Genomic DNA, 65,595 nt, shown 5'->3' on the forward strand with positions numbered 1-65,595 from the left:
GGATGGGATGGGATGGGATGGGATGGGATGAGATGGGATGGATGAGATGGGATGGGATGGGATGGGATGGGATGGGATGGGATGGGATGGGATGGGATGGGATGAGATGGGATGGATGAGATGGGATGGGATGGGATGGGATGGGATGGGATGGGGATGGGATGGGATGGGATGGGATGGGGATGGGATGGGATGGGATGGGATGGGATGGGATGGGATGGGATGGGATGGGATGGATGACATGGGATGGGATGGGATGAGATGGGATGGGATGGGATGAGATGGGATGGGATGGGGATGGGATAGGATGGGATGGATGGGATGGGATGGGATGGGATGGGATGGGATGGGATGGGATGGATGGGATGGGGATGGGATAGGATGGGATGGATGGGATGGGATGGGATGGATGGGATGGGATGAGATGGGATGGGATAGGATGGGATGGGATGGGATGGGATGGGATGGGATGGGATGGGATGGGATGGGATGGAGATGGGATGGATGGGATGGGATGAGATGGGATGGGAAGAGATGAGACAGGATGGGATGGGATGGATGGGATGGGATGGATGGGATGGGATGGGGATCTCCCTTCATCCAACACCACCCATGGGAGGTGGGAGGTGGGGACGGTCCCAATGCTCCCCCTCTACCCCCCACCTCCTCCCCACCCCCCCATCCTGACCTCACCCTGCCCACGTTTCCAGCCCTGACGTCGGGCTCTGACAAGCGCCTTCATGCCGAATTTGGGCTCCTCGCAGCCTTAGCAGCTCTCCCGCCGCACTCCCCCGACCCTCCTTTTCTTTCGCTCTCTTTCCCACACTTTCCCCCTCTCATTGTGAACCCGCTGCTTTTTTTCTCCTCCTATTCAACCCAAATTAGTCACGAGCAGCCCCAGCTCCGAGGGGAGAAATAAATGAGGTGCCGGATGAAACACGGAGCCGTCCTCGTCCCAAAGCTTCTCCCCTGAGCCCAGGAGGGGAAGGACGCGGCCTGGAGGAGGATGAGGAGCAGCTCTGAGGGTGGGTTGGGGCTGAGAGGGGAGCTGAGCCCCCAAGGGAGGGGGTGGCGGTGGGGAGGGGGCGATGGGAGGAGGAGGAGGGGGGGGGGGATGCAGCCCTGCATGTGGGAAGGAGAAGGCTGGGAGGTGAATGGAGGCACCGGGATGGGACTGAGCTCAGCTTTCCCTGAGCGCTATTGGAGATGCGCAGCACGGAGCAGCCCAACATCCCACCCGAGGGCTCAGGATCCGACCAGCCCCCGGAGCAGCAGCAGCAAAAGGAGCCCCAAAGGCTCAGGTACCCAAAGGATCCATCCTTCCCCACCTGCTCCCCTTGAGCCAACCAGGAGCAACAAGGGAACCACCACCACTGCAACGCGCCCAGCCTGGGAGCTGCAGGGTGAGAGCTGCAAGGGCTGCATCTGCTGCAGCTCCAGCCCTGAGCTGCTCCGTGCATCCAAGTGACAGAGCCCGGCTTTGCTTTGGAGGAGCACTTGTTTTATTATGAAACCAAAGAATGAAATGCAGCGTCCGTCCCGGCGCTACGAGCCAAGAAGCAGCCGAAAAAAGATCACGAGGCCAATAGAAAATAAAACACACCTTACAAAATCCGACATAGAAAAGAACCAAAACGACCCCAAAAACCAACCCGACGACTCAGCATCAGCAGCAGCATCACCACCCGAGGACGGCCATTGAACCAGGAAAGCAAGGGGGCTCATTTGGACGTCACCCATTGCCATACAGAGCTGTGGGGTGGGGATGGGGATCCCGAGTGTTGCTCGGAGCTGTGGAAGGCCCACGTTGTGTGATGGGAGAGGTTGGAGGTTTGCTGGTACAAACCAGCCTGGTATTGCTTATAGAGGAACAGGGCTCTGCAAAGCTCCTCCTGGGTGAATGTGAAGGCAGGGTGAAGCCGACAGCTTTGTGATGCAAAGAAACACGGGGCCTAAACTTCAATGGGGTCTTCAGGACTTGAGATGTGGGACGGAGCCGAGCTGGGAGCGGATCCTCCTTGAGGAAGGAGGGGGGCAGGCAGAGCTCAGGGCTGCTCCGGCTCCTTTAGGAGCAGATGTGGCTCTGTGCAATGCTAAGCTGGGCAGCTGGTTGTGAAGCACAGAGTGGGAGCCCAGAGAGCAGAGCTGGGAGGAGCAGTTGTGTTTTAGGAGAGGAAAGCCCTGCTGGGCTGAAGGAAGCAAGAGTGGAGGAGCCAAAGGGAGCCGGGCTCTGTTTGCAAACACACCGGCTGCTTCTTGCTCCTGGTTTTAGGACACCGATCTTGATTTAAGGTCAATTGGCAATTCTGGCTGTGACAGCTCCCATTAGCTTCACCCCGCCGAGGGCAGGCAGTGAGAGCTGCTGCTTTCTCCCATCCTTCAAAACAAGGAGGGGGATGGGGGGGGGTGAACCCACGGATGGGACGGCACCCAAACGGCGGCCAGCAAAGGGCTGCAGCAGCTGCTCGCTTAGCAGCAAACGTGAGCTTTCACTCCAGAAAAGCAAGCAGGGGAGGCTCCCCGAGCCTTGCAGCACACAGGGAAGGCAGCAGCTCCCAGCTGAGGGCTCCGGGCTGATGAAACCAAGTGAGAACAGTTCCCTTCTTTAGGTCCTACTTGTTCTTTTTTAACCTTAGGAAGTCGAAAGGGTTAAGTAACACAACCATACAACTATAGGGGGTGTGTGGGGGGGGTTCCCTACCTACTGAACGCTAAAACCCGAGGAACAGAGGGGTGAGAGAAGTGGGGAGGATTCACACAGCGAAGGGTGCAGCTGGAAGGGGCCGGCATCAGACGATCCCAAAGCGCTCTGCTCTTTTCCTCTTCTTTGCCTGCAAGAAACGAAGTGAACGTGAGAGAGTTGCAAGCCAAGAGGAGCAAAAACTCATATAAACCTGAATTTGCTGAGGGTTTGGCATCAGCTTCAGCCCCAAGTGAAGAAAAGGGGGGATGAAGGTTTTCTTCTGCCAACCCGGTACAAAGAGAGCCCCAAATCCAGGAGCAGAAATATACAGTGGCTGGGATGCAGCGCTGCTGCAGTCACTGCATTGTGCTGGCAAGGCAGCTACAAAAGGCCTGAGCTGGGAACAATGAGTACTTCAGAGGCCTCGAAACCCTTCCAGGCAGTGGGGAGGTGGGAAATGTAAAAGGGCAAAGGGTTAACACTCTCCTATTCATGGAAAAGGTGAGAGGGACACACTAAAATGCATTAAATATACTACTGCGTCTCTCGGATATGCCTTTAAGCTGCTACACGAGAGGCGTATAAATCTTAATTTCTAGCAGGATAAATAGCCCCGGGGCAACAGAAGCCCTAATCAAGAATCTCCAGGGGAAAGGTGCATTTGAGTGCACACAATACCACTCAAAAGCCCTTTTTGTTCCAGGCACAATCTCCGAGTGACCTAAAGGAAAAGCAGGGACTCCCTCACCCCTCGCTGTGGGGCTCGCTCTCCCATGCTTGGGGGCTGCAAATAAACCCCCCCCCCAACCCCAACCCCAACCCCAACCCTGCCCTGTGCTCCACCTGAATGCTGCAGTCCCCTCTTGGGGAGCTCCAGCCCCAGAAGCCATCTGGTTGCAGCAGCTCACCCTGTGCTGCTTTGCTCGTTAGTTAACGAGCCGCCCTCCCCGACCCAAAAGGGTCCCTTTGTCTGTGGGATTTGGGTGCTGGCGATGAAGTTTTGGGGCCCTACAGCTGCGCCGACCCCGTATTGAGCACACGGGAGCTGCGTAATGGGAATGCGTGAAGAGTGGGACGAATCCAAAGCGTAAAAATAGAGGGAAAAAGCACATTAGTGCCCTGAGGAGGATTTCAAAGATGGGTCAGGTACTCAAGAGGACCGATGTACCGAGGGGTGGAGTGGGAGGAGAGCTGGAAATAGGGTCACAGCGTTGCAACCTTCATTCCGTTATGGGCTCTGCAGGGATTTGCTCCTCAAGGCCTGGAAAGCAGCACCCGAAGGGAAGCAGAGGGTTCAGGGACAGCCAGGACAAGGAACTGCAGGGCACAGATTGGGTCCATGTAGGAATCAGAGGCTGCAGTGCTGATGGCCGCGGGGCTGATAGGGCAGCAGTTCAGTGGGAGCCCAATGGCAGCAGAGGGGTCCCCACGGCCGCCTTCCACCCCTTGGGCCTTTACCTCTGTGTCCTCTGTGGCTCCAGCCCCGGCTGAACTCGTCACGATGCCAAACCTCTCCTTCCTCTTCTTCAGTTTCTCATCTTCTTCGCTCTGTGGCAGAGAAAGGAGGAGATTGAATCCAAGGGACAAAAGGCCCGGGTGGGCAAAGCAACATCCCCCTCCCCTCAGCCATCACCAGGAGCCCAAGCAGGCAGGGCCACCCCAATGAAACACACTGAATCTCCAGCCCTCAGCAATCCAGTTCCTCCAGCAAAAAGAACCTGGAGGCTTTTATTTTGTCTTTACCTCTGCTGCCATCATCTGCACTGATGTCCTGATCACAGCTAATAGCCCAAGCCATCATCGCCCATAAAAGCCTCAGAGCATCCATTTGCTGTGGATTTATTCCTGGCTCCGGCTGTTTTCGTGCCTCTTTCAGCCCATTTCTCCAGGCTGCCTTAATTGCTTTGCAGCACTGCTACAATTTCCCCTATCATTAAGGGCACTTCGCAGCTCTCAGCCCCCCCCCCCCGGCTGCATCCCGTTGCTGCAGGTGATGCTGAGACCCACAAGGGCACCGTTTCTAAATGGAACCTTTACAAAGCAGAACCTGCTCCCAATCCCAGCCCCCCCCCCCCCAAACTCACCCACAGCCACAAGGGGCCAAACTCAGCTCCCAAACCCCCCCCCACCCCCAGCACAGACAGAGGGCAAACCAAGAGCTGCAGCTTTAACGGGGCTGTTGGTCAGCGTGGGGTTTCTTGCTGTTATTTGGGACCCCCCCCCTGTTTCCAGCGCTGCCCTGCAGGGAAAGCGGAGCTCAACCATCCTAAATCAACACGGCCCTAATGATCCGGCTCACTTGACCCCCTAGCACAACAGTGTCAGATGCAAACACACGTACAATAAACTTCACTCCATCTCTGGCTTCTCGCTGACAGGTTTTGATTCATGGGGTGTTGAAACCCAGCCGAGGAAAATTACCTCTATCAAAACGCTGCTATCTCCGTATCTATCAACCCCTGGCAGCGCCCCCAGGCCGTGCTCCGGCGTGCAAATGGGTGCACCAGCATCTGTGGGGAAAGCTGACCTTTCTGGCAGGGTGTCAGATTTATTTTCTAACCTCTCTATTGCTCCGCTCACTCCCTTTGCATTCAGTTATTTGGTAGTTTGTCTAAAGAAAAAGAGGAGGGGGGGGAGGTTGGTGTGTGTGTGGGGGGGGGGGAGGAAGAGGAGGAGAGCTGGAGGCAAGGACAAAGCCAATGGCTCCACTGAGCCCTGGTGAAGGGGAAAGAAGGGAGAAGCCAAATAGCTGGGCTCAGTGCTGTGTCCATCCTGAGCCCCCATTGCAGAGCCCTGAGCTGGAACCAGAGAGAGAGCAGAGATGGGGGGCTGCAGAGCTCCTCAGTGCTGCTAAACCCGGGGTCAGTGCTTGTCCTTATGCTCCCGGGTCCCAAAAAGCTGGAAGGAAATGCTTGAAAATGGGCTCGTTCCTCTCCTGGGAGAATGGCAGCCCCTGCTGCTGGAAGACTTAAAGCCAAAAGGCATTAATTAATGGTTACCATGGTGCAGGGAGCAGCTCTGGCACTCGCTGCTGCCCCGTGGATGGAGTAGATTGCAGGGCAGGGAGCACAGCTGGATACCTGCATCGGGAGCAGGAGCTGCCAGCAGAGGTGGAGTGGGAGTCGTGGGGATGCTCAGCTCCGATCGTCTCCAATACCCCAAACAGCAGAGGGGAAACCCTCCTGGTGGGTCCCCTCTGCCCACAGCCAGGTCTCAGCATCCAGGGCTGCAGGCACGTGGATGAGCAGCAGCAGCTCCAGGTGTTTTGCTTTGAGACGAGGCTCATTGTAGGGGAAGAGAAACGAAGCCTGGCTCTGGGCAGGAGAAAACACACAGGAGGTGCTCCACGTGTCCGACTTCCAGGCATGGAAAGTCCTCATGGCCACAGCAACTCGTCCTCAACAGATTAAAGCATCCCCAGCAGGAAACCGTTCTGAACCTTCAGGTGAAGCCCACAGGGTCCTGGAGGCTCCATAAGGACGTCCTCAGCACTCCCAGCCTTGCAGAGAGGACAGCGTGGGCCCTTCTGCTCAGCCTCCTGCATCCCGCAGCAGCATGACGGATGGGGGGGATGAAAAGCAGAGCCCTGGGGCATTCAGGCGACGGTAGATTAATGATGACACGGCCTTGACCTCCAAAAGGTAAAGGTTATGAAACACTCAAGGGTAACTGGGCTTCCAATTTCATACCCAGGGGCTGAATGACAGCAACTGATGGTTTTATTCTCAGGAACACTCCAATCCTGGGATGTGCAGCTGTCGCCCAGGCACCTTTTTGAGCATTGATTCCATCCATGTTTTTTCTCCTGCTTGTTTCTCTCTGCAGGCTCCATCCTGAAGGAGCCACGTGGGGCAGGAAGGTGTGGGACCCCCATTGCATCCAGCTCAGCTCAGCATGATGGGCACAGCCTTCTCCTCCCCAAAGAGCTCCACTCGGATTAGGAACGCACAGCAAAAGCCCCTATTGATGCCCTTAAAACCCAACAAGAGGAGCCCTGATGCCATTGGCACACAGGGACGGCTCCTAAAAAGCACAGCTCGGATACAGCCACTCCAATTGCACAGACTGAAGCACCTCAGTGCACATCAGCAGCGTTAAGCACAGCTTTACCCTATGGAAAACAGATCCAGCACAGCCCCAAAGCATCATCCCCCCCATTATATCTCACCTCCACGCATCCCACACACACACCTGGCTGACACAGGGATGCTCTGCACACCCCCTGTTGCCTTTCCTGGAAGGAAATGATCCAAGGAGGCACCTGAAGTGGAGGGAAAGCTTTGCCTGCTGCCTTAATCCACCTGCAAACAGCTTTGTGCAGCTTCCTGGGACACATTTAGGGCTGAATTGCTCTTCAAAGAGCTCGGTTAATAGGAGGTTTAGTTGTTGAAGATGTGCCCCACCAGAGAGACAACGACACAGCAATGAAAGAGAGCAGCACGGATCAGTGCCTGCTGTTCTTATGGACCATTGCTCAGTCCCTTCATCTCTTCCAGCTTTACACAGGGAAAGGTGCAAGCGCCAGCGCTGTGCTGTGACCCCAGCGCGGGTCGGGAGGGCACAACAGAGCTTCTCCCACGTCAGAAGGCTGCTGCTTTCACAGCCCCAGCTTTATGCTCAGCCCCAAATGGGAGCAGCGGGGGAGGAAGGGCCGAAAAGTCGCAGGCAAGTGTTAAGAGTGCACCTGCAGCTCCCAGCGGCGGAGTTGAAAAGCATTCTTCCACTTGGACGTCAGAGGTGGGACTGACATGTCAGGAATGCCACGCGGCGGAGCCGAGGAGAAGCAGTTCAGGTGCAGCAAGGAGGCAAAAGGCCCTGGAAGGGGTGTTTCATCTCTTGGCTTCTCACTCCGTGGCATCTCTGCGTGTTTGCAGATGTTCTCCCATCACGAAGCTGGCTCGCTTTGGGGCAGGAGGGCTTTTACATTGGGATGTGTGGGAGCAGAGGCAGCGCTGACACCGCCTGGCACCGTGCAGGTTTCCAATCCCACCCCCCCCCCCCACCAAAAGAGTCCAGCTGTTATTAAAAAGGAGCAATCGGGCGATGCCTGAGCACCATTTGAATTGCACATTAGCCCCAGATTAAATAAAAAAAAGAAGAAAAAAAAAAAAACCTGTTCCATTCAAAGGCAACAAGCACAAAAACGGCAACGCACCGCCGCTGTGTTAACCCTTCCCTGCACACCAAGGGGCAGCAGGACGCTGACAGCCACATCTCCAGCCCAGGGGATGCTCCTGGATCCATGTCAGTGCCTTAAAGCTGCAGGGAGCCTCTCTGAAAGGAGAGGAATGCTGCCATAGAATGGGAATGCAGTCGGACACACACACATGCCCAAGGGTGGGAACAGGGATGGTGACCAGAGTGTGCCACTTCTGTCCCTTAGGGAGCTGATTCGGGGTCAGTTTGCAGGCTTTGCATGCATGTACTGCAGGGTCTGGGCAGCCAGGAACGTGCTCACTAAACCCAAGGGTAAAAGGATCTATAGGAATAAGTTAAATATGGGTTTGGAGAGAGACCAAGGCATCGTGGCAGGGGTGCAAAGCAGCCCCTCTTTGCCCTGAGCCCCTCTGCACAAACGGCAGCACCCAGAGCACCCCAAGCCTTCAGCAGGGCCATCTCCCACTGCAAAGCGCCAGGCAAACAAAGTGCAGAGCTTTGAGCACAGCTGAGCAATGGGAACACACAGCCTTCACCCGGCGCTCCCCAGAGGAACCTGCAGGGTCGCTCAGCACCTCGACAGGCTACAAAGTCTTCGGACCTCTTTCAAGCAGAAGAGATAAAAGGCAGAGGCTGAAGGCCCTCTGAAAGTACCTTATGTTTGATCTTTTATGGTCACTTAATTTGGTTTCTCCATTGCTGCTAAAAGCTGGAGGTGCTCACAGAGCCCCAAGGGGAAGAAAGCACAGCTGCTCTGCAAAGATTCGGCTCCAGCGGATCCCCCAAACCTGCTCCATCTGTGCCCCAAAACACAGCAGCAGCCCAGAGGATCAGCTCTCACCTCCATAGAAACACCCCAACGCTTTTATGCCCTGAAACAACAGCAGCCAGAGCACGGGACGAGGTGCAAGCAGCCCCTAAGCAACCTGCAGCTCAGCTCCAAGCATTCAGTGCCTGCATTTCCAGGCTGCAAAGCAAGGAACCATCAGCTCTGCTGTGACCACAGAGGGTTTGCAAACAACTTAGCAAGATCAAGGATGCTTTTTAAAGCACGAGAGCACCGACTGCTTGCATTCACCCACATTTCTCTGCTCTTCCTACGAGCCTCAGCATCAAACCCCCACCAAAAGCCACTGAGGGTCAGTGCTGCACTGCAGCTCCATTAACCACCCAACAGCAGAAAGAGCTGCCCAAGTGAATTAAATGTTAAGGACGGGGATCCTCAGCAAAACCTCCCCAAGTCGAATTCAGCACAAACATTCCTCAGGGCCCTTTTTGCTCCTCCTCTGTGCACACCGTGGGGGCTTTGGGATTGCTTTTACTTTGGTCCTCTGCAGCCCAGAGGGGAAATGAGACTTTGCTCCTCTTGCTGAGATCCCGGCAGATTCGGAGGGCCAGGAACAGAGCAGTGCTGCCATTCTTCCTGGGCTGCTCCTCCAAATTCCTGCAGCCAAATGGTTCAAGAGCCACTGAATGGCACACATAATGACATCATTGATTGAACCATAATAGAAGGGGAAAGGGGGGGTGGGGAAAAGATGTATTTGTGTTACAGACAAAAGCTAAGTTCTGTTTCACAGCAGGGACCAATGAAGAACCAGATGACTGGACAGAGTGAGGTCAGAGAGTCCCCCCCAGCATTGTCTTCCCTTGGAGCGAGCCCTTTGCCACTCCCTAAAGGTTTGTTAGGGACGCAAATCCTTTTCAGACAGCACCAGGGATAAATATGGGATCAGGAGTCCTGCTGACCCCTCGCAGCTCTCTCGTCATTTATTCTTAAAAATGACATCGTGGGTGTGTGTCAATGTGAGCAAAGGGCTGGATGGGAGGGGGGGGAGCTGAGAAAGGGGTAATTGTAAACACCACATTACTGCAGAGTCGGCAGAAGATGGAGGTGAGGGCGGCTGGGTGCTGGGATTGCGGGGTTTGGGCTTTCACAACAGCTCTTCCACCCAGAGCAAGGACTGGGACCTCGGAGGGCACCGTGTGCCAAAGCCACGCTCCTATGGGGAATGAACTCAAATGATCTTTGAGGTCCTTTCCAACCCAGGCCATTCTGTGATTGTATAACTTGGCCATGCGCGTTCCTAGAGCGCCAGGAATTGAGCACTGCCCACCATAAAGACAACATCACCTCTGCTTGATGCATGGGGAAGCCAGCACCCTGCACAACACTGCCCTGTAGAGCCAGGAGGTCCAGGATTCTGATGTCTGGCACATTAAGGAACAAAACCAAGGGCAGAATGGGAAGAACCCGATGTGTGCATGGAGGCAGCAGAACACTGGGAGCTCTGGGGAGGCAGCTCAGCACAGCCAGCCTGGAACTGCACCATTCCTTCTCCCACCTGGAAAGCACTGCTGGTAGCTTCCCACAACACACCTGAGTTCCACACCTTCACCTCACTGCTTCCCATTAGCCTGACTCATTCACTAAAACAAGATGCAAGATGAGACGATCTGCGAGGTTCCTCCCAAACCAGCCCATGGTTCTGTGACCTCAATAGGACTGCAGTGAGTTTCTTCCTTCTAGCAACAAACCCACAAGGTTATTTGCTCCCCTGCATACCAGCTCGGAGTTATTGGAAGTCCACGGGGGAATTATGCCTTCTAGGAAAGGAGAGAGCTTCCTTCCCTTGCACAATGCCACTGGCTGGACCACAGGGCCCAAGGGCTGGAAGCCACAATGCATCCCTGCTCCCGGGGGGGGTTATTGCACTGCCTTGGCCAGAGGTCACTGTGCCAGCAGAGAATGCCGCAGCCTCTCACGGGGAAACTGTTGCTTTGTCTTTTAACATAAAAAAAAAACCCACAAAAGGACCAAAAATAAAGTCTGCTCCATCTCTGCCTTTGCCTCCTGACCTCAGATCTTGCTTCCCACTGGATCGCAGCCCTGCAGAGCGTCCTTTGGGTCCATTTCAGGCTCTGCTGAGCCCTCTGTCCTGCAGCCACATCCTCACCGTGGCTCAGCTGCAGGACTTCAATGCAGGAACCGGGCTGTGCACCCACCCACAGCACGGGGAGCAACACACAGCCCACAGCACAACCTCCCTCCAGGGCAACCCAGGAGGGGGCAGGGGCCGTGCAGCACCCTCACACCACAACGCCCACGGCTGCCAGCACTATTCTTCACCTTGTCACTTCCCATTATCTTAGCCCAGCAGGCCGCATTCAGCTGCTCCGCTCGGGGTGACGTCGCCGCACAGGGCTGGGGTTGAGGAGGGGGGGGAAGGAGAAGCAGTGAGATCAGCACGGTGAGGGCACACAGCGCTGCACGCAGCCAAAGCCCCACAACAGCCTTGGAACCTTCCAAAGGTTCCCATCAATCCTTACATGGAAGTTGCCAGTGTTTACCTGCACTTTACCTGCACGAGCACTGCAGCTGAGATGACCCCACACCTCTCCATCCCTCTTTAAGACCAAAGCTTCCCTTAACTACGTACACCCTTCCCAGCCACTTGTTCAGCTCGACTGATGCCAAAAGGCGCTGAACACCTCGGAGCCATCTGCTCCTTCCTCCAGCAGCATTCCTGCAGTTTGCAGGGGCTGCTGTCAGCCTGCAGCGCGCTCCTTGCGAGGGCCATTGCTTTGCACTGGGACCATCCTGACTCCTCTTGCACACGTTCTGGCTGCACTCTTTTATTCTGACCTAGTTTCTGCTTCCTGCTGAAAAGTTTGTTTCTAACGTGCAAATGCATGCAATGCATTTCAGCTCTTCTTTAAGAAGTAAAATGAAGGTCATTTACAAACCACCTCCCCCAAGTCAATGCAGCTGTCTGTTACTACTGATCCAGCTCAGAAGGAGAGAGAAAACCCTCTGCAAATCACCTAAAGCAGCCCTTAAGGTGCCCAAAAACGTTATGAAGTGGAAGAGAAAGGCCTGGGTTCCAACATAGAGGAGAAGGCTCATCTCCGCTCTGTGTCCCAGCACAGGAGGTGCAGAGCAGGGCAACACAAAGCCCACAGCAGCCAGAAATAGAGAAGTTTGGGGAAGAGCAAATTACAGATGGGTACATAGATGTGCCCCGTCAGGCTGAGCAGGAGAGACAACGAGGCTCATTTCTCGTGGCCAAACCAACCACAGGAATCAATGCCATCGCTCAGAGCTGCCGGCACACGTCACCACCTTCTACACACTGAAGCAATCCTCCTCTCCCAACCACCCCTTCCCTCTTTGCCAACATCAGCACTTCTCTCCACCACCACCAACCTCCTCCTCCTCCTCCTCTCTGCTTCCCTGGCCCTTGTTTCTCCTCCAGGGGTTGTTTGGAAAGATCTCAGGCAGAAAAAAAACAACTCTCCAGGAAAAGGATTCCTCTCCTCAGCACGTTACTGCAAAGCTTGCTGGAAGCCAAACAATTAAGCCAATTGTTTGCTCTCTCTCCTTCTCTCGTTTGGGTATTTTGGATACACACAACTTTCCCTCCTTCTCCTGCCCCCTGCTCTCCCCCATCCCCACGCCGACGTCAGGCAGCAGCAGGCCAGCTCTCCTTGGCTAATAGCAGGCAGCGCGCACAGCGGTTCTCAGCTGCCACATGAGAAATAAGCTCTCATTAACGAGAATTAAAGCAGTGTTAACCTACAGCCGTGACTGATGGACGCATTAAAACGTTAACTCTTCCCAGCCAACGTCTGCCCCGGCCGCTGTTGCTGCTGTTCATAGCCCCGGTGTTGCTGCACTCCAGCAGCAAAATGGAAGCCCAGCAGCTCTGAGAACACAAGTGAAGTTCCCCAAGGGGATTCGTAGCCAGGAAGGGCAGTGCTGAGTCCATCCCTGAGCTCGGAACCCTCTGCCTTACCCCAAAAGTCACCCAGGGATGCTGAGAATGAGGCTGGGAGTGCACATCCCCCCCCCTCCCCCTGGGATCCTTTGTTCCCTGCAGCCCAGGGATGCGCTCTGGACTCCCATTGCCCCCCCCCAGCTTCACCTCCCCATGCCCGGCCTCGAACAGAGGAGGGTTAATCAGCTAATTGCTCTGCGAGGCAGTTTGAGACCTCGGCATCAAGGAGGAGATAGAAAAGCCAATTATTTTGGTCATCTGTTCGGATCCAGGAAGGTATCTGATAATGTCACACAAAGGTGGCAAACAGAGCTTTTATGCTATCCCAGGGGCTCTCGCTATCCATTTGGTGCCAGCGCTTTCTCAGCGGGAGACTTATGAGACTATTTTATACATAAAGAGCAAAGCATCCCCTCCGAGAGATGCTTCTGAACCGCGGCCGCAGCGCGGGCAACCCCCTCTGCAGCATCCAACCCTGCATATAAAACACGAAGCTCCACATCCCTCCCCTGGGGAGCGGAGCCGGAGCGGCACAGGGAGCAGCTGCCGCAGAGAGGGAACATTTACAAGTGTGGGGGGTTAAGTACAGCTAACAGGAGTCAAGGGATGGGAGCTGTGGGTCAGGAGAGCGTGTGCTTTAACAGGAGGCCTCGAAGGGGAGAGTCGGTGCTACGGGGAGATAAACGCCGGCTTGATTTATTTTATAAATTAATTTGATGGCCCCGTGCTGCCTTGAGACAAATGAGCACCTGCCTCTCTTGCTCCCGTGCAAGCTCAGCTCCCTGCCCTGCTCCAGCGCTGCGCTCTCAGCTTCCCCCTTTGGGCAGAGAGGAAGAGGATTTTCAACTTGAAAGATTTCTACCCCAGAGGGCTAACGAAGGGGGGGGGGGGGAAGGGGTTCAAAGCTACAGATGAGTTCACAGCCACTAACACAGCTCCGCATTTGCTCCCTGCTCACAGCGGGGCTGAAATCCCCCCTTAGTTACGATTCTCCCCCTCACATCCCTACCCCTCCCCAAACCAATTTGAATGGGAAATGAAGTGTGGCTCCGTGGAGACAATGCTTTATTGTAAACTTGGGTTGGTTGTTTTTCCCCCCCCCCAACCCCCTTCTCTTTCTTGCTGCAACGCATGGTATAAAAACCTGCCAAGACACATGTAAACATTTGCAACCACCAGGCTCCCCCGTAATGAAAAGCTATAAAGAACACCCAGGTGGGAAGCACAATGCTACCAGCTAATTAAAGTAACCAATAATCTTCCTCCCAGGAATGCGAGTGTGTTCCGCTCAGTGGGAGAAGCCACTTCTAAGCCCGTGAACTCGACTTCCTGGTGGAGCAAAAACCAACCCCCCCCCCCCCCAAAAAATAAATAGGAATAAAAGGACACAGTGCTGAGAGGTGGGCACAAAGGCTGAGTGGGGAAGCTGCAGGGAGAGCTGGTGAGCAGGCTCGTGGCCCTGAGCGTGGCATTGCCCTGAAGCTGAGGCTCCAGCTATGCAGGAGGAGCTCAGCAGCACGCTGACAGCTCAGGGAGCCCCCCCCCCCACTTTGCACCCTGGGCTTTGGGGTTTTTTGCTTCCCCGTTGCTGAGCTGTGGACACACAGTCCTGCCCAGAGAAGGCCACGGCCATAAAACACTGACAAGGCATATATTCCTCCTGAAAAATGGGAGCTCCTGGTGACAGGGTTAATGATGTTTGAGCAGCCTCTCACCCTGAGCTCCATGTATCCCGGCTTTAATGCACTGCCCTCCTTCCCCCACCCCCAAAGGGACAGGGGAGGGAAGCGGGGGGGGGGGGGGGGGGGGGGGGGCGGGAAACAGCGACCTCCAATGCCAGATATTTTCTACATCAGTGAATTCCCAGGGCCGGTGGAATAAAGCAGAACGCTCATACATAGAGAAACAGGCAGCAAAAAAGGTCAAATCCATCCCCCCGAGGAGGAGAGGGGCTCATTTTGCAGGGATGCAAGAAGATCAACCTCCCCGAGCTCTTACCCTTTCCAGATTGAGAGGAGAAATCTCCATGCCAACATCACCCAGCTGTTATCGCTGGACAATTCGTTTTCATCCCCCACTATTTCTGAGCAGCGCTGCAGCACAAGGGTTGTTAAAGGCCAGAAGAAGGAACGGGGCCGTTTCTATTCAGGAATCACACAGGATTCCACCATTCTCATCTCACTGTCGATATTCACCCTCCCTCCTGTTTGACCCAAACATGCTGCATTCACTTTCTCCTGCCTCATCAGGGAACCAACGCAGCCACGTGTGACCCCGGCGTGCCCTGCATCCCCCTGCCCAACACACAAAGGTATCAATGAAACCAGCTCCTACACACAAGGACTGGAGGCAATCCATGCTCAGAAGCTTGTGGGAATATCTCCAAAGCCTCAAAACCAAATTTATCCCCCTCCAAAATCCACCTCATTTGTACTTCAAAGAGTTACCACAGAGCTCCAGCTTCTTTCTCTTCCGAGAGCTCCTTACCTTGCTCTTTTGCAGAGCTGGTTTCTACCCCCAATCAGAAATGTGCACTTAAAACACCTGAAAACAAACCAATTACACAACCTGCTGCACAGCCTCCCTTCCCACGTCCAAACCAGACCGATAACCTTAAAATCTGACACCTCTATTCAACCGTCACAACTTTCTCCAAACCATATTAAGCCTCACACAAAACAAACAGAGGGAAAGATGAAGGAAATGATGTTGACAAGAGTCCCCTGGGGCCCAGAGCCCACACTGCTGCATTAATAACACCTCCAGCAGTGAGGAGGCTTTGAAAGGCCGCTGTGTGCTACGAGCCCTGGGCTCCAATGGAGGTGCAAAAAGAATCCTGGAGGCCAATGCACCTTACCTTCTTGGAGAGCGAAGAGACATTCAACCCAAATCTCTGAGCCCTTTCCTTTAATTTATCCATGTTTACCTACAAAGACACAGGAAACTGGTTTGTAAAATCACTGTTGCTCATGTTGTGGGGAGAAGGATGAGCTGCAGCCCCCAGAATAAAACCCCAGTGTTGTGCTCCCCCAGAACTCAGCTGGTGCTGCTGGGAAGCTGGGCCTGAAAGCAGAACCCAGATGGAGCAGCCCCAGACTACTCAGAACAACCAATTTAGGAACAAGAAGCATCTCTTACCGTAGGTTTGCTGTCTGCAGAGAGGCCTGAGATGAGAAGAAAACAGAAAACTCGGTTAGAGAGCAAACATCTGGAGCAGCAATTGATCTGAGAAGAGGAGCAGTGAAGTCACAGCCCTGCTGGAAGCGCACACCAGTCTGACCAGTGAAGAACTGCTGTCCCATCTCTCTCCCTCTTTCCATACCATTCACTCAAGGATGAGCCTCCAAATTTCATCCCCAGGTCAGCTTTTCCCACCCATAAGACTTTTCACATGCTTTTCATCCCAACTCTACAACTCCTGCTCAGAAACCCTGGGCGTGGACAGATGGTAAAACAAAGACAGCCTCACCAGCAACTTTTTCTTTCCCAGGAATAAATAAATATTTGCAGTAAGGTCACTCCATGAATTGGTTCTGCTTCACCTTCTCACCTTTTGTCGAAACTGTGGCCAAACCAAACCTGCAGAAAGCAAACAGAGCTCAGTGAGAGACCCGAGCAAACACGAGGTGGGTATCTAACACGTTCAGTCTTCAGTAAGCACTGCACGGACTCTGCCTCCAAATGCTTAAGTGTACCTCAGTCCAACTGGTTGAGAGGAGCCGGGATGCGGGTTTTACTGGCTAATGGAGCTACTGCAGTAACTCCTATGTGTGCCAACAGCAATTCCTCACTTGTTTCAAAGGAAAAAGAGCCACATTGCAGCAACGCAACTGCTGGCTGTGCCAGGTGAGGATGGGGGACTCACCGAGCTGCACGTGCTGCCTTCTTGCTCTCCAGGCTCACGGGCACGTTGAAGCGCTCAGCTCTCTTCTGCATTCTCTGGAGGTGGGAGAAAAAGAATCCAGAGAAGGAGAGTGAGGACTCGAAGTCTACAGAGAGGAAATGGAAAGCGGCACACAGACTTAATAAGGGATGAGTGAACGCTGCCATGTGCGTGTGCCTGAGACACAGAGAGGCTTGAGGATGTCAGAAGTGCACCAAGAAACCATTCGAATCCCCTTTAAAAGCTGAAAGGAAATATCTCACATTCTATTATTACACAAGGGCCCAGAAATGCGTTTGGTGTTTTAGAGGTTAGAGAAACAAGATACGATATTCAGGGAAACATTTCCTTTGGCCAAAAGCTCAGCGAGGAGCGCAATAAACATCTGCATCAAAACATAAATGTTTGGAGAAGATGGGTTAGGAATGCCACTCCTAATGGTGTCAGCAACGAAGCTGAGAAGTCACTTGGAAGACAGAAAGACGTGGCACCGCTCAGGTCAAAGAACACTTCCTTATCCTCGCTCTTTGAAGGATATCCAAAAGAAATATCCAATAGAGTGGGCGGCCACACAAAAGCCATGCGGGATCAACAGCCCAAAAGAAGGCAGTGGCAGCACAGCTCAGGTCATCCCACAAAGAAATGACCCCTCTGACCTTCCATCAGTGAATGAAGCCTTTCAATATTCTGCTATTGCTGAAAACAGGTAAAGCAAAGCCAGCTAATATTTATTTAGCCATATAAGCAGGCGCAATGACTGAAGGTAGCCCTCCTCCTGTCAATCCTATGGGACCTGACATTCAGAAGCATTAAACATGTATGGTATATAATAGACTCAACAAGAGTAGGCTTGGCAATTGGCAAAGATTGGTTGGGCTTCCCTGCCAGTCATCTGCTTCCTTGCTTTATGAAAGGGTCAATATTTCCTACAACTGAAGCAGCCCACCTCCGATAATCAACGATGCACTGTATGGAATAAATAACTCTGTGCTCTCTTCTAACATATCTAAATGATGCTGGAAGCCATTCAGTTCATACACAGCCTCACAAAAAAACCAAAACAGAGCAGTGGTTTTCTTTTGATTTGGCTCTATGGAATTTGAGGGGAGGGGAAAAAAAAAAACAACAAAGGATGAGTGTGTAACGTCAGCAGGTCTGTTAATGAGCTCTTTAAGCAGCTATGGCCAAGGGCAGCCCCGAATCACAGGGGGACATCAATCCTCCACCAGGTACCACGTTGCTCTTCATTACTCCTTCAGCTGAGGTCATAATCCTCTGCTTGCGACATCCCCCTGTGGTTGCTGTGGAAATGCTCCTGTCCCAAACAGGAGATTAGAGCTCTAAAGCAGCAGCGAACAGCAGGAAGACAAGAATCATGTTTTCATACTGACTGCTTTCTTACGGAGCACGAGTGGAAAACTAAAACGGGAGGGGGGGGGGGTGATTAGAGAACCAGAGTGAGATTCCTGAAACCCCGAGTTTCACAAAGCTTTCCCAGAGGAACCAGAGGCTTCTAAGCGTGTTTGTTTTAAATAAGCCCAGCAAATACAAGTGACAAAGCTACAGAAGATAAAGATGAGATGATCCGTTAGTGTCTCCCAAACTGATTACTCCCTGAAGGATATCCTCAGCAAAGCTTTGTAGTTCTGTGTTTGAAGCGAGCAGGCTTACAGCAAGCCCTGAGGGACACAGATGGGGATCTCTGCAGGGAATGTTGCACGCTCCCAGCAGCAGGAAGGGCAGCACAATTTAGACAGTGGAGTTATAATGGGACAGTGCAAATCTATCAGACTAAGCCATCTTTGCAATGGAAGGATGCACCAGGAGCAGCTCAGCTTGTCTCTAAGTTGGAAATATCAACGTAGGGTCAGAAATGGCAGCAAGGAAGGACGCACCTCCAGACAGCTGAGAGAAGCATTCCATAAGATCACAGCAAAACGGAATGTGCTGTGGGGTCAGCATGCTGCTGCTAGGTCAGCCCGCAGTCATTAATAACCAATTAATTAACCAAGCCAAAATAATGGTTTGCAGTGTGTGCAAACACTGACACAGCCTCAACAACATCAAAAAAAAGAGACTCTGAATGAAGCAAACAAGCCAAGAGATACCTTGGGGATGAGGGTGAAGCAGCAGAAGGAACCTTACCTCCATCTGCGAGATTTCTGATGTTATTTTCACTACTTTCTTTTCTGTGCTCCTACAAGTGTTGGGAAAGAGAAACATCGGTCAGAATTCCCATTAGCTTCACGTGCACATCTCAGTGGGAGAGAGATCAGGGCTCCCCTCCTAAACCCAGCATCACCTCAAGTGAGGCTCTGTTCTCAAGAGGACAGCAGCCCCAAGCCAGCATCCCTGTTACAGGAGCAGGCTGACAGCAATGCTGGAGTGTGAAGTCTGAGCTGTGTAAGGAAACAAATGAGCTGGTGAAGACACAGCCACCAGTTCTCCTCCTAGCTCAGTGAGAGCCTTCAGCAGCCCCAAGTTCCTTTAGGAATGATGGGGAACAAGTTGGAAGCCCCCAAAGCACACACAAGAACCACCCTCAGCACTCACACCTATTCTCCACATAGGCTGGGAGAGAGGATGAACTCTGTTTAAGGCACGAGAAACATCCTGCAGTTTCAGTGGGGTGGGTATTACAGCAAGAGGCTGTAGATCCACATACCCGGGAACAACTCTTGCACATCTTAAAGCTCTTAAGGGCAACATTCAGCTCCTGTTAGAAGCCCAAAGTCTCAACTGCGTGCCCTGAGGAGCTTTATCCCTTTATGGCCCTGAAATACAAAGGATCGTTCTGTTCTAGTTCATGGGACAGCCCCAGGCAGCTCTCCCCAGGTCAGCACCAACGTCCTGGGCTCAGGCTCCATTTCAAACACACACTTCCTGAACAATGTGCAGCTGACAACAGCAGGACCAGTAAAAAGACTGAACAAAAATATAATGGAGTGGGCGTGCTCTAAAGTTTATGCTCAGAAAACAGAGCTCGGGCTCGAGGGGAGGGGGGGGAAAAACAAAGGAGGAAGAGACAAAGTTCGGAAGTTCCCAGGCTAAATGAAATAGCATCATCCTCCTCTAAAAAACTCCCATAAAACAGTAGGTCACAGCCAGCCTCATTAAGGTCTCCCATTTAGAAAAACGCGCTGCTTTTGTTCCAGATTCCTGGACAGGTTTCTCATTTTATGCCCTGAAAGGTAGTAATGGTTTAATGACACTTTCACAGGAAGCAATTTGGCTGGGGCCAGGCGCTCTCCCCGCACTGAGGGCTCCCACACAGCTCCCCCCCAGCAAAGCCATCAGGCCACAGAACTCCAGCTCCCCTTACTGCAGCCCCTCCAGCCACAGGATGGTCTCACAGAGCCTTGAAAAGAGCCTGCAAGCATTTGGGGCAGGCAGAGCTCTCCCCTGCCATGCACCTCTTTGTTACAGCATCCCCCACAAGTTTTGCTTCGGGTTAAGAAGAAAAGATAGTTACACATCAGGCGATTTTACAGGAGGCTCTTCTACTTTGGCGGGTGGCTCTGCTGGTTTCTGCTCTTCTTCCTGCAAAGCAACGAGTTGGGAGGAGGTCAGAGAGCATCGCAGCCAGCTGAGCAAGAGCAAAACATCACAGCAAGGGCAGCACTGGGTCTTCTGGGTCCTCAGAGGCAATATGCCTGTAGTTGAGCCTGAACATACCCATAAGCATCTGAATTTCATGCTAGAGCAGCGGGTGAGACCACACGTGACCAGAAGCACACAGTGCTCACACTCGGTGTCAGACACTCATCCAATGAGGCCCATTTCACTTCTCCCATCAAGAACTTTATAGACAACTGGGGGGAGTTCCCATGCACCACATACATCCCTGCAGAGATGTGTGCTGAGCAGCAGAGCTGCTTTCTGCTCGCGTTTTGAGCACAGAGCACTCTTCCAGCTGGGATGTCTGCACCTCCCAGCATACAAAGGTCCAATTCTGAGGCTCACCCTGCCCACTTTCAGGGCACCGGTTTGTTGTTAGGGATTCCTTGCCAGAAGCACAACAAACCCCAACAGACATTAACAACAAACACAGAACAACAGCACGACTCCTGCTGAAAAGAGGCAGCCACGTACCACGAGCTCATACAGAAGCCCCCACACCACCACGCACTCATATATTCTCCATACAAACACAGCAGCGCTGACCCCCCAGCACCAAAACTGGCCGACTCAGATCCAGCAGCGCCTTAAACACAGCACAGCTCCTGCACCGCTGCTGCTCATCGCGCTGCTCTCACCCACCAATGCCCAACACAGCCACCCAGAGGCCACACGCCGCCAACACAACAGCCCGACCCGCAGCTTTACCTCTATTTCTTCCCCCAGAACATCCTCTTCGTTTGCTTCTTCTTCAGCTAAAGAAGAAAACAGCGGGTCAGTCGCTGATACAAACGACTCAGCGAAACCTTCGGCTTCTCTGATGATGAAACAGGGAGCTGAGAAGCGCCGCTGCGCTCCAACCAGCGCCCCAACACAACAGCCTTTCCCTGAGGGCTCCCTTCGCCACCGAAAGTGCCACGGGGGGGTCGGGAACGGCAGCAGCGTGAGTCGGCAGAGCCCCGGGTACCCACCGTGCTCCTCCAGGTAGGCCTGCAGCCTGTTGATCAGGTCCTGCTTGTTGCCCTTCGCCTCCAGCCCCCGGGCGAGGCATTCCTGCTTCAGCTCGGCCAACTGCGGGATCGGAGAGCAGCCCGTTAGCACGAGGGATTCACCCACACTCACAACCGGCCCGAGAAACGCGAGATGCGACAATTCGGCACAAAACCACCATCTTCTAATCGAGCTTTTCCTGCTCCTTCCTCTTCCTTCCCCACTCCCGGGTTTAACGCGGCCGGGCCCAGAGTCACCCCCGGCCCCCATTGACTGCAGGCGGGGACCGAGGCCTCGTAAAGGGCACCGGGACGCACCGAGGCCCAGCAGAGCGCGGCCCCGCGGGCAGCAGGCGGCACCGGAGCGCCTCCAGGGCCCGACCTCCCCCACAGCCCCGTTACCGGCTGCAGCCCCGGGACCTGAGCGCGCCCAGCAGCGTCGGGAGCCACGGCTGAGGTAGAACAAAGCCCTCCGCGTGTAGGAAGCGACGCCCAAACGGCAAAGCTCCCGTTAGGAACGGAGCGGCCGCCGCTACCTTCAACTTGTGGAGCTCCACAGTCTCCGCCGCCATCTTGTCGCCCCCACAGCCCGCTGCCGGCTCCGCCCCCGCCGGCAGCTCACCGTCCAATCACGGCTGCGCTTTCTGAACGGGTGATTTCAAACCGCTGCTCAACATCGCTCCTTACGGTTGGTCAGTTCCTACCGGCTCCTCGAGTTCGCTATTGGTTCGCCAGAAGGCGGGGGGGGAGAGGCGATATTGAAAGACAGGCAGAGCGACCAATGGAAGAGGAGAAACGCCACGGAGCAGCCAATGGTAACAGCGGGTCGGGAGTGAGGTGACTTCCTGGAGACGAGCTTGGGGGCGGGTAGAGTTTTGACAACGGTGTCTACGGAGCTGGAGGGTAAACGGGCCGGAACCGGAACCGGGACCGGAACCGGGATTGAGCGGGGCTGAAGGACCGGAGGGACGCGGTTAAGGCGGGGGGAACGCGGGATTTGGGGTCGTTTCCCGGCCTTGCAGCCTCCTTAACGGAGCGGGGCCCAACAGGCCGGGCCCAACAACAGGCCGGGCCCAACAGGCCGGGCCCAATAGGCCGGGCCCAACAACAGGCCGGGCCCAACAGGCCGGGCCCAACAGGCCGGGCCCAATAGGCCGGGCCCAACAACAGGCCGGGCCCAACAGGCCGGGCCCAACAGACCAGGCCCAAGCCCAGTGTGTGGCGGCGCCGCTCCATCGCTGGGCTGTGATGGGAGGGATCGGGGCTGGGAAGGGCCGTAAGGCAGCCTTGGGTTCCTTGTAGGATGAACGTCGGCGTGGCTCACAGCGAGGTGAACCCCAACACGAGGGTGATGAGCAGCCGCGGGATCTGGCTGGCCTACGTCATCTCGGTGGCGCTGCTCCACGTCGTCCTGCTCAGCATCCCGTTCTTCAGCATCCCGGTGGTTTGGACGCTCACCAACGTCATCCACAACCTGGTGAGTGACGGCTCAGCTGCTCCCTCGCGGGGTCACGGGGAGGTTTATCAGCCGTGTCAGCGCTGTGGGTGCTGAGCTTCATCCTCAGGTGTGGGAAGGGCTCAAGGAATGCCTCCAGACCCAGAGTTCTGTGGAGGGTCCGTTGCTGACAGAAGCTTCTTGGCCTGGGAAACAGCTGTGAGAGCACACAGGGCACGTTTCTGCCCCACTGCACGGAGCTCTCAGCTCTCCCTGCCTTTCCTCCGGTCCCGTCCATCCTACTCTTGTCTTCTCACATCCTGCTGAGGCGCAGGCCAGGCTGCTTTGCCTCCGTGTTGAGCAAAACCTTGAGTGCAGCCCCATCTGATGCTCTCTGCACCCCGGAGCTGTCCAGCTCCATCTCCTTGGCTCCATCCCCTGCCCGTGTCCCCACCCTGCGCTCACCTGCTGCCTCTTGAAACCCACAGGTCATGTATCTGCTGTTGCACACGGTGAAAGGAACGCCTTTTGAAACCCCAGACCAAGGCAAGGATCGCCTCCTGACACACTGGGAGCAGATTGACTATGGGATGCAGTGCACCTCCTCACGCAAGTTCCTCAGCATCTCCCCCGTTGTGCTGTGAGTGCTGTTCTGTGCTGAACGAGGCATAGGGGAGCCAGGTGGTGTGCCTAGGAGGGCTGCTGCTGCTGCATTCAGTGCACTCGGCATGGAGTTTGGGAAGGTGCTGGGTTTTATACAGGAAACAGCAGCAAAACACCCAGATACCTGGTCTGGGGAAGCATAGGGGTGGTACAGAACTAACCTGCATCTCAATCCCTCCCCAGTTACCTCCTCACCAGCTTCTACACCAAGTACGACCCAGCGCACTTCATGATCAACACCGCCTCCCTGCTCAGCGTCCTGCTGCCCAAGCTGCCCCAGTTCCACGGCGTCAGGGTCTTTGGCATCAACAAATACTGAACCCACGCACCCATTGAACCACACAGAGCTTCCCACAGGATGGCAGAGCTGGAGGTGGGCGGCCAGGCGGGCACTGTGGGGTGAGGGGTGGATGCAGGAGCAGGGCTGGGCATGCCGGGGCTGCTGTGCAGTTGCATGCAGGTCTTCTTGCAAGGGCTCTTTGGCAAGGTTCCTGTGTCTTAGGAGTGCCTCACTGAGGCTTTATCTCTTGGTGCTTTGGTGAAGAGGTGCGAAATGGGGCTATATGGAGCGAGCGAGGCATGGTGCGGGTGTGTTTCCCTTAAGCTGAACCCCTTCGTGGCAATGGGAAAGTACTTCCAAGGGGAAAACTGTTGACTGGTGGGAAGAGCAACCACTCCATGCCTCCTCAGTCTTCATGTTTCATACGTGTCCGTAATAAAGAACTCACAGAGCAGAGTCCTCACCGCGTGCCTTCCAGCGCAAGAAGGGAAAGCAGCAGCTCAGTGCTTACCCCAACGTGCCATTTGGGGTTCTTTTGGTACAGCTGGTTCCAGCAATGCCAGCACGTCAGCTTAGAAACTCCCCGATTGCTTTAAAACACGTTAGTTAAATATTAATAATAATAATCAACAAAAAATAGATTTTATTTGAAAGAAGAGCCCTTGTAGTGCCCAGCAGAGCACCATCGTCCCTGGCCAGGGACAGTCCATAAGCACTGAGCCGGGGCCTCCATGTGCAGCCCTGCACGGCCCGCTCAGCGCTGGAAGGGCCGACGCACCTTCTTCCTCCTCTTGTGCTTGGTGTCGCTCTTAGGGACGGCCCCCTCGGTCCTTGTGGTCCCAGCTGTGGCCCCCTGGGGAGCTGTGGGGGTGGGGGGAGGTGGGAACCCCCCAGGCACCTGTCCTGAGGTCCCTTGGAACATGCGGGTGAAGAAGTCCTGCAGGTCGGCAGCAGAGCTGGGGCTGCCTTTGGAGCTGCTCCTGTTGGTGGGAAGCAGCACTGGGTGGGAAGCTGGGGGTCCCAACACAGCCCCCCCTTCCCCCAGTGCCCACACTTAGGGGCTGGGGGCTCTGGGGTTCCCCATCCCGCTGCCAGCACTGACCTCTGCCGTCCGCCTGCGCCAGCGCTCCGCACCCCAAAGGAGATGTGGTAGGGGACACGGTGGGTGTCGGGGCAGATCCCCACGCGCTGACACCCGGCCCACTCTGTGGGGAGACACGTGGCATCACCGGGGGGGCTCCCACTCACCCGGCTGGAGCTCAGGGACGTTTCACACCCACCTGTGATGTCGTACACCTTGCCATCCATCATAGCAAAGTAGGTGATCTTCAGCCCCAGCAGGCTGGACTCTGCCCACAGGTCGCCCTCCTCGGCGGGGTGCAGCTGGCTGCACTCAGCGCAGTACCGGGCGCTGAGCGGGTCACGGTCCATCTCGAACCTCCTGCAACAGCATCAACCATCTCAGCCCCCCACCGGGGCTCTTCAGTCTGCAGAGCTGCGCCCACACCCGGAGCCTCGATGCCCCCCTACCTGTGCTTGCCCTGGCACTTGCTGCACATCATGGTGTTCATGGCCTCCTTCAGGTCATCCTGCAGCCGGCTCAGGAACTCGCTCACTGACCTGCTCAGCTCGCTCTCTGCCATCCGTTTGCTGTGGCCAAAGCAGGGAGCTGCGACCAGAGCCCCGCGTGGGGCCGGCGGCCAAAACACCTCCGACACTGTGAGCTCTGGGGCAGGAGCTGGAGCATCCCGCAGCAGCGCACTCACATCTCGTACTCCTTCCTCCTCTCGGGGCTGCTGACGATGTCCCACGCTGCCCGCAGCACTTTGAACGCCTCCTCCGCTCTCGGGTGCTCGCTCTTATCCGGATGAACCTGGAAAGCACCGAGGACTCAGCACCGCATCCCGCTCAGCAACGCGCAGCCCCCCCGTTCCCCATCACGCACCAGCACGGCCAGCCGGCGATAGGCCTTCCTCAGCTCCGCGTCCGACGCCGTCGCTTCCACTCCCAGCGCCTGGAAGGGGTTCAGCTCCTCCTCGGGCAGCCCGGCCATGGCCAGCAGCCGGGATATCTCCTCCGCGGAGCTGCCGGCCGCGGCGTCCCCCATCACCGCGCAGCCCGACCGCGGCTCCTCGGCCGCGCTCCGCCGCCTCCTCCGTCGGTCCCAGAGGCGCCGCCAAGTCCCGTCGTCCCCGAGCAGCCCCCGCGTCCGGCCGATACCGGCGGCGTCCAGCAGCTCGGCCAGCCGGGTCCCGCCCAGCGCGCTCCCACCGGCGACCACCGCCCGCCAGCAGAGCCGCGTCGCGCCGAGCAGCAGCACGAGGAGCAGCAGCAGCAGCGCGCACAGCGCCCACAGCAGCCGCAGCAGCGTCTCTCCGCCCGCCCGCAGCGCCCGGGCCGCCCTCAGTGCCGCTCTCCGCGTCCATCCCCGCGCTCCGCCCGCCGCGCTCCGGCCCGTCCCGGCGCTCAGGCAGGAGCTCAGCGCCGCTTCCAGGAGCGCCTTCGGCCCGGCCCCGCCGCCCCGCCGCCCCCGGCCGCCCTCCTCCTCCTTCTCCTTCGGGGCCGAACGCGGCCGCTGCCTCCTCCGCGGCCTCCGGTTCCCCTTCCCCGCCTCCTCGTCTCCCTCCTCGGGGCCGGGCTCTGTTCTCCGGCGGCAGTTGTGGGCGCACGAACCGTCCCGCGCCGGGGGGGCCCGAGGCGCCGCTCGCTCCGCCCGGCAGCCGCACGGACCGGGCCCGTCCCCGTCGCCTTCCTCGTTACCGTCGTCTTCGGCGGCGAAGGGCGGCTCCGCGCCGCGGTCCCCGCTCCGGGCCGAGCGCTCCCGGTTCGCGCCGCTCCCCGCGGGCTCCGCTGTGGGCTGAGCCATGGCGGCGGCCGGGCCTTATTAAGTCACCGCCATCGTGCCCGGGCCTGAAACCGGGAGCGGGCTGAGCGCCGCGGGAACAGCGCGAGCGGCCCCGGGATGGGGGAGGCCCGGGGACACCGGGAGGGGAACGGCGGGAGGAACGGCGGGAGGAACGGCGGGAGGAACGGCGGCCGCGCGGGGCGGGGATGGGCCGGGATGGAGCGTTGGCGCCGCGCTCACCGGTACCGGTGCGGGGGGGGGTCCGCCGCCTCCTCCCGCCCCCCCCCGGGTCCCTCACGCTCCTCGCTTCCGCCTTCCGCCCGCCCGCCACGGCCGCCGAGCTCACTTCCGGGGGGCGTGGCCACGCCGCGTGCGTCACCTCCTTCGCCCCGCCCACCCGCGGCCGCGCCTCTTTAACCCCTTCGCTGCCGGACCCTCACAGTGCCCCCCGGGGAGCTCCTCGTGCTGCCCTAAGGACTCCGTGCACCCCCCCTTTACCGTCGGGCGTCCCATAACGCCCCCAGATCCCTTCGGTGCGCTCTAAGCTGCACCCAAAGGCTCCGCAGCGCGCCCTATTCGACTCCAAGCACTGGCCCCATTTACTCCAGCCCCCCCCCAGGGCTCTCCCAAAGCCCCCCGTTACTCCCTATGGCCCCACAGAGCCCCCCCCCCTAATTCCGGTGTCCGGTTGCGATGCGGGATTCGGGCACCGGGCGGCGGCCGTGAGCCGAGCGGAGCGGAGCGGAGCTCCATCCCGAGGGCGGTCCCCGCTTCTTGTCGGGCTGCGGGATCCCCTGAGAAAGGGTTTAATGGGGGGGGCTTTGGGGGGCACTGTTTTGCAAACAGAAAGCTTTAGGGTCAGGGTCCGTAGGGCACAGGGAGACGGATGTATGTACACTATAATACACACAGGCACAGGTGGCACCGAGATCCCCCTGCCAACTCCCATCCTGCCATCCCTACGGCAGAGCATCGCCCCCCCCTCCCGTCCATTGGAAATGATGGCAGGGATGAGGACATAAACGTGGGGGGTGGGGGGGGGCTGCCTGCAGGGGTGGGGGGTGCTGAGCTCTTTGGTTTCAACGCTGTGGCTGCATATTCTGCTGTGTCGCACCCCCAGACCCAAAGGGCTGCGTGGTGTCCCCCCCCCCCCCCACTCCCCAAAGGCCACACACCTTTGTAGGTGGGGGACCCCCATCCCTGTCCCCAAAGGCACTTTGCCCCCACACCGGGGTCAGTGCAGACAGCCCACCTGCAGCCCCCCCCCTCAGGAGATGGAGTTGAGGAAGTGACTCTCCCCGGCCAAAGTGCTCAGCATGGAGCTCATGTCACCCACGGCCATGTTGGCACCGCCGGCCGCAGGCAGCAGGAGACCCCCAGTGGGGCTGGGGGGGCCAGGCAGGAGCGTGGGGCTCTCCGCATCCTCCACGATGGCAGCAAAGTCCAGGTGAGTGTTCTCCAGGTCCAGCGAGTCCAGGCTGTTGAACGCCTGCTGCCCCGAGTCCGGGTAGAAGCAAGAGCTGCCTTTGTTGCCCCCCAGGCTCCCAGTGCAACGCCCGGGACCCCCGCAGCTTGCAGCAGGGGGACCCTGAAGCTTGTGGCTGCCTTTGCCCACCTGACCCGGGTAGCAGAGCAGCGCATCGCCGTGCGCTTCGGGGGCGGGATGGACGGGGGGCAGGCGCAGCCCGTGCTGGGGGTTGGCACCTGCCGCCTCGTAGGAGGGGTTGGGGTCGGCCACGCTGCCCCCATAGCCCACGCTGTTCTGGTGGCCCGGTGGCTTCACGCCGCTGGGGGGATGTGGCACCATGTCGGGGTTAAAGCACGGGGGGGGGCTCAGGAGGTGGGTGTTCTCCAGCAGCCCCTGCAGGTGACTGGCTTTGGGTTGGTAAGCAGAGTACTTGGGGCCAAGGTACGGAGCTGCGTGAGCGCCCTGGTACTGCCCGCACTCATCGCCCAGCCCCACGCCGGCCTCCCCACCCTTGGGGGGCTCCCCCCACATCAGAGCCTGCTGCGCCTGCACGTAGCTGCGGACCATCACCTCTTTGGCCTGCGAGGTGGGGGTGTGGGCCCTCCTGCCCCGGGGGCTCAACATGCCCACGTAGCCGCCGTGTGTTGGCTGCTCCTCGGCCTCGTACCCCCCCACGGCCCGGCCGAACGCGGCGGGTTGTGCAGCTTTGGCGCTGTGACACGCAGCGAGGGCCGGGCCGGGAGCTGAGTATCGCTGCTCCGATTTGATCTGCAAGCAGTTCAAGCGACGCCCGTCGTTAAAGCCGCCGTCCTGACACGCGCCCAGCACTTTGTGGTTGGGCGCTGGGTACGGAGCGCTGTGATGCTGCTGCCCGGAGCTCACGAGCAGCTCGTTGCTTTGGGGGGGCTCGTCCCACGGAGGCAGCGCGGTCCCGCCGGCAGCACGAGGGTTGGGGAAGTGCTGGTTCATCTGACACAGGGAGAAGTCAGGCTGCAGCAGTCCGTCCTCCATCTCCCCGTGCCCACCCGGGTTCAGCTGCATTCCCCCCCCCGGGCTCCGCTGGGTGCCTCCATACAGAGCCCCGCACTGCAGCTGCACGTCGGTCCCTTGGCAGGGGAAGCTTCCCTCGGGGTAGTTCAAGAACGGATCCATTTCCAACATGCCGGACCCAGTGCCAGGTCCGGAGCCCTCCGCGTTCACGCTCTCCATGTAAACATTCTCCCTGATGCTGGGTGGGTGTGGGGAGAAGACGCGGCGCTGGAGGCTGCCATCTGGAGCAGGCAGGGGCTGCAGGGCGGCTCTGCTCAACGCCGACCCGTTCATGTTCCCCACGCTTTTAAAACGCTGCACTTTAGGCACGCAATGAGGAGGGTTGGCTGCAGTCCGGGCCGGATCGCTGGCCCTTCTCGCCCCATTCCCAGGCACTAGATGAGGGTGAAGGCTGCCCACGCGATGCTCGTTGGAGCTGTGCCTTCGCAACAAGCCGTTTGTAAAGCAGGAGGGCACGGCCGGCTCCAGGTAGTCCCCGGGCAGGCTGCCGTGGCCGCCCAGACTCAGCGGTTCCACGCTGGGCAGCGGGGTCGGGGGCGGCCCACCCGTGGCCGCGGCGTATTTGGCTTTGAGTCGGTAGCGCTGAGCCGGAGTGAGGCTGCCCACACCCGGCAGAGCTCCGCACGGGTTGGCGGCGCTGGAGCGTCGCAGCTCATCCGGAGAGATGCAGTCGTAGCCGTCAGAACGTCCCGGCATCGTCCCTCCGTCGCCGGGCACGTTCGGCCCCACCAGGTACGGGGACGCGGCGGAGGAGCGGCGGCTGACGGTGTAGGCTGAGCTGACGGTGCTGGTGGCGCTGCTGCGGCGCTCGCTCGGTGGAACGGCCAGATCCGCTGCCGACAGCTCCGAGATGCGGCGCTGGGACGGGACGCAAAGACCGGCCACGTCCCCGGACAGACCTGGAAGAGAAGGGAACTTACAGCTCCAGCAACACAGCGGCCTATGAGACGATGAGCAGGTGATGGTTGGAAGGAAGGGGAGCCATCCAGAAGGACACGGACGGGCTGGAGAAGTGGGACCATGTAAATATAACAAGCACCTTCAGGCTGTTGCATTGGGTCAGAGCAATCCCAGGTACAAAGTGGGGGAAGGTCACAAGAAAGATGCAGAGCTCTATGGGCAGAGGGATGGAGCAGCTCCCCTATGAGGAAAGGCTGAGAGAACTGGGCTGGTTTAGCTTGGAGAAGAGAAGGATGCGGGGAGACCTCATGGTGGGCATCCAATTCTGTATAAACAGGAGCAGAATGGCTGTTTGTGAGGGTGGGCAGCCATAGGACAAGGGGGAATGGGTTTAAACTGAGACAGGGGAGGTTTGGGTTGGATCTGAGGAGGTTTTTCCCCCAGAGGGTGGTGACGCACTGAACAGGTTGCCCAAGGAGGTTGTGGATGCCCCATCCCTGCAGGCGTTCAAGGCCAGGCTGGATGTGGCTCTGGGCAGCCTGGGCTGCTGGTTGGTGACCCTGCACACAGCAGGGGGTTGGAACTCAATAAGGTCCTTTTCGACCCATTCTGTGATTCTATGCCACGATTCTATAGGACAGGACGTGGATTCAAGTGAAGGACGGGGCACAGCTCCCATTCAGCATGTCAGCACCCCTCTGTCTGCACAGCACAGCAGCCACGGGCTGCCCCACACCCAGGAGGTCTCACCAGCTCCGGGGATGGCCGGCAGATTCAGGCTCTTGTTTGCTGCCGGCTTCCTCATCTGCTTCAGTTTGTCAATGCGAAGGTTCTCGAGCTTCTGAAGGGCCATCAGCCCCGAGGTTCCCATGGGCTCCCCAGGCACCACGTCCTCCAGCGTGGACAGATCCTCGTAGCTGCCCCCCGTGTTGCCCATCATCTCCACCCCGCTGTCATTGTTGGTGGTGCTGCCCAGGGGGGAGCGGTCACTGCTGCACGACGACTGCCCTCCAGGGCTGGGCTGTGGCTTCTGGGGGGAACACAAGGGATAAAGAAGGTTCCAATATCCGCTCGTGCAAACTGGGATGCAAACCGACACCACCATCACCATCACCGCCCTATGGCTGCTCACCGAGGCCAAATCAGGCACCAACAATTTGCCGTCGTCCTTCCGGATCTCAGCGGGTCCGTTTGTGTTTTTCTCTTGCTTCATGTCTTGTGTTGCAGCAGAGGCAGGCAGTGCATGGCCAGGCAACGCGCTGCCCCGGTGCTTCTTGGTGACGTGGGCATCGGGGCCGTGCACCGTCTTCACGTGTTTCCGCAGGGAGCTGGGATCCGTGTAACGTTTGGTGCAGCCCGGGATCTTGCAGATGTACGGCTTCTGCGGGGGGAAAAAGGGACAAGGAAGGGGTTAGAAGGGTCGGATGCGACCCTTGGAGGTCCCTTCCAATGGGAGAACTGCATTTCGTTCCAATGAAGCACCAGAATCCCCTCCTCATCCTTCTCTGAGGCTGAGGAAACTGAGGGGGGGAAGGACAGAGAGTGAATCCCCTTGTGGGGTGTTAGAGATACAGAAATATAAGGACAGAGCTCCGCTGCATGGGGCGGGGATAAAGGGATCCTGGTGGGCAGAAGAAAGGGACTTGGGGATGTGTTACAGTGGGTGAGGAGGGAATCATGGAACCATAGAATGAATTGGGTTGGAAGGGAACCCCTGAGCTCCAATCCCCACCACAGGCTGCCAACCTCCACATCTGATAAGGAAAAGTCCCAGGGATCAACCCAAGGGGAACCCAAAGGGCGGCAGAGCCCCCCCCAGCCGTACCTCGTTGGAGTGGGTGCGGTTTTGATGCTTGGCCCGGTCGGAGGCGTTGGAGAAAGCTTTGTTACAGCCCTCGTGTTCACACACATAGGGTTTCTCACCCGTGTGGGAGCGTAGGTGAGTCTTGAGGTTCTCCAGCCGGGAATAGGCTTTGTTACAGCCCTCAAACTGCGGGGCAGAGCAGAGCAAAACAACCTTCAAGCAGACCCTGAATGACCACAGCACATCCACCATGCGCCCCATGTGCAGCTGTGCCACACCAACAAGCACAGGGCTCTGGTGCTACGACCCCCCCCCCACTTCATTTCCCACCCCCCAACCCCCCCCCCCGCAGTGCCATAAACCACCCTCAGCTCCATAAAGGAGCCCCGTTCCATCTCACCGTGCACTTGTGAGGCTTCTCCCCTGTGTGACGCCGCATGTGAACCACCAGCATGTACTGAGCCTTGAAGGGCCGCTGCTCCCGGGAACACGCAGCCCAGTGGCACACGAACTCCTTCTTCTCCCCGTGGATGTGCTCGTTGTTGATGTGCTGGGGGGGGGAAAAGGGAATCACGAGGGGCATAGGGGGTGAATTAAGAGGCCACATGGGGGCGGCCAAGAGAAGATCTAGGGGTCATGGAGGGTCCGAAGGGAGATGCAGAGAAGAAAGCAGGAGGTTTGGATGCAGAGCTTTGGGAGAGCTGGCCCAGAGGTGAGAAAGGCCAGGCTGGGTGGTGTCCCTTGGCACACAGTATGGGGAGATGACAAAGAAGTGGCTCAGGTGAAGAGGAGGATGAATCTCCCTCCCTTCCAACACTGCAGCCCAAGCGTGGGTTCAGGGTGCCCAGGTAGGACCTCACTCACATGCACCAGCTGCTCCTGTGTGTCAAACTCCCTGGCACAGCCATCCCAGTAGCAGTTTGTTTCATAGATGGTCTCAGATTCAGGTTTCCCATCTTCCTTCTCCAGATCTTCCCGAATGCTCAACATCCCCAGCAAGGGATCCTGGAGGAGCGTGGCCAGGTGAGAACTCCAGGGCACGACTCTGGGTCTTCCCTGTGCCTGGGAGCAACATGGGGGGGTGTGTGGAGCCCCAAGGCCTGGTCAGTACCTGTGTGCCGGTGGAGGCTGGGCTGGAGATATCACCCTCAGATTTCTCCTCTGGGTATTTGGCTGTCAAGGGGCTGCTCAGGCTCCTCTCCAACTTCAGCTGCTGCAGAGACAGGGGGAAATAGCAAAGCAGTCAGCAGCAGGATGCACACCCATTCTATGGGATGCACACCCATTCTATGGGACGCACACCCAGTCTATGGGATGCACACCCATTCTATGGGATCCCTGCATCCCTGCAGCCCCATACCTGGCAGTGTTTGAGGGTCCCACGAGCCGGGGTGTGATGCAGGAGCCCTGTGCGGGAGGACAGGGTTTCGTGGGAGCTACAAGGTGGCAGAGGTGGAGTGTGGCTGAACAGTTGCCCTTGGCCCTTCTGCTGCCCCGGAGGGTTCTGGTACCCCAACGATGGACTGCAAAGAGCAAAAGGGATGAGCAGGTGGCACCAGCAGAGGGCAGGAGTTTAGGCCGGGATCTGAGCTCTCAGCAGCTCCTGCCTTAGCACATCAGCCCTAATTGCCCTCCCGTTCAACCAGCCCCACTTTGGCCCCTGGCACTCCCCGAGCTGGGCAGCAGCACTCAGGTTCCTACAACCAGAGGCTGTCTGTGTGCCAGTGGGTCGAAGCCCGGTGCCCACCTGATGGTGCTGATGGAGAGGTGACCATAGGAGCCACTGCTGGAAGCGCAACGGGAGTTGATGAAGGCAACGAGGGAGTTGGGCGAGGTGCGGATCACCGTCTGCAGGTCAACACTAGAGTCTGACAGGGGTGAGATGGACAGAGCCCGCTTCTTGCCCAGCTTTCCAGCACCACGGGGCGTTGAGAACCGCGAGCCTGGGACGGTGGCAGAGAGTTTGGGGGGGCAAGTCCTCTTAGAATGGGTCCCGGAAGGCTGGAGCAACTGGAGTAACCCCCAAGGACACAAGCGTGGTGCTTTGGAGCCCGGCGGAGCGCCTGCAGTGTGCCAGCTGCTGGCTCCAGACTGTGGCAACGCTCAGAAGCATCCCCCCTCCCTGCCACAAACCCTAAGGGGTATCCAAAGCTCTTGACACGCACCAGCTCCTTTCTACAACCTATACAAGCCCAAGACAAGCGCCCAACCCTCTTGGCCAACACCGGCCTCTGTTTGAGCCAACACACATTTCCCTGTTGATAGAAACAACTGTTCCAGGTGAGGTCCTTGAAGCCCCAGCAGCTTCAGCCCACTCAGCACCGCTGGCACCATCGCCGGGAGATGCCCAACGCCCCCATTAACCCTTCACTTTCCTCACGTGCCCCAAGAGAACGGACTTACCATCAGCACCACCCTGGTGCTCAGTGCCGGGCGCCAGCCCATAGCCGTGGTGACTGCTGGTCAGGTTGGGCTGATGGCACACGGGAAAATCGAGTCCTGGTGGGGAGGGAGAGAAGGAAAGAAAGGGTGAAGAGTGAGAGAGGGAGAGCACCGAGGCTCCAACTGAAGGCACGTGTCCCCTGTGCCCACCCCACGCTGATGGGGCTGTGACCGACCTTGCAGCCCCGCTGTGCCCGCAGAGGGTCCGTGCAGCGGCCGCGGGCAGCAGTGCTCGGCGTAGCCGGGGGCCTGAGGCGTGACGGGGTTGAACATGGCACGGCGGGGCCTGCCCAGCCTTCAGGGCCGCATTCGCTCCTCTCCGAGGGGCCGGCGCCGGTCGAGGCCTGCGGAGAGCAGCGGGGCAAAGCCCCGGCCTCGCGTAGGCGCAGTGCCCGCAGGGGGCGCCGCAGCGCCGCGCAGGCAACGCCCGGGCCTCGGGGCCGCACAGGCCGCATCCCGAGCAGGCCGCGGCACCCCGCAGGCCCAGGCCTCCCCAGCAGGCCCCGCACCCAGCCCACACAGCACCGTGTTCCCAACCCAAAGTACTGGGGTTGGGGGAGCAGCCCCATATCACACAATTTGGGGCACGGAGGGTCCCGGGCTGAAAAGTGGACTCAATGATGGAACATCACAGACCCAACAGCGCCGGGACTCCCGCCTGGCTGCCCCTTCCATGTGGCATATGCTTATGGCGTATGCGTATCCCTTCCATATCCTGCCGCCCCCTGCCCATTATGAGCCCCTCACCCTGAGGGCTTCATCTCCCCAGCACCAGAGCCCGCATCGTTCCCTTTCTGGTACAGATTTAGTTGCAAAGGGCTTTAAAAACGGTCCAGTTCCTGTCCAAGCCCTGACGGCTGCAGGAGGAATGGGAGGCACAGCTGGAGCCGCTCTTGGCCGATGGACCCAGGCTGGCATCAGGGCTGCAGATCACACCCAGCCCCGCCATGGCTCCCCGCCCTGCCTGCGGGCCAAACCCTGCCCCGTCCCACCTACGCAGCCCACCGGGCTCAGCCCTGCCTGGAGCCTGGGCCTCGTTTCCACCCAGCAGCTCCCAGCCCACGGCGCTGCCCCCACCGTCCTGCCCCAGGACCCCCGTGGGTTTGCAAGGAGTGGGGGAACACGTGGGTGGCGCTGAAACCAAGGCCCCCTCAGCCTCCCCTATGGAGGAATTGCCCCAAAGAAGTTGGGCTGGGGGAGCGGGAGCCCCTCACCCTGCTGGGAAAGAGTCGGGTTTGCTGTTGGGAGCACAAGGGTGAGGGGGGCAGCGATTCTTCCGCATGAGTTGCCCCTTTGAAAGCTCGTCTTGGGGCTTTGTGAGAGTGTCAGGCAGGAAGAATGGAGGGGGGGGGCCGAGCAGGGCAGCACGGCGGTGGGGCTGGGGGCAGCAAAGGGAAAGACAAGAGGAGGAAACAGGGGAGATGGGGGGGGATGGATGAGGGGGTCTTACCTGTGTGCTGCGCCCACACCACGCAGCACGGATGTGGGGAGCAGCTCCAAGGGACCCCCCTCATGTTGCCCCTACCCCAAGTGCAGCATCTGGCAAAGAGAGGAGGGGGGGGAGCTCCTCAAAACCACGCTGTTGTGTGGAGCCGAGCGCAGCTCCGTGCAGCGCACGTGTGTGCAAACATGTGCAGGTGCACGGCCGCACTTGCACACACGTACATGCACATGGCCCTGCGTGTTACATACATGAACACACGTGGATCCGTGTCACCGTGCTTGCCGGGCTCCTGCTTGCATGGAGAAGCTCTCAGGTCCTGTTGGGTTGCAGCAGATCCGGATCCCTCCTTGCAGCTCCTGCAGCTGAAATGGGGGGTCACAGAGTGAGGGGACCCCCCCGAGCACCCTGTGGTGTTCACAGCACACACACGTGGGATCCATGTGGGCACACACACCCCATCCCTGCCGCCCCATAACTCCTCCTGTTCGGGAGCAGCTCAGTGTGTCCCTATGGGTACAGCGTGGGGGGGGGTCACAGAACCCCACCTATGGGTCACAGAACCCCACTCTGAGCAGTGGGGGGACCAACCAATGGGGGGGTGCAATGGGGGCCCCTTGATGCTCCCTGTGGGGTCTGGGGGGACACCCCGCACCCCAGCAGCCCCCAGCACGGGCAATGTGGAGCGGGGCCGGGGGGGGGGGGGGATACAGGGGAGCCAATGGGATCCAACCCATCATCCCCCCCCCCCTCCTCCCCATCGCTGCTCTCCCCTCCCCATCGCCGCTCTCTGCCGCCGCCGCGGCCCACCCAAGTCGCAGCCCATGGGCATAAATGCGAGCGGCGGGCGCAGGCGGGATGGAGGGAATCTTCCCCGGCCGATTCTTTGCCAAGAAACTCAAACTGAACCACATTCCTTCCCCTTCCCTGCCAAGAAAACACGGATCGCAGCCAGCAGACGGAGCAGGGCTGGCTCCGGGCGCAGCAACGCAGAGCAGGAGGGGATCGGGACCGGCCCCCCCCCCCATCACTGCTTCACCTCCCCCCCCCCCCCTCCTATCCTGCCTCTTTTTTTTGCCTTTTATTTCCTGCAAACGCCGCGTCTGATCGCTATCATCTGGCTCCAGTTTGTGTTGGATGGGGGGGGGTTGGGATAAAGGGGGCAAAGGGGCGCTGAGACCCACCGAGAAGGGATGGGAAACAAGGGACTGTGCCCCCATAGAAGGGCAGAGCTGCACCCATTGCAGCCGAACACGGAGGAGGGTTTTAGGGGGGGGGGGCTCAGCATCATCCCCAACATCCCCCCCCATCCCAGCGCAGCCCTGGCAGGGTTAACAGCCCCGGAGCCCCACAGCGGAGGAATGTGATGTCAGGGCTGGATTAGCAGCGATCCCATCCCGGCCGAGCTGTGTGTGGCACAATCCATCACAGAGCCCGGCGTGGGGGGTCCGGGGGAGGGACTGAGTGTGCGTGGGGGCAGCTGAGCTGCTGCCTGCGTGTGTGAGCGCACACTTGGCCACGTGTGTGTGTGTGTGTGTGTGTGTGTGTGTGTGTGTGTGTGTTGCACACGTGGTTTGCTTTATAGGAGGGGGGGGGCCCCCAACTTCGTGCCCCCCCCAAGCCCTGGACAGGCAGAGCTGATCCTACAGCCCCAGAGCTGCACCCCTGGGGTCAGCCGTGTGCCCCATTGGTTTAACCCCATGGGGCTGAACGCATTGATCTTCTCCCCCCTACATCCCCCCCACCACCACCACACACACACACGTGCAACCTGCAGGGCTGGGGGGGCAGCAATGGGGAGCAACACCCCACTGTGCCAATGGGAACCCAGCACTATGGGGTTGTGCCCCAGCCCCTGCACAGCCCCCCCTGGAAGCAGCTCCTCCTGCCCACCCCAGCACTGATTCCTCCCCCATAAGCCACTCACAGCCCCACACCATCCCCACTGCTGCGCCCTCAAAGCTCATTGCTTCGGGTTCAGGGGCTCTGAAAGGGGTCGGGGGGGGGGGGGGGGTGTCACGATCCCAGGCGGGTTGTGCAATGAGGAGCTCATCCCACGGTGGTCCCCAGGCTGGAGCTGTGCTGACTCTGGGGGGCAAAGGTGGAACTTCCCACCATGACACACAGCCCCATTCCTTCCTCCTCCTCCAGCCTTTAACACTACGATCCCCCACATCAGAATCCTCCTCTGCTGCCCCCATTGCTGCACCACGACAGGCCTGAGGTGCCCCCCCCCCCACGGGACCCCCCCCCCCCATCCACACACCACGTCTTCATATACCCCATCCCACTCCCACACGCATCCACACCCAGCTGGGACCTTGCACTGACACGCTCACTCTGGCTCACACACGTGTGTGCACACAGCAGCCAGGTGACCTGCGGGCAGGGGGGGCTGCAAGAGGTGGGGGGGCTCTCAGCTCTGTGCCCCCTTATGGGGCAGCCCCCAGCCTCCAGCAGCGGCGCTCAATAGGTGGTCCCTGTTTGCTTTGGCCCCACACGTCCCACCCCTACACGATGCTCCCATACAACCCATGGGATGGGGTCTGCAGGGAGGGGGGGGGGTTTGGGGGAGGAAGGGGGGAGTTGGGGAGGTTTTGGGGTGAGGAAAGCACAGAAAACAGCGGCGGCTGTTGGAGGAATTTTTATGTTTCCCCCTTGATGGAGCTGGAGGGAAAGAGCGAAATGGAACATGTGGGAGCCATAAAAGTCCATCCCCGAGTCATGGGGCAGCCCCTCCCCACCGCAATCACCCCCCACCCCACAGCGGGACAGGAGCAGGAGGGGGGGCAGGGGGTGATGTTTGTCCTCGGGTCACCCTGAGCCGTCCCCACTGCACAGCTCCGTCCTATAGGACCCCTTGGGGTCGGGGTGTGAGGATGCTCAGGATCTGGGAGGTGGGGAGGGGGGTCTTAAAGCATTAAAGGTGCTGCCCTGCAATATACAGAGCCCCATCAACCCCATCTGCACCAGGACTGGGATCTATGGGGCTGGATGGGAGGGTCTGCACCCCACATCTGGGGCTCTCCCACAGCCCTGCCCCATCTTCAGCCCCGGAAGCTGAAACCCGACGCGGTGTTTTTGCTGCTGGGTTCCCACTCCATGGCTGCTATTTTATCAGCTGTTCCCACTGTTATTCTGCTGCTTCTGAAGGGCTGCAGCACCGGGACTCACAGCTCACACCAAGAAGCCACCCGGGCTTTGCTATGTGTCACATCCCTGAGACAAGCGTGCAATGCACACGGGTACGTGCAATGCAGACGTGCCCACAGGTGTGTGTGCACACACAGGGTTCACACGTGCCCTCAGGGATGCTCTGACCACCAAACAACCACCAAACAACCACATCAGCGCCGATGGAGGGCAGGGCTGGGGTTATGGAGGAGGGCAAAGAGCAGCCCCAGCATCCAGACCCCCAGTTGGGGTCGATGGGAGCCACGTCCTGAACCCAGCACACTTGGGGTGGGGGCAAAAAGGAGGCAGCTTTGGGGGCACCTCAGGCATTGGGGCCATTGCCAGTGGCTGCTCGGAGTGATGGGGGGCTCGGGGGAAACCCCATTCAATGCACCCCCAGAAGGGCAGGAGGACCCCAGGCTGAGTGCTCCATGATGTGGGTGGGGAAGCAGCTTTGCCCCCCCGCAGAACCGGGGGGGGGTCCCCGGCACAGAGCAGTGGGCCCGCTGTGCTCTGAAGTGGAGGGGGGAGCAGCGCAGCCCCCCCAGGGAACCCCCTGTGCCAGCACCGAACCCCCGCCCAAGGGGATGCTGCTGAAGTGACCCAAAGTGACCCAAAGTGACCCAAAAGGACGAAGGGGGTGGGGAGCTGGGGGTCGCAGCCCGCAGCACCTCGCGTTCAGCTCGAGGAGCCCCGGGACCGTCCCGCTGGCGCTGCGTCACTGGGGCCGAGGCAGCGCCTGCCCCGCTCCGGTACCGGGGATGCGGCACAACCCGGAGCCGGACCGCCCCGACCGGCCCATCCCTGCCCCGGCCCCGGGGGAGGGGGGACACGGCGCTGCCCACCCCCCCGAAACCGCGAGAGCGTGGGAGCTCCGAACGGCCCGAACCCCGCGCTCAACCCCCGCATCCCTATCCCTACCTCCGGGCGGTGCTCAGCGCTCCGTTCCTCCCGGCGGCGGCGGTTCGGTCCCGGTGCGGTGCGATGCGGTTCGGTTCGGTCCCGGTGCGGTTCGATCCCCGGCGGGGCGGATCCCGGAGCTCAGGGTTGGACGGGACGGACGGCTCCGCTCCCCCCCCCGCTCCCCCAGGGCTCGGATCTCGGTCCGCCCCCACCGAACGCAGCGGGACCCCGCGGGGGCGGCGCGTCCCGGGGCAGAAAGCGGCGGAGCCGCGGGACTCAACTTGGGGCGGCGGCGGCGGCGGAGCGGAGCTCGGGACCCCAACCGGGAGCTCCGCGGTCACTCCGAAAACCCGGGGTGGATCGGGCACGCGCGGCCGTGCACACGCGCGGGGCCATCCCACGTGTGTGTGTGTGTGTGTGTGTGTGTGTGTGTGTGTGCAAACGGCTCCGAGCCCGTTCGTGGTTCCGGATGGATCCGGGCCCACGTTGGCAGCACTCACAGCCCTGCAACACACGCGGAGCGGGACCCTCACCCACCTGCACACACGGAGCTGCTCACACGTGGCTTTGCACACACACGTGCACAGCACGCCGGGTGCCAGCCCTGAGCCCGACCCTCATAAGGGATGAGACCCCCCAGCTCTGCCCGCACTGCAAGGCTGCATTTGGGGCTCCAGGCCTGCAGCCCCCCCCCAACACAGAGTATGGAGGTCCCACAGCCCCCTGCCCTCCCCCTCGTGTGCCCCACACCCCCCCTTGTCACCACACATGGAGGGGGCGGATGCAGCAGCAGCACCGCAGGGATGGGGGCTCAGAAGGGGGGGGGGGGGGGGGGGCAGAGATGGGGGTCGCCGTGTTGGGGAGGTGGGGGGGTCACTTTCCCTTTGGGGCCGCGTCCCTTCTCTGTGTGTTGGTGCTGTTTGTTGGTCCCGGTGCTGTCACAGTGTCACAACGCCGGCCCCGTGTGCGGCTATTTCAGGGAGCTGCCCTTTGCCCTCCGCTCCCAGGCGGAACGTGACAGCGCGTGGCAGTGCCAGCAGGGCACAACCCGGGGGGGGGTCGAACACAACACCCCCCCCAGGCTCCATTCCCATTCCCCAGAGCCCACCCTGAGCCCTACGTGCCCTTCTGGGGGGGGTGGCACACTCAAAAGGCGCACGCAGCCCCCCCAGGTGGCGCCCGGCACTGCACTGTGTGATGCTCACCCCCTCCCCATCCCCTGTGTGCTCTCAAGGTGCCGGAGCTCCGTGCTGCTGCCGACCCCCGTGGCCTCTGAGTGGGATTTACCCTGTGAGAGCTGCGTGTGCCGCATTAGGGCTCCGTGTCCTCCCCGTGTCCCCATGTGTCAGCACGCACCGCAGGACCGGGGCAGCCCTGGAGGACACATGGGCCACAACAGAGCTCTATGTGCCTCAGTTTCTTCTCCCATCACCCAGGACCCACCTGCTGCCCCTTCCCACCCCCCCTCACCCAACCGCAGTGATGCTGCCCATTGGGTGCAGGGAGATCCCTCCTGCACAAAGAAAAGGCCTCCACAGGTTCCCTGGGGTCTGTGGATGATTGCTCCCCCCCCCCCCCAGATCAACCCTAATACAGTGCCAAGGTGGTGGGTGCAGTGAGAGTGTCCCCCCCTCCCCTCCCCCGTGCCGTTTCATAATGCTCTTCAGGGGCTGAGCAGCTTTCCTCCTGAGCTGAGTGACCCCGGTTAAACCAGCAGGAACCCCCCCCCAGCCCCGTACACTGTGAGGGGCAGCACCGTGCGCCCCCTCCCCACCCCAAAGCCCCTTCCCATGGGGTGACGTGAACACCCCCCAGACCCAGGGCAGCTCAGCCCCCCCCTGCATGGAGGGCTGCACACACAGCCCCCTCCCCGCCCCCAGCCCCCACCCCCAGTTAATCTCGCCCTCCCATTTAGGAAAGTCAAAGCGGCTCAGAGCGGGGTGGGATGATCCGGGTGGATTAAGGGCTGAGCGGCACCCCCAGCCCCGTGTTCACTGTGGGTCAGCGTGTCAGTGTGTCAGTGAGTCAGCACCGGGATGGGCAGCATCCGCACTGCAGGGAAAGGAAAAGCAGAAGCTGCTGGATGAGCTGGGGATGCTGCAGGGTGGGAGCGAGGAGACTGCAAACCTATGGGTGCCCCCAGGCTCCAAAAGCCGTATGTGCATCTCTCAGCTCCTGCGTGGGACGCTGCCTTGATCTGCAGTGCAGGGTGGGAGGAAGGAGGGCACAAATCCCCGCATTCTCACCCCAAACCCACACCTGCAGCTCAGTATCCACATGGCAATGCGAGGCGTTGCTTCATCAGCCACCTGCACGTGTGCCCCAAAGCCCGGAGCATCGGATAAGGGGGGGGGAGGAGGGGGAGCTCTACCCGTTATAGGGTCATTTTGGGGTTGGTGCGCCGTGGCTGCGCTGCCCCACAGCCCTGGGGGGGGGGGGGGGGGGCTGCCTGCAATGCGTGGCTGATGAAAGCTGCCCTTTGTCCGCCCCAGCGCGGGGCCAAGTGGGTTTGTTCCCAGATAAAACGGCCCCACGTTGAGCTTTGAGCAGCGCTTGCACAACTGAGGACCCGGGGTGGCCCGGTGGCATCGTGGAGGGATGAGAAAGGGGGGGGGGGGGGGGCATCACCTCCCATCCCACGACCTCCCCAGCCCCATATTGCATGAGACGCTCCCCATTGGGCATCATTGGGCTGCGGTGGGATGCTGTGGGGCAGGGAGGGGTTATGGGGTGATGCGTGGTGAGCTGTGGGTGTGTGGAGGTCAATGAAGGGTGACATGGAGGGGGGGGGGCTCCGTTATGTGCGATGGAGTCCCATGATTTGGGGGGTGGATTTGGGCTCATCCTCCCCTCCTCTTGCAGGTGATGCCGGGAGGAAGCAACGAGGCAAAGCCCGGCCATTGAGTTGAATCTCCACCCGTTTATTGGGGAAAGCTGCACCCAAATGGGAAAATAAATTAAAAGCACGAAGCTCCTGGATACGTGGATGCATTGCACACAGCAGCACCAGAAAGCAAAGGCAGAGAGGGTTCCTTGGTGGAGACGGGGGGGGGGAGAGAACGGAGCCCCGGGGGGGTTCCTATGGCTGCAGAAACCTCTGTAGGGAAATGCTGATGGCTGCAAAAGTGGAGGTGCAAAGCTTGGTGCCTTTGGATCTCCACCTTTAGTGCGGCCTCAGAGGCAAAGGGGAACCAGGAGCTCCGTGTGGGCTGGGAAGGAGCCGAGTGGGGAGGGGTCTTGCACACACACACACACACACACACACGGGGTTTGCACACGCAGGGAATGGGGGTGGGAGGGGAGAGAAACCCCACACGCAGCTCTGCATCCTCCTGGGGGCGAGAAGAGCATCTCAGCGCTGTTAACTTGGAGCTGTGAGAGCTTTTAGGGCTCTCGGCAGCATCACCCCCTTCACCTTCGGCTTTTAGGGCCGTGCGTGCATCGCTCCCTGACCCCAACGCCAACCCACGTTCGTTGCGGTGGGGCGGAGGAGCACAGAAGCACTTTCAGCCCCACTCCCTCCATCGCACCGCAGTCCGGGCTATTTCCCCCCCCCTGCAGTCCTGGATATGGGGGGGGGGTCCCGGAGCTGCCTCCATCAGCTGCACCCACACGCGTCCACGATCATATCGGGGATGTCGGTTTTGACGATGTTGCTGTTCCGGTCGAAATAAAGGAGCGAGAGGGGGCGGCGGCGCGTCGGGACGCAGCAGGAATGAGCGGCCGTGCGCACGTTGTTGGCCTTCACCAGGCTGAGAACGGCGCTGTGGAAGGACGAAGCCATCCCGGGGCTGCCCGCGACGTGCAGCGGGCATTGCCCCACGCAGTAGTTGAGCTGATAGCCCTCGGGGCTGATGATCCAATCGTTCCAACCGATGGCTCTGAAGTCCACGTAATGATCCCGGCGGCAGCACAGCGAGGAGTCGCGGCTGCAGCGCAGGCTGCGTTTGGCCACTCGGTGCTGCGGGTCCCTCAAAGACGCCGAGGCCACCAGGAAAGGCTGACGGGGTTGAGTGGCGTTGGAGGCGGTGACGAAACCTCCGCCGTCCCCGGAGCTCTGAAGGTGCAGCCGGAGGCTTCCGAGCTCCTCCCCGAAGGAGCCGCTCAAGGCGGGGAGGAGGGAGAAGGTTCTCCAGCCGCTGCTCCGAGCGCTCAGCCGCCGTGCGCTCAGCAATACGCGGCGACCCCCCCCGACGTCCCCGTGCCCCTCCAGCAGGGAGATGCTGAGGGTGAGGTTGGTGACGGCGCCGCGAGGAACGCGGACGTAAAGCCACAGCTGAACCTGAACGACGCGCACGTCCTGGTCCGGGGGGGGGGAGAGGTGGAAGCGCAGCACTGTGCCCGGGGAGGACGTGGGCTCTGCGGGGAGAGAGGGGAGGGGGTGAGCGGGGCACCCACGGCGCCCTTAGAGCTGAGATCCCACCCGCGACCCCCCCCCACCCGCCTCCGTCCTTCGCTCCATCCCGTCCCTCCCCGAGGATGCTGCACTTCGCGCGTGTGTCCACGTGTTGCTTTATAGGGGAACCGTCCCGCTCTGTCCGATGGAACCGGCACAGGAGGGGACGGCGGGGACCGGAGACACCCTGACCCCGACCCTAACGCTGTCCCTCCCCCCGGCCAGCCCTGCTTTGGGGCACCATCCCCGTCCCTGCAGCCCTTCATCCCCTTACAGCCCCCACCTCCTTACAGCCCCCCACATCCCTTCGGCCCCCCACGTCCCTTCAGCTCCGATCCCTTTGGCCCTCAACCTTCCCGGGGGGGTTGGGGAGGGAGCAGCGCAGCGGTGCTCGGCGCTGCGCATCCCGTGCAGACCCGCAGCCACAGGGGGGTCCCGCTCCCACCTTCCTCCGCGAAGCTGATGATCTCAAAGCGCCGCTCATCCTCGGGGGGGTCACCCCGTCGGGGTCCGTCCGCCTGCAGCCTCCGCAGCGCCCGAGCCACGGCCACGCGCGGCACCGCGTGGGCGATCCGGGGCCGTTCTCGGAGCCGCAGCCCGTCCAGCAGTTGCCGTTTGGCCGCTTCTTCCAGCAGCCGCCGCTCCGTTCCGGCCCCGCACGACGGGCACCGCTCGGCCGCCCCGCACAGCACCGCCACCGCGAACAGCCACGGGAGCGCGCTGCGCGCCGCCATCGAATCGACGGGACGGACCGAACCGGAACGGGGAACGCAGCGGCGCCGCCGCCCGCTTTGGGCACCTGCGATCGGGGGCGGACCCGCAGCCCCCCCGCCATTGGACGGAGCACCGCCCGTCCCGTCGGGCTGCGGCCGGGGCGGGGGATTACCGGGATTAACCCCCCCGCGGTGAGGTTGGGGGGGGGGGGGCTCCAGGGAAGGGGCTCCGGGCGGTGTCACACGGCCACCACGGGACCCTCCGCTGTCTTCCTGCCGAGGGGGGGGCACCGGCCAAGGGGGGGGTGCGGTGTGCACGGGGGTGCACACGTGTGTGAGCACATGGAGGGCTGTGCACGCGGGGTTTGCACACACACACACACACACACACACGGGCTCTGTGCGCTCACAGCTCAGCATCTGCCCGGGGATGGGGATGGGGGGGGGCAGGGGGGTCCAGGCAGCCTCCAGTGGGGCACCGTAGAGCTTATGGGGCTGCCCCCAGCCCAAACATCACCCCACACACACCCTATAGGGCCATCATTCCCAAGAGGACACTCACAGCCCCCTGCCCACAGCGCTGCCCCTGCTCTCATCCCGGGTTTCTCTCACAATCCATGGGATGCTTTTGGGGGTCCGGGAGCACCCAGACCAAGCTGAGCAGGGCGGGCCCCCCCACACACACGTTTGCCCGCCCCACAAGTTGATGGTGGGGGTCTGAGGGCTCATCTGGAGTCACAACACAACCTGGAGACTGAGTGGGAACAGCCCTGAGTGGGGCACAGCTGTGTGCCATTGCATGGGGGCAGAGAGGGGAAATGGGGTGGGGGGGTGAGATGGGGTGGGGAGAGATGGAAGGGGTCAAAGGGAGGGGGGGGGGTGAGAGGTGGAGTGGGATGAGAGAGGGGTGAAGCGGAGGTGGGTGAGAGGGAGGGGGTCAGTCAGAGGGGGTGGGATGCTGCGGGGTGAGAGATGGAAGGGGGTGAAATGGAGGGGGGCGAGGTGGAGTGGGGTGAGATGGAGGGGGGCGAGAGATGGAAGGGGGTGAGAGGGATGAGCTGGAGGGGGGCGAGGAGGAGCGGGGTGGGATGGAGCGGCCGGGATGCCGTGAGGGCAGCGCTGTTGCGCCGCAGCGGAGCACCCACGGAGCGCGGTGGGAACCCGCAGCCCTTGGCCGCGTCCCGCAGCGCCGCGCTGGGCAGCGCTGACCCCGAGGTCTCCAGCACCGCCTAGAGCCGAACGTGGAGGTGACGAGTAAACAGAGTCTGGGAAAAAGCCCCGTTGCAGGTGATGCAACCGCCGTGTAAGGGGCAAAGTACCGCAGAGCCGGAGCTGCTGGCAGAGCCCAGAATAGCCCCGGAGTGTCAATAGGGAAAGTAGTGAGCACAGCGTGGCCATGGAGCAAAGTTCCCACCGCTACCAGGTGCTGCAGAGCCGCGCTGTCACTGCTGCGGTGCTGTCAGTGCTGCTCACACACATATGCACATACTCACACTCGTGTGCCCACAGCTGTGGCAATGGGGGAGTGATTCCTCTCTTGCTTCACGCTATCTCGGGGATCCGGCCCTTTGCCATGGAGGTAGATGGGTCCCAATGCTCCCCCCCATCCCACAGCACTTTGGGGGCAGGTGATGATGGAAAACAACCGCATCAGCACAGCACGCGTGTGGGAAAGGGAAACTGAGGCACGACGTCCTCAGACAGATCCGGAAGGAAGGAAAGAGAACAAACTGCTTTCTGACCCCATTCCTATACAGGGGCAGTTGAGGGGGGGGGTCCCCAAAGGTCTCAGAGCCCCCATTGGCACTTCACATCCATCCTGCCCCCCCCAGCTCCCATATTCACCTCCCCCCCCCCCCCGCATCCCACGGATCTGGGCCAGGGGTCAGCGCGGCTCCCATTGCGTAACGGCGTTGTTGATTAAACGGTTCTCAGAAAGCAAAGCCCGGGGACCGACCTGACCAAAATACCCCCCCTTTAACCCCCCCCCCCCGGCACTCGCTGCACACATGGCTGCGGGACCTCCGACCTCGTTGGGGGGGGGGGGGGTTGGGGGATGGGGGCACCTGACGACGTGACATGGAGATGCGCACCTGCAGCTCCGCCGTGGGGTCAACCCCCCAACTGCCCCCCAACGACCCCACGGCCGAGGGAGCGCTGAGCAGCCCGGATCGGGGATGGGGGGGGGGGGGGGCAGTTATGGGGGGGGGGCAGTTGTGGGGAGGGGTCTCCCTGCAGCCCCGCTTTGGGCATCGCGGTGAATATCGATGCGAAGCGCAAAGGAGCGGAGCGGGGGCTGCGCTGCGCGGTGGGGCGGTGGGATGGAGCCGACCCCCCCCCCCCGTCCTGATCCCGGCCGCTCTCCGCGATCCTCGGGCGCCTCCAGGCGGTACCGGAACGTGGATCTCTCGGAATGGAGCTTCTCAGGTCCATGTGCGCTCCGTGCCCCCCCAACCCACAACCCGCATCCAAGCCCATAACCGGACCGGGCTCCAATGAAAGGGTGACGCTTTTCCCAAGCGGCTTTCAGGAATTCCCACCCCTCCCTCCGGGGCTGCCAAGGGGCGACGCCGCCGCTATTGACTTTGGCAAAGCCTCCTTCCAGAAGGGGATGGGGGGGGGGCACAGCGCATCCCGACCCCATCCACCCCATCGGGGTGCGGGCCGAGGGGGAACCTCTGAGCTGCAGGACAACGGGTGGGGATGGAGCTCAGAATGGACCCCTATGGGCACCTCCGGGACGCCCCCCATGTGAGGATAACGTGGGGCTCTGAATAAATACGGGGGGGTGAAAATAGACCAAAGAGGAGAAAATAAAGCAGCAAAAAGTGGCCGATTCCGTTCTGGGTTTGCGCAAACGGCCTTGGGAACCAGACGGGATCGATGGCTGCGCTCCCACCCCACCCCTGCACAGCTGGGGCCGCTGGAAACCTGTGGGGCTGCAAAGTGGAGATGGATGGGAGCCCCACGGTGAGCAGCACGGCTGGGTGCTGCCCCATAGCTGCCCCATAGCAGCCCTATAGCTGCCCTATGGCTGTGCTACTGCTGTTCCACTCCAGTGCTGCTCGTGGCTCTGCCCATGCATAAAGGGAAGGGCAACGCCACCCTCCTGCCCCACCACCCCCTCCCCACCAACCCCACAGCCGTGGGGCAGAGCTGGTTTCCCGGCAGAGCAGCAGCCCAACGGTGGGAGCAGAGGTGCCATAAGGACAGAGCTGCCCTTTGGCCCCGGCTCTCACGGGGGCTGGCACAGGGAGAGCTGCTGCAGCGTGATGTGGGGCACACAGCGGGATGGGGACAGTGTGGGGCTGTGGGTGAGGGGCAGCAGCTGCTGTTGTGTCCTAAGCTGGGGGCAGTCGTGGCCAAACGCAGATGGGGTGTTGCAAAGTCCAACACCCCCCCCCCCCCCCCCTTTGGTCTGCTTGGTCGGGGTCCCACACCCCCCAGCATTGGACCCACATTGTGGTGGGGGGCACCGTGCAGGAGTCGGGTACCCCCATCCCTGCCCAGGGTGGTGCACGACCCCCAGAAGCTGCACTTCATGTCTTTATTGCTGCCTGCCCCCCAGCAGCACCAGCCCCATCTCCCACCCCCCTCCAAGGCTCCATATTCAAACCACAGCGGCACAGGGCTGGGACCCCTCCTGGGCTGGGACCCCTCCCCAATTCAAAGCAGCACAGGGCTGGCTTTCCGATCTCCATCGGGCTCTGCAGGATGATGGGGGGGTTTAGGGGGGTTTAGGGGGGTTTGTGGGGGTTCTGGGGGTCCCGGCGTGGCATTAAGTGCAGCCACACGCATCCACGATCATATCGGGGATGTCGGTTTTGACGATGTTACTGTCCCGGTCGTAATAAAGCAACGAGAGGGGGCGGCGCTGAGTCGGGACGCAGCACGAATCGGCGGCGGCTTCGGCGTTGTTGGCTTTGATCAGGTTAAGGACGGCGGTGTGGAACGATGCGGCCACCCCGGGGACGGCGGCGACGTGCGGGGGACACAACCCGGCGCAGTAATTCATGTGATAACCCTCGGGTTGGATGATCCAATCCTCCCAGCCGATCTCTTTAAAGTCCACAAAGAAATCTTTGCGGCAGCACATCCGGCTGGTTCCGCTGCAATCGATACCGCGACGACGGCGGCGAATTGAAGGTCCGGTCCGGGCTTTGATAGCCACAAACGGCCGATAGGTGTCCCCATAGATAAAAGGGGGGGGGCCGGGGGGTCGCGCCGTGCTCAGCTCCACCGTCAGCTGCTCCGTGCCGCGGCTCAGGGCGCTCCGTATCGCATCGCTCACATCCAGCACCGCCCAGCCGGGTCCCTTCGCCTCCAGCACCTCCTCGCCCAGCTCCGCGCTGCCGTTTTGCTTTGCATCCCAATGGAGCAGCCGGATGGAGACGGGCTGTGAGCTGCCAGGACCTGGGGGGGGCTGGAAGAGGTGGAGGTGGAGGTGAGCTTGTAGGACCTCGGAGCTCCCACGGAGGTCCTGGGAGAAGCGGAAGAGGAGGCGGGTGCTGCGTGGAGTGGACGGCCCTGCATAAAGAACCATAAGGATTGGGGGGGGGGGGCTGGATGGGAAGGGGGTGTTAGTCTGGACGGGGGGGGGGATGGTCTGGATGGGGGGGCACTGCTGGGATGTGGGGGTGCTGAGGGTCCCCCATGCACAGCTCTGCCCCAGTGTCCCCCCCCATTATGAAGCTATGGAGGCTTTAAGGGGAGGTCGTGAAGCACCTCTAGGCTCCCAAATGTGCCCCCCCCCCCACTGCCAAGACCCCCCTATAGACCCACACACATGGATCTCTCCCTGCAACACAAACCCCATTGCACACCCCCCCATAGAGACCACCACCACGGGGATCTCCCCATATAGGAACCCCTCCCACCCCATCCTTCCCCTTCACCCACCTGCTTCAGCGAAGCTCAGCACCTCGTAGTTCTGCTCTGCAGCGCTGGGGGGTCGTTGGGGGGCGACGAGTTGAGGTCGTACCCTACGCAGAGCACTGAGCAATGCTGCCCTGGTGGGGGGCTGGGGGGCGCGGGGGGGCTCTGGTAAATGAAGCTTGGCCAGGATGCTGCGCTGAGCCATGGCCAGGAGCAGCCTGCGCTGAGCTAGGGGGGGCAGAGCTGTCAGCCCACAGCCGGGACAATGGGGGGCTCCGTGGGGTGATGCCGTCCAAAGGAGGATGAGGAGGAGGAGGAAGGTCATCAGCGCCGCCATCGTTATGGGGGCTGGATGAAGTGAGGCTGCTGTGGGGCAGAGAGAGAAAGGGGATGGGGGGGGGATGGGGGGGGGTTAGAGCTGCCCTGACCACAAATATTGGCTGATCCCAATGAGATAACGGGGGTGGCACCGCCAGGCCGGGCTGTGGGGTTAAGGTGGAGCGGCGCTGTGGGGCCATGGGGCCGGTGGGGGGATATGGGGGGATATGGGGGGGGCATGGGGGGATATGGGAGACCCAAAGGTGGGACCCAGGGGACCCCTCAGTGTCCACATGGTGTCCTCATGGAGTCCCCATGATGCCCTCATAGTGGCCCTATAGTGGCCCTATGGTGTCCCTATAGTGGCCCTATGATGTCCCTATGGTGGCCCTATGATGTCCCTATAGTGGCCCTATGATGTCCCTATGAAGCCCCCCATACAATGGCCGTATGAGGTCTCCCATATCGTCCCCATAATGTCCCCACGGCCTCCCCATTCTGTCCCCCTAACGTTGCCATAGTGACCCCATGGTGTCCCCATGACACCCCTATGATGTCCCCATCATGCCCCCCACATTGCCCCCCACGCCGTCCTCACCCCACACACTCCATCTCCGACCTCGTGACCCCGAGCAGCGGAAGCCCCTCCCCCAAATGGGCGTGGCTTCACACATGGGCGGAGCCTCAAGCCCCTCCCCTTTAGGGCGGACTTTATCTCCGGGTCCTCCATGCCGCCTGGTGGCGCTCTATCCCCTCTCCCCTCGGTTGCCATGCCAACGGCGCACGGCGGCGCAGCGCGATGACGTAGCACGCAGAGCGCTGACGCAGCTCAGCTCCGCCGGGGGAGGGGCCCGCTCTTCTTTCCTTTTTTTTTTTTTTTTTTTATTTTTTTTCCTCCCCCTTTTTTTTTATTTTTTCCCCTTTTTCCTTTTTTTCCCCCCCCTTTTTTTTTCCCCTCCCCCTCCCGTTTCTTTTTCCTCTTTTCCTCCTTTTTCGCCTTATTCTCCACGCTCCTTTCTCTCCCCCCCCCCCCCCCTTACAGTGTTCAGCGCTGGCCCAGGCCCGGCCCATAGAGGTGGCGGCGGCCCAGCGGCGTTGGGCCCGGCCCGGTGAGTGCGGGGGAACCGGAAGGGGGGGGGGGTCGGTGTCCGGTTCTACCCTCCATGCTCTGGGCCTCAAAGGGCTCCTGGGGGGGGGCGGCGAGGCCCGGCCGTGTCCCGTTGGAGGTTGGGGGTGGGGGGAAGGTGGGCAGCCCCCCCCCCTCAATCGTAACCTTAAGGCGGCTTTGGGTTGTATGGAGCGACCCGTTGGGTTGTATGGAGCGACCCGTTGGGTTGGATGGAGCGACAGGAGGCCTTGATGGCGCCGGTGCGGGCGGAGGGTTTGGCTTGAGGTGAGGTGAGGGTTTGGCTGGGAGGGGGGGGGGGGGTCGCTGTGCTGCTGGGGGGGGGATGTTGGTACTCGTGGCTTTGTGGGACGGGGCTGTTTGCCCGTCGCTTCCTTTGCTTTCCAATCGGGTCGATGTTGGTTCGTTGCTGGCAGCCTTTTCTGCTCTCCACTCGCCGTTCTTCCTGCCCTCTATGGGGTTTTTTATTGCAATGGGCAGCGAAGCTGCTCTGTGCTTTTATAGGGCTGCAGTACCGAGGCTGCTTGCACTAAGCCTCCATCCAGTCCACGTCTGCCTTACGGGGGTACTTTTATTATCCGTTTGCCATCATTTGAGCAGCAGCCGTTTCCAGTTAGACCGCAGTGAATACGAACTCCTTGATCAAACCTTTCTTTGCCTCCGCTCTCCAAGGTCTGTATTCCTGCTGCAGCCTTTTGACTGGCTCCAGTTTATCAGCCCTGCTTAGGGTTTGCTGTGAGATCCACCTGCTTCATTCTGTCCTAGAACTCAGACTCGGGCCGTGTTTGCAGTGTGTGGGTAAGCCTGGCTGCCCTGTGCTGTCTGAGATCCATCTGTGCCCCATCACCGTGCCCCAAACCAGCTGTTAGATCTTATTTCAAGGGTATGAAGTGATTCCTGGTCCTGGAAGCTGACGTGTCCCATATACACAACAGCCAAACACCCCGGTCAGTGCACCTGTATGGTCTGCGTGACCTGTTGCTTGTGGGTAACTTAACACAGACCACATCAAATCCATCAGCTTTTCTCCTGAGCACTGAAATGAAGCTCAGCTGTTTCTGCCCTGCCTGTTCTTTGTGTATTTCTTGGTATCTGGGATAGGGGGATTTCAAGCATTGGGGAAAGGATGTCTGGAAAAACAAGGTGCATTTCTGATTGTTTCTGCTGATAACGAGGTGTGCTTTGGTAGTAAGGGAACGAGCTGCACTGCCATGAACACTGAACAAGCTGCTGAGGTGCAGGACTTCCAGCTCTTGATGGTAGGAAAAGGGGGGAAGCCCTTTAATAGAGCATTCAAGCTGCTGCTTGAAGACCCAGGGGCAGAATTGATGCTGGAAGTTCCCCATCAGATCATCCCAAGGATGCCTGCAGCTCATATTTTCTCCTGGCTGGATCCAGTAGTTTGCAGGTAGTTTGCTGGGTTGTTATCTCCTCATGGTTCCTCTCTCCCTTCCACAGGAGCAGGACGTGGAGCCAATTGAGCCTCAGTTATCAGGCACTGCTCAGTGGTTCTTGAGGCTCAGCTGGAGCTGCCTGCATAGCACGAGCCAAGAATCCAGAGTGATCTAACAATATCACACCGTGGTTTGTAGCATCTCCTTCCTCTTTGGCAAACCTTCACGGCCTTGTTTGCTCACACCTTCCAAACCTGGGAAGCTGTGTCCTGTGGTGTGGCTGTACCAGGATCTCTCCCCACCCATAGGCACGCTGTGGTTGCCACGCAGTGCTGAGAGCTGCAGGTGTCTGAGCTCCGAGGAGCAGAGCGCTGCCCTCAGCACAGGGGGATGAGAGAGAAACCATTTCCCTTTGATTCCTTATGGAGCACCTCAGTGTTAGCTGCCATTCAGGGCTGGAAGGAGCAGTTGCTTTTAGCCTGGCTGTCATGGGAAGCTCTTGGGGTTTGTAGGGCTTCTTCCTCTCCGCAATAGAATAGGAGCCCATTGCTCTCCATCCACCCTCCATCTTTTTTTGTGTGCTTCCTCTTGATTTCTAAGTCCTGCTGAACCCAACTGGGAGGCAGCATGACCTCTTAGTGTGGTTTACCAATGTACAGAGGTGAGGAGTGCCTGTGGGAGCCCTGTCTGGGTGTGAGCAGCAGCAGGAGGAAGGGCTGAGCTGATGTCAGTGCTGGGATTCCCTTGCATGCTGTTGTCAATGGGGCTCATACGGATTTATGGCTTTCTATAGAGCCCGCTTTCATTATGTATTGGGAGCACAAGCTGTCTTTGTGTACTGCAGACTGAGTCACGGCTGCCTCCCAGTAAATTTCAGTGATGATTATTGAGTGTGGGCAGATGCAGCCTACTCGTTATGCCAGCTCTTAGATATATATATATATATATATATATGAAGTTATAAAATTCTCCTATTGCTTTGATGTCCTTTTCCTTAAGAAATGGATTTCTTCAGAGCTGAGTTAAGACAAGGAGCCCCTTGGTTGGGGGTGTATCTGGGTGACCTCTCTGTGGCTTTGGGCTGTTGGTTAGGAAATGGAATCCTGCCCTGTCTGTTCCCCCATGGCCTAAACCAAGACGAGGAGCTGTTCCTCCTGTTGTGGTTTCTCATTAGAAGAGGAAGGAGAGAGCAGGGGTAAGGAGGGATGAAGGTGGGAAGGGCTGTGTTTGCTCAGACCCCAGAGCTCACCCCAAAGCTGAGGGGTCTGCCCTCCTCCCCCCCCCCATCAGGTTCAAAGCAGGGCTGGGGTTTTGGCCTTGCTCACACATGAAGTGATTTATCTTGGGGGCTTCCCCTCAATGCCTTTGCGTTTTCCTCCCCCCCCTTTGCTCTCAATTTCTTTATTTTAGGCTATTTTGGAGGACGACACCAAAACACTCTCAGGATTCTGTTCCAGCCTGTAGACTTAATAGGCTCTGAGTGAGCTGCACGTGAGAGCGCACTGCTTCTCCTTATGGAGAACCTGCTGTTTTCTCCCTGCTGGCAGTTCCTTGCTTTAGAAACGCTTGGGAAGCCGATATGACGGGGAGGCAGGGGGAGATGGGTGTCATTGTGGTGTTATTTTTTGAAGCTCCTCGGTGAGGAGGGGAGCAGCCATCTGTCCAAGTGGGTTCTGCTGCACGACGCAATGAGGGACGGAGCTGCTTTGCACCTGGTGGGAAATAGGGAACGTGGTGGGGTCTGGAAGGGGAAGAACTGAACTCCGGAATGACGTTGGTGACATCTCTCATCGTTCTCACCATGCAAAGCCCAGCAGGCACGCTAAGGCCTGCGAATGTCTTACAGTGGCACAAAGGTTTTTAGTGTGAGTTTATGAGCGCGGAGCGGTGGGATGTGGAGGCGAGGTGGCAGTTTGCTCTTTGTGCTTTCGGCCTGACAGGGTGGCAGGTTATTGTTCGCAACGCAGAAGCATCATCAGCACGGGACAGCACTGATAGCAGAGTGGAAGTTTCTGCACACAGGGCAGCACAGCTCAGGAGAGAACAGCAGCGTTCACCTCTGCCCTGCAGGAAACACTGGAGAGAGGGGAGCTGAGCTTCGGAGCTGTGCAGAGCTGGCTGCCACCCAGCGCCCTGGCCGTGCTCCCACCCTGCTCTTACTGCAAGCAGTGCAGCCTGGAGGCTTTTCCCTTCCTTGCACGCACACATGGCTGCAGGGCTCTCCTCCAGCAGGGGCAGCCCTGGCTGCTGCCACTGTAACACCCTGAGTGGGGGATTCCTAATTGGAAGGGCCAGCAACCCAACGCGTGCTCCGTCGGTGCCACCTCTCTGCTTCCCTCCCTCCCTGTTCCTCTGGCAGCTCCAGCACATATTCTATTTTTAAACGGGGCTGCGCTCTGTATTGCGGCATTTTTCTCTTCCTGAATTATTTATCAGTGTTTGGAGCTGAATGGGAGCTCGTTACGTTCCTGTGCTGCTCAGCGCTGCCCACGTGTCTGTCCTGAGCCATTGACAGATCTGGTGCACGTCAAGACTTGGAGGGGCCACGGGGGCACAGCTGCAGCCAGCACACAGCTGTGGGTTGGGTGCTGTTGGGGGATATAGGGAAGGGCTGGTTGCCATGGATGGGCATCCTCAGCTGAGCCAGATCTGAATGGAAAATCCCTGAACGTTAAATCTGATGCTGCTCTGTTTTATTCTTCCTGTGGGCAGCTCAGGCTGCGACTCCTGCATCTCAGATCCCACTTCTTGGGGGCATCGAGCTCTTCCTGTCCGATAGCAGAGCCTGCTCCGAATTCCTGCTCTGAGCTGCCACCCCCATCAGCTCAGAACTCAGGTGACTTTCTGATGGTGGACTCTCTGCTCTGCAGTCCCTGTTTCTCCCCTTTGCTCTACCTCTTGCTCCCTTATCGTGGCCTCCTTGGACCTGATAGCGGAGCTGTGCTGGCTGTCGGACTCCTGTGTCTCTCCCAGCCCTGCTGAGGAATCTCCTGTTCTCATGAGCTGCTGTTAGAAGGACCAGAGCACACGCTCCATCCCAGCTGCACGGATCCTGCAGCCTCCACAGGTGCTGCTCTGCTCCTGGGTGTCTTTGGAGCTGCTTTCTTGCAGTGTTCAGCCTTCCTTCATCCCTGTGCAGTGTGGCAGATGGCAGAAGAGTGCTGTTGACTGACGTGCAATGAGGACTCTGTTCCGGGCTCGCCTGTGTGATTTTTCTCTTCCCTTTTCTAAAGGCAGGGGTTGGTTTCCTGCTCTGGTGTAGCTGGAGCCCACGATGCTCTCACTTGCCCAGGGCACACTGCTGCTGCCTGGTGTGCATCTGTCGCACAGGGGAGCCCTGTCCTGGGCTGACACACACATTGGCACCGCAGCCGCTGTCAGGTCAGTGCCGTGAGGCTGAAGGCTTTTCCTTTCTGATGAATTATATCCACACTTTTCTTCCAACAGAAACCCCTCGGGGTGAAGCAGAGCGTGCTCTCAGTGCATAAATGTGTAAACACACACGCATTACCTGAGCTGAGGGCTCCCAGGTGTGCAAGGCAGTGATCTGTGGGGCTCACCCGGGCCGCAGCCACTTGGGCTTCAATGGGGCCTGGACCCACCCAGGGTCTGTTGTCTCCCCCTCTCAAAGAGAAAGATGCATCCAAGGAGGAAGCTGCAGCTTAGGGAATCATCTCCCACTTTGTTTCTTGGAGACAGTGAGACGGCTCTATGGCTGCAGGAGGAAGCCCAGGAGGTGAATCTGTGCTGTGTGGGCTTGCAGGGTTCCGTGCTCTGAGGTCTGTCCTGCTTGTGTCTCTCTGTTGGAGATCAGCTCTGCAGGCTCAACAGGGGAAAGCTGAAACACACGAGCGGTTCGGAACTTCTCCGGGCTCATTTGCATTTCTTGCTTCCTGTCTGTATCACATCGCTAAGAAATGAGCAAAAAAAAAACCAAACAAAGCCCCAACCATGAAAAGAACGTGACCCTTTGGGAGCATTGATGGCACTGCGTGAGCGGTGAGGAAGGCAGCCCATAACCCACCTCCATGCACGTGGGGTGCATCCTCCTTCCCAGGAAGATGCTGTGTCTTTAAAGCCTTGCTGGGGCTCTGCGGAGGCAGCTCCACTGAAGTGTTTGAATGAAAGCAGGAGGGGGTGTGCATGTGGAGATTGGCAGAGCTCCGTGCCATCCCTCCCCACAGCTGGGCTCTGCTTTGCCTCGGCGCTGCCGGGAGCAGCGCTGCCATCATCGAGGGGGGAGGAAAACGGGTTGGGGGCTTCCAGGGAGCAAAACTAATCCTGGCTGCGTTCCTGCTGAGCCGGCTGCGGCAATGGAGGGTCTGTGGGGATTAGGGGACAGGTGACTGCGGGGAGCACGGAGCCACAGGGGTGAGTTCCATTATAGAGCTGAGGATCCTGATAGCTGGGGCTTGAGCAGGAGTGACCCGGGGCTTCTCTTTTCATCTCCCTTCACCACCACTGTGCAACATACAGCGTAGGTACAGCAAGTGGTTCAGAGATGGGGACCCGACGTCATTCACCTCCGGTAAGTGCCTATTCCTGCTGCTTGGTGGGGGCTCATTTGAACACTGTGCCGTAGTGGAAGGGATACACAGCTCTGATCCCACAGCTCTGATCCCGTTCGGGATGCAGTGCCAGAACTGAGCTTTCCTTTTGTGATGCTGATTGTGCACCTGCAGGAGCGGGGGAATCCCTGATTGCTGCTGTGCTGTGTCAGCGAGGAGTTCCCCTCGTGGGCTCTCCCAGCCTGAGCTGGGCTTTGTGCAGCTCGCTCCGGGCTTTTCCTTTTGCAAAGTGCTGCTGTGCCGGGCTGTGCTTTCAGGGCTGTGCTGCTTGGAAGCTGGTTAGTTTGTCACTGAATGTGGCCATAGGGAAATGCTGGGTCTGCTTGACAACAGTTGGATGTTCTGTAGGGCTGCTTGTGCTGTATTTGTACCCGTGTATTTATATGAACCCCATCCCGTGTTGAAGAGCTTGCTGCAAACTGGGTTTGGTTTCAGCACAATGGGGACTTTGGATTCCCTTTTGCCTCCTTCTCACTCCGGTGCTGAAGGAACATTCCTTCCATCTGATTTTCAGTGCTAGGAGCTATTCCTAGGGCTGGGTGTATCAGCACTGCAGGATCTGTATGTTGGTGCATCAGACCCCTTCACCTCTGCTCTTTAAACAGAAAGCATCACCTGTGGCTGCAGGACCTGCAGGCAGCCCCCCCCCCCGGGTTCCTCTTGCTGCAGGTAAGCAGGAACACCTCACCTGCTCACCAGCTCTTACCTTGCTGTGACACCGTGCTGTGATACCCAGCCTTTGCAGCTGGCTTCGTGCTGAGCTGGGCTGGGCAATCCAATGCTCTCAACCAGCTTTAAGTGCTGCTGCTGCTTCTTAGCACAGGGAGAGAGCATCAAGGAGCACGCCAGCACGAGGGGAGTTAACAGCAGTCCCACTGCCATGCTGTCCTATTGCATCTTGACACTGCAGAAAGTAGGTGGATGATTCCATGCTAGCTTTTCAGGAAACCCCTGTGGTGGACAGCCCTCTTTGGCTGTTGCTGGGAAACTGCTTTGACGTCATGGGAGCAGTTCCCTGCTCCTGGATGAGTGCAGGAATAGCTGTGACAGGAGAGGGGAGCTGAGGCAGAGGAGGGCTGGCCCACATTTCTCTTTCTCACCTCGGAGGGTTTCCAGCACTGTAAAAAAAAAGTGGAAGAAAATCCATCCAGAGCTGGAAAAGTTCCTTGTGGAGCCTTCTGTGCTTCATCTGAAAGGCCTGCAGGGCATCTCACAGCTCTGAGCCTCCTTCCTATGGCCGTCCATCACATCCTGCCCTCTATCCCAGTTCGTACAAGGTTATTTATTCCCTCTTTCCACCCGAAGTCCAAACTTTGCATCGTATCTTCACCTCTTCAGTCTAACGTGGGTGGTGGGGATTAGGATGTAAGGCGGTGACTCAGTGCTGGCTCTGTGCGCTCTGCAGTCCAGTGCACCTATAGCCTCCGTGCTTTTGGCTTTGTTTGCTTTATGGGGACTGTCACGGGGTCAGGAACGCATCCCTTCCCCTTCAGCTGATGGTAGAAAGCAATGGGGAACATTCTGGAGCAGCTCCTGCATGGGCTGAGGCCGCTGCTGGGGACCCTTAATTGGGCCTTATGCTGCCCAGAGCAGATGGGGGGTGTCATGTGGAGCCTATAAGAGAGCTATCTTAGGATAGACCTATAAGTAGCTATCTCAGTATCTATCTTAGGACCTATCTCAGAAGTGAATCAGGTGCTGCATGGCTGCTGTTGGTCCCACAACCACGCCTCCTTTTGCAGCCCCTTGTCTACCTGGGAAACGTCCTCCAACGCTTCCAAAACTGCACCAGCCGCTGTGCCCTGGGGAAAGCAGAGGGCAGAGGGCTCCCTGCAGCCCTGCAGGGTGTGGGGTCATGCTGCAGCCCGGCTCTGGAGCTGGGATGGTCGGCATCCATTGCATCTCACCACCCCCGGTCCCTCCGCCGCTACCCGGCTCTCCCGGTTGCTCCTGGTGACAGAGCCGGTTGCCATGGAGCGCTGTCTCTGATTGGCTGAGCCGCGAGCCAATCAGCGCGCAGCTGGGAGAGCATCACTCCTCATGCTGGAGGTTCCTGCTTAGTGCTGCTGACGGCAACGCTGTGCACCGAGGGGCAAAGTGAGATGGTTGGGCTCTAGAAGAGGGCCGTGGCTTTCCCTCTGCCCCGTTAGGTTGTTGGCTCCCATCACCTCTTGCACCTGCAGACCTCTTGGATGGGCCAGCTTTCCTTGCCCAGCTCTCAGCACTTAGAGTTGGCTCTGGCTGCCGTCATCGCTGTGATGTGGTGGGGACTGTCCTGCCCACGAGTGACTCATTGCCTTGGGATGTTTATTTCTGAGTCTTCCAGGGGCTGTAACTCTGTTTAGCGTGTGATCGGACCCGGTGTGGCTTTCAGCACGCTTCCTTTTGTGTTGTAGAACAAGCCTGAGGATGGAAAGAGCTGTTTCTGGGGCTCTGTTGGGTTCCTCCTATCAGTGGGGTGCTGCTGCCTTCTGCACTGTGGAACTCAGTGTTCCTTTAATGCAGCACAGCGCTGCTGACTGGGGCAAGTCTGTCTGCTCTGCCCTGTCAAATGCTCCCTGGAATGAGCCTCAGGAAGCAAAACCAGAAGAAAAATCAAATAACCTGGAGAAGAGGCTGAGGGGGATGTGAGTCAAGAGGTGTCTGAAGCAGATTGTGAGGTCTGAATGTGCAGGCTTACTCCCAAGGCTGCGGGTTGGTCTGTTCCCTTCCCCCAGCCCTCGAGCAGTGCTTGGTGTCCACTGCCACCTTCCAACCCCAAATCACTCAGCACAGCTCTCCCACCTCCAGCAGCTTTGCTGGGCGCTGCTCTGACCCAGATTCGGTGGCTTCCCTGATGCTGCATCTACGTCATCTCTCCATCTCCTCCCTGGCAGAGCGCAGCTCGGTGCCACCCACCCCGAGTCCTCTGAACTTCCCCTCTCTGCAAGCTGCTGTCTGTCGCTGCAGCTCATGTCTGCCACCCCCTCATGCGACCCACGCCTGTCCTGAGGGAGCGGCGCTGATTCATTCATACAGAAAGGAAAGCTCTTCTTTGCAGGCGTCGCTGTGGAGGAGCCCTGGCAATGCAAGGCAGCTCTCCTTGGAGCTTTGCATGCAAGGAAATGTTCAGGGAGCTGCTGCTGGGGGCAGAAGGTTCATCAGGAGGGACAGTGGCACCGAGTCCTCATCAGCTGTGCTGTTTTCTCCTGCGATGCTAAGGTTGCGTTGCAGTGTGATGAGGAAGGGTGCTGTTACCCTTCTCAGGTTTGCTTCTTCCTTCCCAAGTGTGCTGCAGGCTGCAAGCAGGGCACGGTGCTGCAGCAGCACGTGGGGTGTTGGGGTGAAACCTCCCTGCAGCCAGAAATCAGCCCAGGAGCTGCAGTAAAAGCAGAACACGTTTTATGTCCAGCATCCCCATAAATTACAAGGGAATGAGGTTGAATTAGTTAATGAAGAGGAGCAGCTCCCGTGCAGAGCTGCCAAGGGTTAATAAATCTGGGTGAGATCTGACACTTTCTGTTCTGCCACAGCTGTTAATAAAACAAGTTGATGAACGTCAGCTGTATCTTCTGACACTGAGATCTTCTGCTGGAGCTCCTCTGAAATGTGGGCTTCCCCTTTTCCCTTTGGGGTGCCGTCACTGGGCTGTGCCCCAACAGTGGCTGCACAAATGTGGTCCTTAGGACCAGAACTCCCTCTGCAGCCCTCCCTGAGCTGGTTTGATCCTCATCCGAGTTCCAAGAGAGCAGCTTTGGCTGAGCCCAGGGGGCTGATTTCGGTTCTAGGCTTGGAGCTGGCTCCATTTTATGAATGGGTGAGTGCCATCCATTCCTCCTGTTGGTGCTGGGAGCGGAGCAAGGCACCCTGCCCTGCCCAGGCTTTGCTCGGTCACTTCAGGGCCCTGGGCAGGCTGTATGCTTGCTAATCAGAAGCATGCAATTAGACACAACTTCATTAGGAAGCATTATGTTTTCATCTGCAGTGGCTTGGCTTGGCTGTAGTATCGAGCCATGAACAGCCATAGGGAAGACAGTGGTGTTACTCTGCTTCCCATGAGAAACCAGAGCAATCTCTGGGTACAAAGCTGTTTCCTCACTGAGGTTACCTCTGAGTGCAGGGCTGCGATTTGGGAAAAGAATGCAGGTTTTTGGTTGTTATCTGTGCATGATGGAGCACACCTCCTCCAGCCATTGGGTTTATATCACCTCCTGAATTCCTCTGTGTGTTCCTTAACACTGCCCTGAGTCTCTCCCTTGCATCAGAGGGGTTCCTGGGCAGGGTGTCTGCACCCAGAGGAGTTACAGGGCACCTCTGTTCAGCGGTGAGAAGCTCAGAGCTCCTGCAAGAACCTGGGGCTGCATTCAAGGGGATGAATGGGAGGGCGCAGGGTGCAGGGTTGGGGTTGTTGTGCTCAAAAGGAGTTGCAAGAAACGACAACCTATGTGTGAAAACTCCAGTTGGAAACTTTGTCCTTCCTGACCCTTCTGCCCCACTCTGTGCCTTCTCCTGGCAGGTGCCCGTCGCTGCATCGTAGGGCTCTGAAGATGTCAAACAGCAACACAGCACAGGAGTCCCTGGAAATAATGAAGGAGTCAGAAAAGAAGGTGGTTGAGGAATCCGTGAGCAAAACCAAATACGTATCCAGGTCACCCAGCAAGGAGGAGGCTGAGAAGGATGGGGGGGAGGAGGTCAGCGTGCGTCAGGAAGCTCAGGTGAGCATGGAATGGGTGGGCAGCCCAGAGGGGCACACGGAGCTCCTCTCATTCTGAATGCTTCCGAATCTCCGTGCTGCCTCCAAACAGCACTGATAGTGTACACCCTCCCATCAAGCTCATTGCCTCCCCTTTCCTTTCTCTTCAGAGACGGACGTCAGGCCACGGACATGCCAGAAAAAGAGCCAAGGTATGAGATATTCCAGCATCTCTTTCTTCTTCAGGCTGTTCCTATGGCTGATCCTGCCTGGGATCTCATGGGACTGGTTTTTATTTCCCATTTGTCACCCAAGTGAGTCAACTTGCCAGCAGTCCTGAAAGCAGAGGTTTTATTTTAAACTAAGCACTACTACGTTACCTAAAATAACCAAAGCCATCGGGTCAGGCAGGGTAGGTGTAAGCAGGATGACAGCCTGGTAATTAAGAACAGTAACGATCCTCACCTCATCTATTAGATAAAACCATTTGCTTCACCGTGTCCTTTGGGAACAGCTTTAATTCTTAGGTGAGGATGAAAGGGCTGGGGTTGCTGTGGCTGAAGAGCGTGAATTGAGACGGTGAGCTTCCAGTATTGGTTGGTTCAAAATGGAATCGAGGGCTGCAGGAAGGAACTGCTTCACTGCAGGACTCCAAATGCGTGCATGATCCTGTGTGGTGCGAGATGCTGGTTTGGAAGTCCTTCTTTTCAGCAGTTTTAATTAATGCTGATTGCATGAATGGCTTGGTAGTGCAACGGCATGAACTCGAGTGCGTGCTTTCTGGCTGAGGTGTCTTAACTATGCTCTTTCTTTTACTTTTCCAGTCTAATTCAAAGCTTAAGCTGGTCAGGAGCTTGGCTGTGTGTGAAGAATCGTCCAGCCCCTTTGTAGATGGGCTGCTGGAGTCCCAGGTAGGCCCAGATCCAGACAAGTTATGCAGAATGGGAGCCCAGAAAATCCCCTTCTTTATCGAGTTGGTAACTTAGACTGGGCTCGTTCCCCTGAGAACCAAAGAGATCCCACGTGAGGCTGTTGTTGAAGGAGGTGCTCATCCCTGTTATCACTGCTTGTAGGTGCACAGTCACAGCCCTTCTCTCACCAGGAACTGTCGGTATAAACTCACTGGGCACCTGCACGTGCTTGAGCCGTGGTGCTGTGTCAGGGACCTCCTGTATAAAGGCAGAAGGAAACTGAAGGATCAGCTGGCACAAAAGCTTGTGCTTTTTCAGTTGGTTTTAACTTGAGCTTTATCCACTGTCACCTTTGACAAGCCTTCCGGTCTTAAGTTTCTTCCCACAGAGCAGGGTGAGCTTGCAGGCCTTGCTGGGCAGCTGCAGCTCAGGAGAAGAGCAGACAAGAAGCATCAGGAAGCTCCGTGCAGCACAAAAGCCACTCATCACACCTCATAGGCTTCTTGCTCCCCTCGTGCCCTTTCTCTTTCCAGATTAGGTGGCAGAATCTTGCTGTAGTGGTGCAGGAGCTCCTTCACCTTGGACACTCCTCTGTCCGCAGTATAATAGAGTTTTATCAGCCTTCAACAGGGAAGCATGTAACTCAGATCCTGGGCAAGGCAGGTGTCCAGCAGTGGCAAATGCTATTGAGTCCCATCAGATCTTTTCACTGGGAGGAGAGCAGAGCCTGAGCCCTGTGCCTTTCCATGCTGCCAACCCACAGCAGCGTTGGGTCCATGTGACTCAGAGCAACATGGTTTGTTTTGTTCCAGGACATCATTCAGTTGCATGTTAGCTGCCCCTCTGACAAGGAAGAGGAAAAGTCCACGAAAGATGGGGCTGAGAAAGAAGAAAAAGAAAAGAATAAAGACAAGGCACCGAGGAAGATGCTGTCTCGAGGTCAGTCTGGTGAGCAAATTGCACCTTTAGATCTTGTACAGAGAGCAGCCGTGCTGGTGCAACTTCGGTTTCAAGTGCTGGTTTATTTTCCCTGTAGTTACCCCTGAAATTAAAAGGGTGAGAGGAAAGAGGAAGAACAGAACCATTGGCTTCTCTGTTTAGATAGCCTGCAGGATGAAAGGTGCAACAGTTGCTTATTTATACTGATGTATGGCGTGCTGCACTTGCAGGGCCTCTTGGAACAGCATGGGCAATCCTGAGCGTGCTCTGAACAGGTTTTAGGGACAAGGTTTCCTTTCTTGAACCTTCAGGTCCCTCCCCTTGGCATCCTCCTAGCGGGGCCTCATGCAGCACTGTGGGGGCATCGTTCTCATGCACACATGGAGTCACTGCTGAGAGATAACCTCCTCCAAGCCGTTGTATGGCAGCATTTTGTTCATTTGTTCTACTGCTGTTGTTGTTTCAGACTCCAGCCAGGAATATACAGACTCCACTGGGATAGATTTGCATGAGTTTTTAGTAAATACACTGAAAAAAAACCCGAGGTAGGTCACTGGTTGGTAAAAAGAAATCCTTCTGATGGAGTGAAGGGAGGGAGCACCTGGTGAGTGATGCTGCTTTGGTTGACCCTGTGGTGTTTGTTTGCACGTGTGTGTGTGTGTGTATCCATGTATCCTGGGAGGAGAGGGAAGTGACAGCTCTGTGTCCGCTGCTTTATGTGGCAATCAGAACGTGCTTGTGTGCTGTGGAGAGACAGAGAGGGGAAGAATGCTTTGAATGCAAGCAGGAGGGGATCTTGACCACCTTAAGAACCCATCATGTAAATGGTCGTCAAATATCCACTTCCAAAGGAGCTGCTGCTGTGTTAGTAATAAACATAATCAAATCAACTGCTGGCATAGGAGCAGCAAAGCTGGAGTCGTTGCAGAGGAGCTGAGATTTGGTGCGACCAAAAGCCAAGCACTGTTAGCAAAACAACTTTAAACTGGGCAAAAAACATGTGGAGCTTTTTAGTTCATTGCTGGATGCAATGGAGTGGGTTGGTGCAATGCAATGGAGTTGGGTTGGTGCAATGCAATGGAGTTGGGTTGGTGCAATGCAATGGAGTTGGGTTGGTGCAATGCAATGGAGTTGGGTTGGTGCAATGCAATGGAGTTGGGTTGGTGCAATGCAATGGAGTCGGGTTGGTGGGGCTGCTTGTGCCTTGTGCTGCTGCAGGGAGGTGGGTACCAAGCAGGGGGATTTGTGCTTTGCTCTCTTTAAAGGTGATTTTCCCCCCCCTTTTCTTTTTGGCAGGGATAGAATGATGCTGCTAAAGTTAGAACAGGAGATTCTGGAATTTATTAGTGATAACAAGTAAGTGGTTATTCAGATATTCCTCTTTATATCCGATCTAAACGTTCCCTGGCACAACTTGAGGCTGTTACGCTGAGTCCTCTCACTTGGCACGCTCTGATCTGGGGTCTGATCAAGGTGTCTGTGCCCTCTCCCTTTCCCTCTCTGTTTTGGTGTCTGATTCTCATCAGTTTTGAAGCCTCCTAAACACTGATCCTTTCTTCCTCCATTTCAGCAATCAGTTTAAGAAGTTCCCTCAGATGACCTCGTACCACAGGATGCTGCTGCACCGGGTGGCTGCCTACTTTGGCATGGACCATAACGTTGACCAAACTGGGAAAGCAGTCATTATCAACAAGACCAGTAACACACGAATGTAAGGGGGATGGAGAGAGGACGCCCCTTTCCCCTTTCCTCTTTTCCCCTTCCCATTCCCATTCCCCTTTCTCTTCCCCTCCCCTCCCCTCCCAGACCACAAGCCCTGAGGGGTGGCTTTCATGGGATGGATTTTGCAGCACATTTAATGCCCCTGTAAGAAAGTCACATTCGTTCTGCAGGGTCAGGTAGAATCCTTCACTTCCAGCCCCACGTTATTATATCTGTGAGCCCTTTCCAGCTCTCTCTAGCTCTCAGGGAAGGGTTAGGTTCTTTCCTTGCTGTCAGTGAGGGACATTTGTGCCCCACTCCCTGCAAGGAGGTGGTTTTATGGAGGCAGTTCTACACCCATTGTTCCCCCCTAACAAGAGCTGGTTCCTCCTGCAGTCCCGAGCAGAGGTTCTCCGAGCACATCAAAGATGAGAAGAACGCAGAGTTTCCACAGCGGTTTATCCTAAAA

General features: G+C 58.4%; 7 protein-coding genes across 13 annotated transcripts in view; 2 read left to right on the forward strand and 5 right to left on the reverse strand.

Annotated features, from left to right (window-relative positions):
* Positions 1 to 1,484: 1,484 nt before the first annotated feature.
* On the reverse strand, positions 1,485 to 21,759 carry SARNP (SAP domain containing ribonucleoprotein). Its single transcript, XM_072358103.1, has 11 exons — positions 21,645 to 21,759; positions 21,091 to 21,190; positions 20,828 to 20,874; positions 19,974 to 20,041; positions 18,647 to 18,698; positions 16,484 to 16,557; positions 16,169 to 16,197; positions 15,757 to 15,782; positions 15,476 to 15,544; positions 4,142 to 4,231; positions 1,485 to 2,831 (listed from the first exon to the last, which is right to left on the reverse strand). Exons 1-11 carry the CDS (start codon positions 21,678 to 21,680, stop codon positions 2,790 to 2,792), a joined length of 633 nt encoding a protein of 210 aa, XP_072214204.1. The 5' UTR covers positions 21,681 to 21,759; the 3' UTR covers positions 1,485 to 2,789.
* Positions 21,760 to 21,923: 164 nt separating this feature from the next.
* ORMDL2 (ORMDL sphingolipid biosynthesis regulator 2) lies at positions 21,924 to 24,136 on the forward strand. The gene is made up of 4 exons (XM_072358105.1): positions 21,924 to 22,011; positions 22,411 to 22,585; positions 23,032 to 23,183; positions 23,390 to 24,136. The coding sequence occupies exons 2-4, from the start codon at positions 22,412 to 22,414 to the stop codon at positions 23,523 to 23,525; spliced, it is 462 nt and encodes a 153-aa protein (XP_072214206.1). The 5' UTR covers positions 21,924 to 22,011; position 22,411; the 3' UTR covers positions 23,526 to 24,136.
* Positions 24,112 to 26,691, reverse strand: DNAJC14 (DnaJ heat shock protein family (Hsp40) member C14). Its single transcript, XM_072358076.1, has 7 exons — positions 26,572 to 26,691; positions 25,432 to 26,396; positions 25,253 to 25,359; positions 25,017 to 25,136; positions 24,767 to 24,927; positions 24,589 to 24,691; positions 24,112 to 24,466 (listed from the first exon to the last, which is right to left on the reverse strand). Exons 2-7 carry the CDS (start codon positions 26,350 to 26,352, stop codon positions 24,241 to 24,243), a joined length of 1,638 nt encoding a protein of 545 aa, XP_072214177.1. The 5' UTR covers positions 26,353 to 26,396; positions 26,572 to 26,691; the 3' UTR covers positions 24,112 to 24,240.
* Positions 26,692 to 27,598: 907 nt separating this feature from the next.
* On the reverse strand, positions 27,599 to 39,741 carry GLI1 (GLI family zinc finger 1). The gene is made up of 14 exons (XM_072358045.1): positions 39,532 to 39,741; positions 35,688 to 35,801; positions 35,446 to 35,534; positions 34,172 to 34,339; positions 33,957 to 34,052; positions 33,301 to 33,496; positions 32,914 to 33,076; positions 32,665 to 32,766; positions 32,418 to 32,558; positions 31,954 to 32,103; positions 31,575 to 31,739; positions 30,882 to 31,130; positions 30,500 to 30,779; positions 27,599 to 29,748 (listed from the first exon to the last, which is right to left on the reverse strand). The coding sequence occupies exons 4-14, from the start codon at positions 34,266 to 34,268 to the stop codon at positions 27,599 to 27,601; spliced, it is 3,789 nt and encodes a 1,262-aa protein (XP_072214146.1). The 5' UTR covers positions 34,269 to 34,339; positions 35,446 to 35,534; positions 35,688 to 35,801; positions 39,532 to 39,741.
* Positions 39,742 to 43,111: 3,370 nt separating this feature from the next.
* On the reverse strand, positions 43,112 to 44,643 carry LOC140263268 (inhibin beta E chain-like). The gene is made up of 2 exons (XM_072358092.1): positions 44,355 to 44,643; positions 43,112 to 43,872 (listed from the first exon to the last, which is right to left on the reverse strand). Exons 1-2 carry the CDS (start codon positions 44,641 to 44,643, stop codon positions 43,112 to 43,114), a joined length of 1,050 nt encoding a protein of 349 aa, XP_072214193.1.
* A 3,513-nt stretch (positions 44,644 to 48,156) lies between these two features.
* LOC140263266 (inhibin beta C chain-like) lies at positions 48,157 to 50,458 on the reverse strand. Its single transcript, XM_072358091.1, has 3 exons — positions 50,414 to 50,458; positions 49,522 to 49,863; positions 48,157 to 49,149 (listed from the first exon to the last, which is right to left on the reverse strand). Exons 2-3 carry the CDS (start codon positions 49,832 to 49,834, stop codon positions 48,401 to 48,403), a joined length of 1,062 nt encoding a protein of 353 aa, XP_072214192.1. The 5' UTR covers positions 49,835 to 49,863; positions 50,414 to 50,458; the 3' UTR covers positions 48,157 to 48,400.
* Positions 50,459 to 50,625: 167 nt separating this feature from the next.
* R3HDM2 (R3H domain containing 2) overlaps positions 50,626 to 65,595 on the forward strand; it is a 26,034-nt gene continuing 11,064 nt past the window's right edge. For 3 of the 7 annotated variants that reach the window (XM_072358051.1, XM_072358053.1, XM_072358052.1), the window contains exons 1-9: positions 51,083 to 51,208; positions 61,399 to 61,597; positions 61,746 to 61,787; positions 62,400 to 62,486; positions 63,299 to 63,425; positions 63,892 to 63,970; positions 64,722 to 64,781; positions 64,996 to 65,136; positions 65,523 to 65,595. The exon at positions 65,523 to 65,595 is cut by the window's right edge and continues 36 nt beyond it. In XM_072358051.1, the coding sequence (XP_072214152.1) occupies positions 51,132 to 51,208; positions 61,399 to 61,597; positions 61,746 to 61,787; positions 62,400 to 62,486; positions 63,299 to 63,425; positions 63,892 to 63,970; positions 64,722 to 64,781; positions 64,996 to 65,136; positions 65,523 to 65,595 (885 nt within the window). In that variant the 5' untranslated portion in view covers positions 51,083 to 51,131. Of the gene's footprint in view, positions 50,925 to 51,082; positions 51,209 to 56,476; positions 56,707 to 56,811; positions 56,864 to 61,398; positions 61,598 to 61,745; positions 61,788 to 62,399; positions 62,487 to 63,298; positions 63,426 to 63,891; positions 63,971 to 64,721; positions 64,782 to 64,995; positions 65,137 to 65,522 lie in introns of those variants that run through there. The other 4 variants (XM_072358054.1, XM_072358055.1, XM_072358056.1 and 1 more) reach the window with 3 other exon arrangements.

The sequence above is a fragment of the Excalfactoria chinensis genome, chromosome 28, assembly GCF_039878825.1.
Source record: "Excalfactoria chinensis isolate bCotChi1 chromosome 28, bCotChi1.hap2, whole genome shotgun sequence".
Classification (NCBI taxonomy): Eukaryota; Metazoa; Chordata; class Aves; order Galliformes; family Phasianidae; genus Excalfactoria; species Excalfactoria chinensis.

Bases quoted from the DNA above. Each gene is read 5' to 3' on its own strand.
- SARNP (XM_072358103.1), bottom strand. From the start codon at position 21,680: ATGGCGGCGGAGACTGTGGAGCTCCACAAGTTGAAG. The intron at 16,558-18,646 runs GTAAGGTTCCTT...TCCCACCTCCAG, and splicing joins CAGAAATCTCGCAGATGGAG to AGAATGCAGAAGAGAGCTGA. The intron at 15,783-16,168 runs GTGAGAAGGTGA...TTCTCATCTCAG, and splicing joins GGCCACAGTTTCGACAAAAG to GCCTCTCTGCAGACAGCAAA.
- ORMDL2 (XM_072358105.1), top strand. From the start codon at position 22,412: ATGAACGTCGGCGTGGCTCACAGCGAGGTGAACCCCAACACGAGGGTG. The intron at 22,586-23,031 runs GTGAGTGACGGC...TGAAACCCACAG, and splicing joins CCAACGTCATCCACAACCTG to GTCATGTATCTGCTGTTGCA. The intron at 23,184-23,389 runs GTGAGTGCTGTT...ATCCCTCCCCAG, and splicing joins AGCATCTCCCCCGTTGTGCT to TTACCTCCTCACCAGCTTCT.
- DNAJC14 (XM_072358076.1), bottom strand. From the start codon at position 26,352: ATGGCTCAGCCCACAGCGGAGCCCGCGGGGAGCGGCGCGAACCGGGAG. The intron at 25,137-25,252 runs GTGAGTGCGCTG...CTTTGGCCACAG, and splicing joins AGGAGGAAGGAGTACGAGAT to CAAACGGATGGCAGAGAGCG. The intron at 24,467-24,588 runs GTCAGTGCTGGC...TCCCACCAACAG, and splicing joins GGCGCAGGCGGACGGCAGAG to GAGCAGCTCCAAAGGCAGCC.
- GLI1 (XM_072358045.1), bottom strand. From the start codon at position 34,268: ATGTTCAACCCCGTCACGCCTCAGGCCCCCGGCTACGCCGAGCACTGC. The intron at 32,559-32,664 runs GTACTGACCAGG...ACGCTCCTCCAG, and splicing joins CAGCCTCCACCGGCACACAG to GATCCCTTGCTGGGGATGTT. The intron at 31,740-31,953 runs GTGAGATGGAAC...TCTGCCCCGCAG, and splicing joins AGAAGCCTCACAAGTGCACG to TTTGAGGGCTGTAACAAAGC.
- LOC140263268 (XM_072358092.1), bottom strand. From the start codon at position 44,643: ATGGCGGCGCGCAGCGCGCTCCCGTGGCTGTTCGCGGTGGCGGTGCTG. The intron at 43,873-44,354 runs GTGGGAGCGGGA...CTCTCCCCGCAG, and splicing joins CATCAGCTTCGCGGAGGAAG to AGCCCACGTCCTCCCCGGGC.
- LOC140263266 (XM_072358091.1), bottom strand. From the start codon at position 49,834: ATGGCGGCGCTGATGACCTTCCTCCTCCTCCTCATCCTCCTTTGGACG. The intron at 49,150-49,521 runs GTGGGTGAAGGG...TTCTTTATGCAG, and splicing joins GCTGAGCTTCGCTGAAGCAG to GGCCGTCCACTCCACGCAGC.